This window comes from Boleophthalmus pectinirostris, unplaced genomic scaffold (assembly GCF_026225935.1).
Source record: "Boleophthalmus pectinirostris isolate CB_2022bp ecotype Guang Dong unplaced genomic scaffold, ASM2622593v1 HiC_scaffold_5, whole genome shotgun sequence".
NCBI lineage: Eukaryota > Metazoa > Chordata > Actinopteri > Gobiiformes > Gobiidae > Boleophthalmus > Boleophthalmus pectinirostris.
The window spans coordinates 28,721,518-28,793,606 of record NW_026571404.1 but is presented as its reverse complement, the minus strand read 5'-3'; the positions used below and the strand labels follow the sequence as shown (position 1 = coordinate 28,793,606).

Here is a 72,089-nt window from a genome sequence, read left to right as displayed (position 1 = left end):
ATTTTATTTAGGCCAGTAGAGAAGGCCTTGCAGGCCCTGACGCCGCCACTGATAACATGGCTTACAACTCACAAGAGTCAATTTAGCATAATATATCAGTATCAGAGTATGAAGATGAACAGGGAGGCAGAGAGATGCTCAGGGTGATGAGCTCAATTCCAAATGCCTCCAGGTCTCCTCCCTGGGGAGGTAGTCCAGCACGAGGAGGAGGCCCCAGGGAAGACCCTGAACACACTGGAGGGACTATGTCTCCCAGCTGGCCTGAGAATGCCTTTGGGTCCACCCTGAGAAGCTGAAGGAAGTGTCTGGGGGGGGAGGAGTAATGGAGTCCCTGCTTAGACTGTTGCCCTCGCAGCCCCAGATAAGTGGATGAAAATGTACAGATGTAAATCGATGAAATGCCAGGAATTATTATTCATTTAAATTAAATATTTGCTCTGTACAATTAATAAAATTAAAAGTCTACTATGTTATTGTTTATTTTTTATCAGAAAATATCATAATATTTCTTGTTTAAACTTACCTTGCTCGTCCACTGCTCTTGGGGCGACCTTCTATAACCCAACTTGTCTTTGTTAAGATCCATCAGACTGAAAAGAGCCGCATGCGCCAAGTGAAAAATGAATTATGGTCCCAGAGGAGAGGACTCTTGATATTTCATCACTTTTATAAGACACAAAGATAAACTGGGCCCTATGTGAGATCTATTAAGATAAAGTGTGTTGGCTTTCACATTAGCATTCAGTCAAGTATTGTGCACACAGATAATGGATGTCTACTTCATATACATTATATAAATCAATGTTTATCAACCAGGGGGACAAATAAGAGTATTACTGGGTAAAACTCTTTTATTTCTGTATTCAGAGGTAAAAGGGGGTAGCATTCACTTTCACTTCAAGCTTTGCTTTTCACTTCACTTTAACCATTTTTAGATGTATACATGTAGTGTATTCAAAATGAAGACGTATAAATCTAAGAGAGTCAGTTTATTTGGTTGGTAGAATTCCACCATCAATCGATATCACTATTCAATATTACAATGCAATATCCTTAAAGGGGGGAAATTATACAAAATAGATTTTTTTGAAGCTTTTTACCATGTTATAACATTTCCTCATCAAAAACATACCTGTAGAGGATTTAGGTGTCATCCATACATGTTTAATTTAGCAATCTCTCCCAGGCACTGTTCCAACCCAAGCCTACGTCACCCATGCTCCACACGACAGTTCTCCTTAAATACAAAAACATGATGCAAAACAATACACTCTAATTTCACAAACCTGATGCAATGTGCAGCAGCTTCGTTAGTGGGATGCACGCAGATTGTGTTGTGATGGGGTTTTGAAGGGGGAGTGACTTAGTGAAGAGAGCAAAGGGCCTCTTAGCATTAAAAATGAAAGTGAACGTACTGTATTAACATTATATGTTTTTGGCAAATATAGTTTTCTCTAAACTATAAAAGATAACACGGTCATCTAAATATGTTATGTGCTACCAGTTAATGCCCCAAAGAAGTGTTAGAAGTCTTTAATGCAATATTGTTTAAAAAATATAGTTCCAATCTTATATTTTATGACTCCTGGTTACTCCAGGTGAACTCCTTTGATGTATGACAAACTTTGCATTATAATCAGAATCTTGCTTCTAACATTTCCTCTTGTTCCTTTCTTCTGTGTGGAGGCTTTGTTGCTCTCTGCATGCAGCTAACTACTAACCACTAACCGCCAAATGCCAAAGTCCACAGCCCAAAAGTCACACTGTCATTTGGATCAAAGGCAGTGGAGGCTTCAGACGGCTCTTCTGTGTGTACATGACCCACGGCAGAGCGTATACAAAGGAAACTGGTCCAGAACTGACTGAGAGAGGGACGTGTGCAGAAGTCCATAAGGGGATTGACAATGAGAGACAAAGTAGAATGTTAGGTGTTGCTCATTCACTCAATTAAAAATGATTCTTGTGAGCTTTAAGCCATAGATCAGAAAATGGTGTAATACGGGCGCTTTAAACTTGAGAATTATGAGTTTAATCTGCCTTTTTACATAGAAATCCAAAAAAAGCTAACTAACATTTTTATTATTCACATGGTTAGAATCAGGAATCATAGATGTATTTCTTGTTCATTTTGACAAGAAAGGTAAGTTTTTAGTTTAAGACAAGGTTTAGCTGACAAAAATGTTCTTCTTAATTTACTTAAGAAAGTCTCAAATAGTTTTAGTCAACCAGACAATCTTTTCTTTTGAACTATGATTTATTGCTTCATGGGACATGTTGTACAGATGTGTTTTTTGGACGTCGAGTTTGTTTATGGTCTGGTTTGGGCCTCTGGGATTGAAAACTGGAGCTCAAATCTAGTCTCCACTTGTTACTTTCATTCAGTTTTAATTTAGTTTTTTCTTATTAACGGTCTTATATTATGCAAAATTGTCTCTTGTGAGCTTTAAGCCATGTCATCAAAAACATGACTGGAGTTGTGCTCAAAATGCTCTGTTCCAGCTTATGAGGTCATGAAGCAGGAGTTGTCAAGTTAACAGCTCCTTTTATCTGCAAATAATTTTAATTTTTTATCTGTTTTATGTGCAAAACTGTGCATAGGTCAGGGGAATGTGCAATCAAAACTGTATATAGGTTTAAGGAGTGTGCAATTATTAATAGAATACAAGATTGCAATGATCTTGCATATAAAGAGTGACTTAAAGGACGTGTTAATGTATCTCTCGTGGTCGTACTTGGTCTTTTATTTTATTTATGTTCTATGGTGGATATTTGTATGATGCTTTTGTTGTTGCGTTGTCCTGTCTTTTGATAAAGCATGTGATCCCCTGTCCCAAGACAAATTTCTTCCATGGGAGACAATAAAGGATTATTTTATCTTATCTTTGGCTCTGTGGAGATTGGGAATTTCAGGGCTAAAATAGGTCAAATGATTATAGTGAAGGTGTATGCCGTATAAAAAACACAGTGGAGAATTTTCTGTATTGCCACATGACATCACAGGGTGGAACAGTGTTTGAGAGAAGAACTCAGCCTAAATATGCAGCATTTGTGTATTAAACATGTGTGAATGAAACAAAACACAACTCCAGGTATGTTTAGGATGAGGAAACAACAGTATAACATAAATCAGAAAACAGCGTAATATGTGGCCTTTAATGTGAACTTTAAGCAGAATCCTATTGTTAAGACATAAATGGCAACTGCAATCACTTGAAATTGAAATTACTATTCAAATTTCTTCACAAATCTATCTACTATATATACTGCTGCTATGGAACCAACTCAAACCAGCAAATGACTGCTATTACTTGCATACATTTCCTCATAATTGGCAGTGCTGTGAATGACTTACCAGCCAGAACCACACGCTTTGGCAAAACTTTACAAAGATGAGTGGATCTGGAGCTGTATCCTGTCTGCCTGATTTCAGTGATTGACAGATGGATTAACCAATCAGAGAGATGCATGCCCTGTTCCTGTCAAAAACAAATATGTGACAAGTGCAATCAGAGAGAGCAACCTGGTCCCCCATGAGGCATCGGTGGAGGCAGTTCATCATCACAGAAGCAGCTTATGAGGAGCCCAGCCCATATTACATGATCATTATATCCACAATGCAATGTGTGTATCTGTACAGTGCCGTGAACATTTGTGTGATATTGGTCACACATGAGAATGTCTGTGTTACTAGCGTGGAATGAAAATATAATTTTTCATGAGTTGCGTATACGTCAGTTCTGTGACTATAGATCAGTGTGTTGTGTATCACCAGAAAAAGAAGAAATGGAAATTATTTTGGTTCCAATTAGAATTTTAACGGCATACACTGAACATCTGGAAAACTACTAATATTTTACAATACAAATGCATAGAATTCTAAATAGATAATAATTGTTCTGAGATTTTGAGACCACTTCCATTGCTCTAGCTCGATCCTTTGTGGAGTTATGACCAAAAACGCATATTTAACCTTAGTTACCTTGACCGGTTTCAACCTGTAACATGTAGTGTACCCCGGTTATGTGTGTGTCAACTTGTGTGATGATTGGGGGTGAATATTTTAGCTCGCAGATGGTTCAGAAATTGATGAAATTGCCTATCCTTTATAATGGCGTGACCTTTCAACTGACCCGTGTGACCTCAAATGACCTTGGATCGTCACCAAACTTTTTTTGCGGCATCGGGCACGGGGGCTTGACTCATGTACCAAATTTGGTGACAATTGGTTCATAAATAGTGTAATTATCGCGGGTGAACAGACAGATACACACACACACACAGGGTGAATATAAAACCTGGTCAACCCTTCGGGGACCAGGTAAAAAAGGAAAAAAAATATAATAAAGGACTGAGAAATAGCTTGGATCTTCTCAGAATCAACAATCGAAGCACCAAACTTTTACTTATATCAGGTAAAAGAAGCTGCATATTTTGTTCTGAATGAGAATTTTGGAGAGGAGCTGTCGATACAAATTAGAGGCTGTGGTTGGATAATCTCAAGCTTGGACAGAGGTTTTTCTCATTCTTTGGTCTGGTCCCAGTCCTTTTTGGATTTGAACAGAATGTAGAAGGGAATGGCTGGTCAGGCAAAAGAATGACTGATTTCATCCTACCACAGCTTCAATAAAAACTCATAAGATTTCATAAGAATCAGATCCATGTAAAATGTTTTCTCTAAGCCCAATTACTGCAGGTTTGTTTTTGCCAACTGATAAATGTGATCTGGCATAGCTTTAATTCTTTACCTGATAAAAAGTTTGAAGTCAGTAAACAGGAAATCATATCTGAGCTTTAAACAATGGTCAGAAAATAGCAGCAGGGAAGCCATATTTTATTCGGCATGTCAGAGGCTGGCAGAAACACCAGCTGGGTTTGTTGTGCGTGATAGATGATAACTGTTCTGTGATAAAATTGTCCAACTAATGAAGCAAGACAAGAAAGTTTGATCTAAGCACATTGAAATGACCTGCTTTGATGATGTAATAGAGATTTTTTATGCCAGATGACTTTACTGTGACACGAGTGGGCACTGTCATTGAAGATTATGCACTTTGGGTGGGAATTGGACTGGAAACCTTATCATCTGAGGGTCAGTATGACTATCACCACAACTGATACTTTGCAGCTGATGTCCTCAACATTCCCTAGTGGTTTGATGCTAACTGTAGGCACTGCTCTGTCGGAAGTGCCGTTACTTAGACTTTAATCTGAGCTTTATTTTAACACAATCTGACCAGAAAGAACTGGTTAAGGCTACATTGAGACTGCAGGGCTTAATGCTCAATTTGTTTTTTTTGTTTTTTTTTGTGAAATCTGATTTTTTTGCGAGGTTGTTTACATTTCCAATTAAATGTGACTTGTGTGTGATCTCCAGTGTGAACTTTAAATGCCCCAAAAATTTCCTGCATGTGCACTGGAGGACACGACGACGTCACACACAGCTCAGTGTTTACGGAAGTAGCCTAAACGCTGGGCTTGTCTCCCAAAATACATTCTAGTTCTTCGTAAAATGGACAGATTACACGTCTACAACCGCTTCATTTGTTTGAGTCTTTAGCCTCCTTGTATTTGGCTTGGAGGCTCTTTATTTTTTGTTGACATTGGAGCCAGGACCGCCTGTAGCCGCGCTCAGCCATTTCTTTGGAAATCATTTCAAAAACTGCCCTATTCCGATAAGACCCCCTCCAATTTGGCTTGAATACAGTAATCACCCAAATATTAATAAACTCACTAACCTCACTTTCTCTCCATTGCCTTGACTCCGAGCCTGACGTGTAAGTGGGATGAATGTGACCTGGCCGTTCAGACTGAAGTCTCATATCAAAAGATTGGATATGTATCGGTTTTAGGAGCACATATCTAAGTGGCCTGGGTTGTATTTGAAAAAATCTGATCTGTGTCATTCAGATAAAGTCATTAAAAGATCAGATACAGATCGTATAGGAGCAAAAAAATCGGATTTGGGTCACTTCAGGCTGCAGTCTGAACACAGCCTTAGTTGGAGCTACAACAGACGATTTGTGCTGTTATGTCACTCTTAAATAACTTCTAAACAGGACCATGAACGCTCGTACGGCTCACAGGCTCCTGATGTGTTGTGTTGTTTAAATTAATTTTGTATTTTTTCTTGAATTTTTAGAATATGTTAAAACTATTTTGGCATGTGTTTGCTAAAGTGTGCATTGTGTCACCATCGTAACAACTGAAACACGCCATAGAAATACATAAGACACCCCCAGCATGAGGTCTCACCTTATGCATTGTTTGTATTGTTTTTGGCCTATAAACATTTTCTTGAGTACATTTCCTGGCAGCAGTGGGAATTACCATGGGGAAAGCATCATAGCTGGCAAGTTAATGTAAGCAAGCAGTTCAATTCAAAACCAGAAATGCTCAGAACGAGTCTGGTGATGATTTAGGGATTCCAAAACACAGGAGACAAAACATGCGACCAAGCCTGACACCTCAGAGTGTCAGTTTACAGTAGCAAGAAGTAACTTTCTATCAGAGGTGTGTAAAGAAGCCAAAATTATACTCAGGTAGGAGTAAATAATGTTGGTTCAAAAATAAAATTACTCAAGTAGAAGTATAAAGTATTGATCCAAGAAATTACTCAAGTAAGAGTAACTTAAAGAGTAACTATGTGTATGTAACATCTGATTTCTAATTGTAAATGTAACTGGAAAGACAAAACATTAAGTCATGCAGAAAATCTAGTACATTCACAATCACAGAGACAAATATGAGAAAAAGTAATTCATATCTGAAGGAGCGGGACAAGAAATACAAATGTTCAAATCATTTCAAGCTTTTGTCACTTTTAGACTTAAAGTGGGAGGAGTAACTAAAATTTTTACTAGAGTTACTTCAATAAATATGCCGCTATAGAAAAGTACTCGAAAAAGTATAATTTCTTGAAAAAGTTACTCAAATAAATGTAACTGACTCTACTCACTTCTGTTTTCAATCAAATTTGGCAATACAGCTTTGCTTAAATGTACATGAATAACTCAAAAAAAATAAGGGAAACTATATACTCAACCTGATTTTGCATATGTCTCTACAAAAATTTGAAACTGACACTCAGAGGAAGAGGACATCATAAACAAAATTAAAGGTCCTAGACAATGCAAAACTGACCAGGAATAAACCAGAACTAAACCAGAACTAAATCCAGGATTAAACTCGGACTAAATCAGGACTAAACCGGGACACTAAACCAGGACTTCACTCCGTGAAAATATTGTCCCTAAGAGCACCGCAACCCCTCCCCCCTGGTCCGCAAAATATTGTTGGACATAAAACCGGTCTGTGGCACAAAAAAGGTTGGGGACCACTCATGTAGAGGTAACTTTCAAGTTAACTAAAAATATCTTTCAAATTAATCTAGTGAAGGTGTATGGAGTTTAAAAACACAGTGGAGCACTTCATGTTTTACCAAGTGACATCAGTGGAACAGAGTGTTTTCATTTTGAGAGAAGAACACAGCCTAAATATGTAGGATTTGTGTGTTAAACATACCTGAACGAAACAAAACACAACTCCAAGTATGTTTTTGATGAGGAAACAACATAACAGATCAGAAAACAGTTTAATATGGGCACTTTAATTAAAAACATGACTGAAGCCAATAAAAAAGTCAATTTTGCATAATATGTGTCTCTAATATTACAAAGGAGCTTCCAAACAGAAACACACTCTCTCACATTAGCAGGTGGTTCCTTGCATGTATCCGAGCACAGACCAAGGAGCAGATAAGGCTCTTGGGAAAGTGTGTAGACAGACCCAGGCCTATGATGGTATGTTAATTTTGGCTTCGACTGGCACTTGAAAAATGATGTTGCCATTAATTATATGAGGACAGAATGTGACCATAGCACACGAGGAAATGAGGGGCTAAAATTAGAAGATTTTCCCTTCACCATGATAAAAGTCTTAAGGCAGCTCAAACCACCCATAACGCCACGTCTGGTATTCTTTGAGTAATTAATGAGCAGGGTCGGATTATAAATAAAAGCACAACAGCAACGCAATCCATTTTCACTTTAGAGGTAAAGGTACACTTCATCAGAAAAAGTGTAACTTTTCTGGTGAAGTGTACACCAGGGAGAGTCATTGTCTTAAAGGATCTTTAACTTTATTTTCTGATTTATGTTATAATGATGTTTCCTCATCAAAAACAGACCTGGAGTTGTGTTTTGTTTCATTCACACATGTTTAACACATAAACATAAAAATATTTAGGCTGAGTTCTACTCTCAAACAGAAAACGCTCTGTTCCACTTTGTGATGTCACATGGTAATAAAGGAAGTGCTTCACTGTGTTTTTAAACTCCATACACCTTCACTAGAATTATTTGGATCATTTCAGCCCTGGATTTGCCAATCTCTGCTGAACGAAAGGGAAAAGGAGCTGTTAACTTGAAAACTACCGCTTCATGACATCACAAGGTGGAACAGAGCATTTTGAGCTTTGGAGATGTAGACAGATTAAGGCCCCATTTACATGTACATGGTTATTTTTTTAAAACTGAGATATTTCCCTTTGTTTGTACCCATTTTTTACGCTCAAACAGCAAATTTGCCTCTGAAAACGAATCTTTCTAAAAACTCCAGCTGAAGTGGAGATTCTGGAAAACTATGGTTTCACATTTGCATGTAAAGTGAGATAAACAGTTTTAGGAGCTGACGAGCCAAAACTGTGACCAATGTTTACATTTTGCTGTGATGATGATCATGGAGCATTCAGAGCAGCAGTCACATTTGTTCTGGTTCAAACACTTTTCATGTGTTTGTATTTGGACACACAGCTGATGTATCGTATCGTATCGATGACCAGAGACGAATGAGTGCTTGGAGGTCAGCAATTTTGCCACTTTAACATATCTGTGGAGAGGCGAGCCCGCTCTGTAATGCATGTGTTTCAAGGTATTTGTGAGTAATACTTACAACTGTAATGAGATAAATGCTACTCGGCTAGGTGTAAACATAGCCTAATTATAAAGGATTACACAAAAATAAGAAAAATATATGACTGTCAATTACAGTTTAGGCTAAAAATAATTCTTTTGATATACTAGTAGTTGCAAAAATGCATATCACCCCCTTAATCCAACAATAATCTTAAACCCAACCAAACCACCAAGTACAATACAGAACAATGACAATCTTTTTACAGTCTCTACTTCTCTTTTCTTGTGCCAGGTGGTGAGTTCTGTCTGCACACTGTAAGACCGACCCTTCATTTGAACTTTTGCACTTGGTACATTTCACATTGTCCAAAACTGCACTCTGCACAGTGGGTAAAATGGACTGAGATCTGGCTCCGTTTTCCCTGTAGTGACCCGAGGCATCCATTCTGACCACCTTGTCCAATTTGCTGCTATGAGAGTGTGTGCAGGAGAGCCACCTTCAAACTGCAATACAATTTAAAGCAGTCAAGAGCTCTCAACAGCTCATCGGCGCAGGCTGACGGAGCGTGGAGAGATGAGTAAGAATATAAAGCTAGAATGACCATAAGCTGTTGCGAAAAGGTAGAGCTTTTGAAATGAAGGTGATGGCAACAAAACACAAACATAAAGAAGGTCTAGAGAATAGTGTATTTTGAAATTGTTGTACAAATAATGCGTCAGATTTATGTCTTTATTTTTGCACTTTATATTGTTCATTCTTTCACTCAATACTTATAGTAGCAAGCTCTTTAGCCCTTGGGTAGACTGGTAAGATGGGCAGCGTCTTGTTTAAAGGTGCACTATGTAACTTTTTGGTTGGGGGTCTGTCACCTGCTTGTTTCTATTCAACAGGTCTACCTTACATTTATTCAGTTGCAGATGGTTTTATGGCTCAAAAATACCAAGAAAACAGGCATTCAGACTGTGAACGGGGTTGTCTCGTCACAGATCTGACCTTTAACTTGGTCTAGTTTGATCTCCGTGAAGATTGAAAGGTTTAATACCATACTGCAAACAAAGCAATAACATCTCCATGGAGAAAAGTATTTGATGAACCCTCCACCTAAAAAGTTACACAATAATATCTGATCCTGGTTAGTCTTCTTTAGTCTTGATTTAGGCTCATTTTAACAACCCTGGTTCTACTCTCAGTTATGATCAAGAGCTTTACATCGTACCACAGGTGGTCATAGTGAGTAACTCCTGCAGGATAAATAGGTGATACAGTGAACTCAGTCACCCAAGTGGAAAACATGGACAGAAATGTGATGTGCAATGCAAGCACGAGGCTATGAAATGTGGCCTATAGATGAGCCCCGCTTAGATCATTATCCAACAAAATTCAAATCCAATCCATCCTTGGAAGCTGTAGACGCTCTGTCAGCCAAAACATGAGCAGATTTCACAAAATCTACATTATATGCTATGGGAGAATTCTTTTTAGGCCAAGACTGTAGTCCCGGGCAGAGGGACCAAGTCTTTGTTTTGCAAGTCTCAAGTCTTTCACCTCAAGTCCGAGTCAAGTCCCAAGTAAAATACAGGCAAGTAAAGTTTGAGTCTCGAGTCACTGGCCCATAAGTCCAAGTCAAGTCCAAGTCGCCTGCTCTGAGCTTCAAGTCATTTCAAGCCTTTAAACTAAAGTACCAAATATACATTAGATTCTTGCAATTTATATGAATTTTAAACTAAATTGTACATTAAAAAAACATGGTATATTTATATATGAGTATTTATATAAGAGTTGTACAAATTGATTTAGTTAATTTTTTCTTTTTAAATGTCTTGACAAGATCTGAGTGTGAATCACTGTGGTCAGAATAGAAAGAATTCAGATTTAAAAGTGCTTCTCAAGTCTCAAGTCAGAGGCCTCAAGTCTAAGTCAAGTCTCAAGTCATTAACTTTCAAGTCTAAGTCGAGTTCCAAGTCTTAGTCGATTTTATCAAGTCAAGTCTCAAATCCTAGAAATAGTGACTCAAATCTGACTCATGTCCAAGTCATGACCTACAAGTCCCCACCTCTGGTACTGAGGACTAGATGCAGTACTAATACATCCATGATCCTATAGCCTCTGACAGAAGTGTCCACTTTAAGAATGCCTGATCTCGTCTGAAATTAAGCAGGTGGGGCCTGGTTAGTACTTGGATGGGAGACCAAGTTTGAGCAAAAGTACTGAGGTACATGTTTGAGAGGTATAAAAGTGTTAAATTGAGTTATTTTCATGAAGAATTGTGCTGATTTTTGGCCAACAATAGTAATACAAAAGTTACTTGAACTGAAAAAATTTTAGTCAGGATGTGACCATGAAAATACCAATAACAAACCCCAAATCATGGTATTTTCAATTTTTTCAATCTAGTTAAAAAATATAATGGAGTAGAAAGTACAAATACCTTCTCTCAAATGTGGTAAAAGTTAAAAGTATCCACTGTAAAACATATCTATATTTTTAAAATATTTGTGCAATTTGTTACTTTCCACCACTGGATATAGCAAGATAAAACCAGTTAAAATATCCAAAAACTTGCTCTGAACCAGAAATAAAATGAGTATAAACATAAAAGACCTCAGTATTTCTCATATTCTGAGCAGGGCTGTGATGAAGACTGTGGTGGTGAAGAGGTGGCTGCAGTGTTACATCTCAGCAGCTCTAATAACAGTGAGTGTGAAGAAGAAGAAAAAGTTGTGATTATAAAATGTAGCTGGACTTCAGGGCGGATGGCGTTTGGTCTCTGGGGGATCACAGTGAGAATGGTGGACTTTACTGACATCACAGAGAGGCCACGGATTTACAGCTGAATAAAGCTGTAAGAAGTCTCCAAGGTTCAATAAAATGCAAAACTTCCAAAACATCCATAGAGTTCTTTTCGTTTAAAGGGGCCATATTACACTAGTTTCTGTTATAATGTTGTTCCCTCATGGCAAACATACTGTACCTGTTTCATTCACACATTTAACACACAAACCCTTCATATTTAAGCTGAGTTCCTCTCTCAAACAGACACTATTCCACCTTGTGATGTCATGTGGTAATACAGGAAGTGCTCCATTGTGTTTTTAAACTCATTCTAGCTAGCACTAGAATCATGTGGATGATTTGAGCCCTGGGATTGCCAATCTCTTCTGAACAGAAAGTAAGTTATGTTGGCCAACTTTATCTGCTCTGCATGTTCTTTTAATATTGATTTAAAACTCCCCACAGGGACTGAATACAACAGGAAGTGAAAACCTGCACTTTTGAGTTTGAGGCAACCTGAACTATATGGACAATATCATTAAAGGGCCCATCTCATGCAAAATCAACTTTTCAGAGCTTTCTACCTTCTAAGACTGATGTGTGGGTGTGACAGATGCTGTCCTCGTTTTGTTTTACCTTGCCTCTATCCACCACAGATCCACCCACCCCGGATCCGCCCAGCTGATCAGCCTCACCGGGCCTGCCTGATCAGCGGGGGTGTAAAAGCCGGAGCCAACACAAGAAGAGTGACCAGTGGGTCCACCGCTGCATCTTTCCTTAGTTGTTTATTTTTGTGTTACCTTTATTTACTTTTTGTACACCTTTTTAGCACTTTTTTTGTAATAAACATCCTTCTTTTTTCACCTCGCCAGGCTTCCCGTTTTGTTCCACACCCGGTTCATTTTAACATCTTTTTCAGTTACCGTTCCACTCCCTAGGCTCCCATGGCACGTAACAGTGGGCCTTGTATATGTCGCTGAAGTGGGTTTTAGATTTATTCTGTGTTTTTTTTTAACAAATTGCAGCGTATTTCTGTCACCCTCCCACGTGACAATGAATTAAAGCTGCTACGATGGCGCAGCCAGCTACACCTATGACACTTTTGATGTAGCAGAAAGCGCTTCGCACCTGCCACTCCACCACCTCTGCCCTGACTCCACCCCACATCGGCTGACAATTCCCACATGAACACCTAAACAAAAGCGAGAGCATAAGCTCATTGTTCTTCACTGCAGTGTCCACGATATAATAAGTTTATCTACTAGCGTTTATTAATACTTTATCAATCAGTAATGTTCAGCTGATGTTGACGTGGTGCGTGAGCTTCGTGCATCTCCAAGTCCTTGTCCGATTCCGGGTCCAACACATGCGGCTGAACGCGCTGTATCGCCATGATGAATAAAAGTTTATTTCTACCACTATCAGGGTCACGCCTGTCTCCCCCTCCCTCCCTGAGATGGGCGGAGGAAGGGCGGCTCACTCAGAGCCTACATCACGTTTGGAGGGCAGAGCCTGAGCTTTCTCAGGACGGGCGGGGGGATGAGCAATAGTCGGCCTTTCACAGTTCCTGGTCTGTGACTGTCTCCAAGAAATCAGTAAGATTTCATAACTATTGTGTAATGGATGTTCCAAAACTCAAACTGTGCTTGTTTATGTGCAGAAGATACAATGTGAAAAGAGTTATTTTGCATGAGATGGACCCTTTAAAAGAGCCTATTTTATTTAGCTGAAAGTTATAATCTGTTTATAAACCAAACTGCAGTCAAGTTAGTGTTTCATTTTAAAAATAATAAAACAATAAATAATTATTAAAAAATAAATAAATAAAAAATACACATGTTTAACAGGCTGAGTTTTTCTCTCAAATTGCACACTCTGTTGTCTTGTGTCTTGTGATGTCATGTTACTACATACAGGAAGTGCCCACATGTGTTTTTAAACTCCATACACTTTCACTAGAATCATTTGGATCATTTCATGACATCACGAAATGAAATCACAAAGTGGAACGGTGCAATTTTGAGCTTTGGAGATGTAGACAGATTTATAATAAAGGGTTACTCAAATGTGTGATTGAAACAAAACACAACTCCAGATATGTTTTTGAGGAGGTGATAGTATTATAACACGGCTTAAAGCTCACAAGACAAAAATTTCTGTAATGTAAGCCCTAGAAGAAATGTTAGAAATCATTATATAGAGTTATTTTAATACAGCTATCTGCATCTCTTAAAACAGCAAACACCCCCACATACAAAATGACCAAAACACTCATTTTCCATAAGAGACAGCTTTTTCTACATTACAGTAAATAGCTATCAGTTCTGAAAGACAAACAGAAGCATATGGAGAGATCCTGCGCCTCATATCGACCTCTTGTACTATTGATTATGAGAAAATCAATGTATATTATGCTAGTCTTTAGTATGATGTGTGTATATGAGTGCTGTGTACATTTCCATTAGCCTCCAATAAAAGCAGCTACAAGACTAGTGGGGATTTTATTACACCAATCCTTCTCTCTTAGCCCACCTACGCCTTTAAAGGACCCAAAACATGCACTTAAAAAGCCTAAGTATGGCATCACAAATCTGCCAGGAAGCTTAAAATAGAATAGTAAGGCATGAATCAGTCTTTGAACATAAGGAAAGATATTTAGTGAAATGTTATGCAATAATTGTCTGAGCTCGCGATGGTAAAGAGGAGTTGGGTAAACGCGGGGAGAGAGAGGAGCTGACAGATTGGAGAACAGGTTGGAGCTTGGACACAGAAGCAGCCTGAAAAATAACATGGTTTATTTGAGCTATGAGAATAAAATCACAACATACAGCAGTTAAATAAAACTATATTACTCTAAATGGATTCTTGTGAGATTTAAAGGTGCACTGTGTAACTTTTCTGGCATATTTTAAACACATATATCCTGTATTTATTCAATTGTGAGTCATAACTACAGCAAAAACATGTATTAACAGCGTGAGTATGCTCACCTCTTCACAGATTTGACCCGTAACTTGACCCGGTGATTTAGCCTGTTTGTCTCCATGGAGATAGTTAATTAAATGCCATGCTGTAGAACATTCGAGGAAAAATATGTACATGGAGTCAAGCAGGTTTCAGACCCTAAGGCTACGTTCAGACAGCAGGGCTTAACGCTCAATTCCGATTTTTTTTGTGAAATCCGATGTTTTTGGGAGGTCGTTCACATTTCCATTTAAATGCGACTTGTATTCGATCCCCTGTGTGAACAGTAAATGGCCCGAAATCTGCACCGGACACACGATGACGTCAACCACAGCGAGCGTGCTCTGTGTTTACGGAAGTTGTCCAAACATGGATATGAGCATTGAGCACCTGGAGATTTTAAAGTTCCTCTCGTACCGGAGCCAGAACATGAACAACTTACTTGTTTTAAAGAGGAGATTGAGAAGGAGAAGGACGAGGTTTTTGGCTGTCGCGTTTTGTGGGACAGTGGCAGCGACGTCCGTTGAAAGGAACATGTGGAAGCGGAGACTTAGCCAAGAGTGGTGAGTGGCGATGTGCTTCGCTTCAGTGACATGGAGTTCATTAATAATTTTCACCTACTTCAGCGCAGAATAGTGATGTTTGTGGCTTGTTGATAATGTGTAGGTCGGATGAATGCGATTTGGCCGTTCACACTGAAGTCACATGTCATAAGATCGGATATGTATCGGTTTCAGGACCACCTATCCAAGTGGCCTGGGTTGCATTTGAAAAAATCCAATCTGTGCCGTTCAGTCATTAAAAGATCGGCTACAGGTCACATAGAAGCGAAAAAATCAGATTTGGGTCACTTCAGGCTGCAATCTGAACGCAGCCTAAGTTACACAGTGCACCTTTAAGACATGTTACGAAGTTGTTTCCTCCTCAAAAACAGACCCAAAGTTGTGTTTTCTTTCATTCACACATGTTTGAGTAATCATTTATTATAAGGGCCTGTTTACACGAGAACGCTTGCGGGTAAAAACGAAAAAATATTTTATCGGAAGTGCCTTTCATTTAGACAGTGATGGCGTTTTTGGGGCTTACGCAAAAATCTGAAACCACCCTCCAGAGTGGAAAAGTTGAATATGCTCTGTCGTAGCGTTTCTGTCTACACTGACCAAGACGCAAAACTCTGGTCAGAAATGCTCACGTCACATACACGTTTATGTCACATACATCACCACCTGGCGTCACCATCTAGCCACCTGACATGCACACCCAATCGAATTCCACACACTTTTGTGTCACTGTATGTACACAGATTTCCTCCCGAAAACACTTGTCTAAACGCGGAATAAAAAGTGAAGACGCAACGCCACTTTTGCGTCTTCTGTTCAGACTGTTATCATATAAATGTAGCCTTAGTCTATCTACATCTCCAAAGCTCAAAATGCTCTGTTCCACCTTGTGATGTAATGAAGTGGTAGTTTTAACTGCTACCGTTTTTCTTTTGTTTAGAAAAGATTGGAAATTCAGGGTTGAAATCGTCCAAATGATTCTAGTGAAGGTGGGTGAAGTTAAAAAACACAGCAGAGCACTTCCTGTGTTTTATTTATTTATATATATATATATATATATATATATATATATATATATATATATATATATATATTTTTATTAGAGTTTTATTTATTCATTTATTTATTTATTTATTTATTTTTAATTAGAGTTTCAGTTTTCAGTTTGAAGAACTCAAAGAACTCAAGAACTAAATATGCAGGGTTTGTGTGTTCGTGTGAATGAAACAAAACACAACAACATTCTAACAAAAATCAAACAGTGTAATATGTGATCTTTAAATATATTATATGTAATTAAAAAAGGAAATCTGATAATAAGTTGAATAAATCATAAATAAATGTCCATCACAAGCTTGAAGTTGCGTTCTAATTTCATTTGGCCATACCTGCTTGTTTGTGTCAATGTCCGATCTGATCAAATCTCAGAAGCTAAGTACGGCTGGGTCTGGTTAGTATTTGGATGGGAGGCTGTCGGGAACACCAGATGTCAGAGTGCTGGGAAAGCAGTGCCTCTAGTGGAAACAGTTGTTGTGTTCATAAGCAAGACACTTATCTCGCATTGCCTAGTATGAATCTGGTGTGTGTGTGAGCGATTGATGATGGTTGGAGTGGACGTTAGTTTGGATTGGTAGCCTCGCTTCCGTCAATCTACCCCATGGATTGTATAAAGAAGTGGACTAAGGGACTGTGACGTTACCCATAGTGTTCACCTCCAGTCAAATGAAGCTCACTGAGGCTTGCATTTATAGGGCAAATTTGAAGCAGAGTTCCATATTAAGAACAGAAATCTATTTATGGACAAAATAATTCAGTAAATCACGTAGAGCGAGGTAAAACGAACATTTAAAGACCAAAATTACAAGGTTCAACGCAGCAGTGTCGGAAAGAGGGGAGATGTTTTTTCGATGTAAAGTGAAGTCTGCAGTCTGTGGACAACCCCAGAGCATCTGTGACTATGAGTAGCTTTATACCACTGAGGATGGAGAGAATGAAAATTGCACTCTAAGGCACATTGTATGTCTTTAAAAGCTCTATATAACAACAATCAATACATTATTATTATTCCGTGGCATTAAGCAACATTGAGCCAACATATTTCTCTTTTTTCTCTTGGGAATTTTTTCAGTCTTCATTGTGCTTGTATAGTTTAGATCTTGTATCTTGTGGGATGGTCCGTGTAACATCGTTCTTTTGAATTTCAATTAGAATGAAAAGCAATAATATTGGAACACATTTTGTTATTTCATTATTCCGTTTTAGTGTCAAACAAACAGATTTTGACCTCTATTTCCAGTATTTCGTTTAATTTTTATTTGAAATAACACCAATCAAACAGTCTCAGTGCCTTTTTTAATTTTGATATTTTATTCTCTCTGGTTTATATGCCCCAGAAGTTCTGCTGCAGTGTCAACCATGGATCTATAATAAAAACAATTTTTTAATAGTTATATGGTGTCAGCTGAACAAAGGAGAGTTTATCGCTGCTTCTTTTTTCTCATCATGGAGTTCAACAATGATTTTCTAGGACTTGAAAGTAAATGCGCCACTATAAAAGAAGACATTTGTCTACAAAATTGCAGTGATTTTTCAGGTAAGTCTTTCTAGCAACAGAATAAACCAGAGAGATTAAAATATCCCAATTGAAAAAGGCACCAAGACTGTTTCTTTGAAATAAACTTCCAATTAAATATTGGAAATAGAGGTCAAAATCTTTTATTTTTTGTTTGTTTGTTTTTAAGCAGTTTGTCATCCTTAATTAATATTTAAAAGAGCGAATGGTACACGGACCTGGGATGATGAGTATGAAGTGTTTTGCTCAGGGGACACAACACTACTACCAGAGATACTTAAGTTGGTAGTTTAACACTCAACCCATAAAGTCAATGCTGCCTGAAATATTATGAAATCCAACTGATGAAAATGTATGAGCACTGACACACACACACACACACGCACACACATATCTGTCAGTTTTGATTGAATGTACTAAACAAGCGTAAATATAAGTGTATTCTGTGAGCCCCATTGGCGTTAATTGCTGGAAAAAGTCTTTTGTTCTCATCTGGTGCTGCTAAGAGGAGCAGGAGGTCTTCATTTCGCTCTGGATGAAAAACGGGGGAAATATATTTATCTTTTCTAACCAGCCCGAGAATTCTGCTGGCACGCGGTTTCGAACTCTCCGGCCAGCTCATGTCCAAACTCCCACACTCCTCTACTGTCCACACACGGACGGAGAGAAGGGAGGAGGGAGAGGAGGAGAGGAGGGGGAGAGAGAGAGGGTGAGGAGAAGAGATAGAGAGAGAAGGCAAAGCAATAGGAGGAGAGGGAGGAAGGAGGGAGAGAAGGAGACAGAGGAGAGGAGGAAAGGGAAGGGAGGAGGACAGAGAGAGGGAGAGGAAAGAGATGAAGGGGAGAGGAAGGAGCGAGGAGATGAGAAAGAGGGAGAAGGGGAGAAAGGGAGGGGAAAGAACAGGAGTAGAGAGAGAGAGAGGGAGGAGTGAGAAGAGAGAGAGGGAAGAGGGAGGAGGAGGAGAGAGAGAGGGAGGAGTAACAAGAAGAAAGAGAGGACGGGGAATGGAAGAGGAAAAGGAGAGAAAAAGGAGGAGGAGGAGTGGGAGGAGAGAGAGGGAGACGTGAGGAGGAGAGAGGGAGAAATGCAGAGGACAAGAGAGAGGAAGGGGAAAGAAGGAGAAGAAAGAAGAGGAGAGAAAGAGGAGGAGGAGGACGAAAGGGCACAAAGGAGAGGAGTAGACCTGTCACCGTAACAAAATCTGAAGTGTGATATATTGCTAATGAAAATATAGACGATAAACGATAATATTGAGGAGAGAGAGAGGAGGAGTAGAGAAGGAGGTAGAGCTCAAAACATCTTTCATTCACGGGGCTTGATTAAACATCCAGGCCACAGCGATGCTCTCAGGGCACGGAGGAGCAGGGTGCAGGTGTGGAAACAGGAAGTGGGCAGGCAGCGTTTACATAAGAGGGTGCCGGGTTCAAATACTTTACAATTTGTCTCATGGTATAAATTGTTGAAACATTGATTCATTCAAACATCTCATAAATCACAGTTTGTTTACTGCAGATGTGTTTTCTGCATGAGGTTGCCGTGGATTTTTGTTGTGAAGTTGTGTTTGTACAGATATTTTCCATTTACACTTTAAAGGGCCCATCTGATCTAATGTTGTTTCCTCATTAAAAAAAAAAAAAAAACCTCACACATGTTTAACACACATTCTGTATTTTGGGGTTCTTCTCTCAAACAGAAAACATTGTGGCACCTCATGCTTCCAGTGAGCTATTTGAGATTTGAAAATCTTGAGAGACCAATACAGGATTAGTCTTTGAGGAAGTAATGGCTTAAAGCTCACAAGAGTCAGTTTTGTGTAATATAGGACCTTTAAGTTTTGATGTTATTCTGAAAACACAATAAACATTAATTCACACATTTTTGCTTCTAAACCAGGGGTCACCAAACTTTTTTCTCTGGGGGCCACTCAATCCTGACTGTGATGGAGGCCGGGGTCGGGTCGGTCGTATAACAGAATTGTATGACCCTGATGACGCAGATTAAAACCATCACACTTTCTTTACGTATCAAACAAACTGCACTGTCCTTGCATTGAACAAAAAAATAATCAGTCATCCACTGTTCCTTGAAATCTCTCTGCCAACTTTTTGTACATTAACACTTGCCATTTTGCTGTCCTTAACTGCACTACAGAACTTTGCGCATGCGTTGACTGTCACTGTTTGATCTTGAGCTTGTCAGGTGATGAAAATTCTGTGGCAAATTTGGCGGCAAATAAACAAACGTGATAATAATTTTAATATAGATATATATACGTCATATAAATATCATTTTTTAATTGGAAAAATCAACAAACTACAAGATGCATATGTGTTATTAGTTACTAAAAAGTAATTTTAAAAAATAGGCCATGACAACTTTTGAGGGTTGCCTCATAGGGCCAGTTCAAGTGGTGGGGGGCAGAGGTGCTGGGGGGGCCGGTCAAAGGGGAGTGGAGGGCCAGAGTCGGCCCCGTGGGCCTTAGTTTGATGATCCCTGTTAAACTGTGTCTATGGTGTTTTAACATTGTCTATGTTGCTACTTGCCAAGAGAAATATTTTTGTTAATGTTATTTTCACCTATAAAATATGCACTTTTTGAATATCTCAATCTTCTGTGGAAGGATCATGTCAGGTCAAAGTGATGTTTTGCAGGGGGTGGGGGGCAATTTTAGAGCAAACTATAGGTACATTTTCAACTTTGTGTTCAAAAACTGTCAAATAGAAGTACTACATGACATCACACAGAACTTAATTACAGCATTACAGCCAGGTATTTCTGATTAGACCTGGCTACAAAGGCGGAGTTTGAATTGTGGACATGTGTTAAACTTTATGAAGATTTGAGTCTGGCCTCTGCTCAATCTCCCAATTTTCAAATAGGTCTGACTTACAGGCTGCTGAAAATATAGTGTTCCCTCATCAAGCTTGTATTTAAATGGATGTATTTTGTATCATGGTTTGACTGCTCAGAAAAATATTTTCACGTATCCCATAATTCTAAACACTTTTCTGTACATACTTATGCTCAGCTCAATGCCTTCAAATATGCAAGGAAAAGATCAGAGAGTGGCAGACTGATTCCCACTTAATGCATACTGTTGTTGTATCCTTAGGCAGAACTCAACTTCAATCACTATACCCCACAACTATCATAGTTTTTTTGCAGGGAGGGCATCTGGTGTATATGTTTGCCAAGAGAAATATTTTTGTTGATGTTAACTTGAGCATTCGCCTGTAAAACATGCACTTTTTGAGTATCTCACTCTTCTGTGGAAGGATCACATCAGGTCAAAGTGAAGTTTTGCAGCTCATATTCTGACAGACAGACCGGTGTAATGTAAGATCCAGCACCATTTCTTTTAGAACTCTGCTAAATCTTTTTATGCCACCACCTATTAATAGAGAAGAGCTAAGAGCCTGAAAGCTTTCAATAATACATGGCAGAAAGGAACGGATCTAATGCTTTTACCTTTTGGGTCCCATGAAGTCAAAATTAAATAATTTAATAATTCACCTAGTACAATAATGCTGACTTTATAATGATGAAGAATGAGGCTTTTTTTTTTCTTTTGTAATGTGCATTTCTTGGTCCCAAAACACACACATACCTTAACCTAAATCAACCCATATCTGAACTCTAAACCAAGTTGTTTTTAATTTTTTTTTTTTTTTTCATTTTATTTATTTTATTTTATTTTCATTTTTTATTTATTTTATTTTTTATTGTATTTATTTATTTATTTTTATTTTTTTATTTTATTTGTTTTATTTTTTTATTTTTATTTTTTTATTTATTTATTTATTTATTTATTATTATTATTATTATTTTTATATTATTTTTTTTATTTTTATTGTTTTTTATTTTATTTTAAATTATTTTTATATTTATTTGTATTTATTTTATATTTATTATTTTTAATTAATTGTATTATTATTATTTTTATTTTATTTATTTATTTTTGTATTATTTTATTATTTTTTTATTATTATTATTATTATTTATTTTTGTTATTTATTTTTTTTTTTTTATTTTATTAAATTTTATTTTTTTATTATTTATTTATTATTATTATTATTATTATTTTTATATTTATTTTTATTTATTTTATATTGATTTTATTTTATGTTTTTATTTTAAATTAATGTTATTATTATTATTATTTATTTAATTTTATTTTTTTATATATTTTTTATGTTTTTTTATTAACAGCATTTTAACATGGCTTAACGCTCAGAAGCTTATAGTCTAATTGACGTGACGCTGTTTTATGAGACGATGCAGTCCGTGCTGACAGAGCGTGTGTAGGTGGTATGTTCACGATAACATTAGCTCCTGGGATCATATCATGCGCACAGAAAGAATACGGAATACGGTGCAGTCTCAATAACCTCCAGTATAACATAACGTGTCAAGTGCTGACTAAGCTCTAGCTACGTATGGGAAAAAAAAAAAAAAAAAAAACAGAGAGAGAAATCTGCAACGTTTGACACTGTAGTCCGCTCTTATAGTTGTGCTGTCACATGCAATATTACCTATAGCTCAATATGCCCACCTGCTGGCTGAAAGTAGTACTACTATGACATCATGTTTAAAGGTCCTATAATAAGCAAAATTGACTCCTCTGAGCTTTAAGCCATGTTATAATGCTCTCATCAAAAACATACGTGCAGTTGTGTTTTTACATTACTTTTGTTGAGATTGTTGAGATTAAACACGTGTGAATGAAACATAACACATTTAGGCACTTGGTATGACATTAAACTTACCTTGCATTTCTTCAATTACAGATTTCGATTACAAAAGGGGGGAAAATCTTTCTTCTTGGCCTTCTTACTGTGAGCTGCTTTGCCATGGACGACCTGACCTGCTATTTGGCTTGTGGAGACACCTGCTTGCCTCCTGTGAGATAAGAGTTTAATACTGTAGAATACTGTGGAAAATTCCAAGCATGGAGACAAGCAGGTGACAAATAGAAAAGTTACACTGTAGGCTTTTAATATAGTTACAACAGCTAAGTGCACTGAGTAAGAGATACTGTATATTTGCTAACCTAGAGGTAATTTGAGTAGTGAACATACATGGATTTAAAACCACAAAGACACAAAGGAGCTTCATGGATTACAGTCATATGGATTAACTATTTTTAGCTCTGGAGGTGAACTAAATAGGCAAAATTTCTAAACTTGTAATTGTAACACAACTCCAGGTATGTTTTTGAGAGAACAGTCGTAACAGAAAATCAGATGAATCAGGTTTATAGCATCTTTTTATTCCAAAGTGTCCCAAATAGAACCCTTTATCATTATCTTACAAACATCTGGTATACACACGAGTAGGGACAAAATGGAGGAACAGTCGAAATACTACAACATAACCTCCTCATGGTCAAGAGAACACTTCATTGGACACACTGATCTACCACCAGGAGAGCCTCGCTGCGTAAACAGACACTTGGCAGGTCTCCCAGTAGAATATGGCCGTATGCAAGGACCCTACTCCCAGCACAGAGCATGAAATAATAATGGACATTGCTACAAGAGGAAAATGCTGATTGTGTAAGACATGGTTAGCTGCACAAGCCCAGATTTGAAATGTAAGAAGATGCTTAAAGGCGTAACTTTTTGGTTGGTGGTCCGTCAGCTGCTTGTTTTGATGGATATGTCATTGCTTTGCTTTGAATGTTCCACAGTATGACATTAAACAGCTCTACTTTGCATTTACTCAATTACAGGTGGTTTCAGAGCACAAAAATAACTAGAAAAACAGGCATCCTGATTTGTTAGTTGTCTTGGTTTGGTCTCCGTAAAGATCAAAAGGGTTAATGCCATACTGTGAAACATTCCAGGCAAAGCAACGAAGCAATAATCTCCACGGAGAGAAGCATTTGATGGACCTTCCACCAGAAAAGTTACACAATGCACCTTTGAGATAATCCGTTAAACTCCCAGGCTTAGTGCAGTTTTCATCTATCAAAGCTAATCCAATTGATGTAATTAAATAATACTTTTACAGTCAAATAAAGACACATTTTCACATTTATGGAACTGAAAAGCTGCTGTCTGCATATTCGTGGCCACAAACATCATCGGCTGTGTGCGTCATGCAATGGTTTGTTCTCCTCACTTGACATCGTGCTTCTTACTATAAGAAGGCAAAGTTTGACGTCATAGACACAGACTGTCTTCACTCTAGAAGCAGCAGCTGGATTTGGACAGTGACACGTAAAATGTAAAATACAATACTATTATTAATTTAACCATATTTGACAATCCTTAACTGATTATGACCAATACTACCAGAAAGAAAAAAAAAAAGAAAAAGAAAGAAAATTCAGATGTTCAATTTAAAACCGTTGATATATAGCATAGTTTATATAACCAGGCACGTTTTAAATTTGTTATATTTATTTCATTGTTATGATGGTTACCTTATGAAACCACCAAAAGGTTAAAAAGTAATTGAATGAGAAAGGACTAGCCAAAATATGCTAAAATACTTTGTAATACTGCGTGTGTCTCACTTCAAATTGAACAAATGAAATCCATAACCCTTTCCATAATGCTCTTTATAACCGCACCATGACAAATGTATAACAGTTAAATCAAATGTGAAACAGAAAGAGTCATTGGAAGGGAAAAAAAAGTGTAGTGGACAAGCTCCGTACACATAGAACTTAATGAGGAGCAGATAACACCCTGGTGTAAAAAGGTTCGGTACATATGAAATGATATAGACATGATAAAATACAATTAACAGTCATAAATCTCTTTTAGAACAGAATTATGTGACAAAGTTGACATCGTAGAGTATCCATGGAAAACGGGACATTTGACTCACGCTTAATTTTGGGAAGACCAATTTTCTGATAAGGCTGGCTTTGTTGATTTTACATTCATGGGAACAAGATTTTGAAACTATTGTAAAGTACCGCCCCCTGCTGCTGTGAGGGTGCAACAGCAGCACAGAGACACAAGACACATAGAACTTGGACTGTTTTACAATCAAGCGAAGGAAGGCACTGGAGAAATGCTATACTATTTTAGCTCTGTACGCTCTTGCTGTCCATCTTGAAAAAGGTAAAAATCTAAAAATCTTGGACATCATTTGAGTTTTGAAAAATAAAGTCTCAACATACTTAGAAAATTCTGTTTTTGCATTTCGACTCATCTTAGCAAGTACAGTTTACAAAAAGTAATCTGCTATAAAAAGAATAAATGCGTATGGCATTTTGGTTATCAAACAAGCTTTTGATTGACACAATTTGCACTAAAAAATTGTAAGAATATGAAGACATGATTATTTACATTTTTGTGCTGCAAGAGAAAACATTGCTGAAATGCTTTGTCGTTCTGCTAAAAATAAGCAGGATCATTTGTAAAGACACTAAACCTTTATAAATTAGTGCTTTTTGTTGGACAGGAAAAGGATGTGAGACAACTTAAAAATATATATACAAACAAAAATCCTAAGTGGGTCACAGTGTTACCCATTTGCACAGGTCTGTTAGTGGAGGTGAAGAGACAGCGCTACATTGAAAGTGCAGTGGGAACTCTTTTGCACTTTTGGAAGTCCTGATCCACCTTTCTCCCTTTCTCTCTGTCTGTCTCTCTAGTGCTCATGGGAGGTCCAGCCTGCTGTACCGGACCCCTCGGCCCCACTGCACGCCTCTCCACGTGGGCAGCTGGTAGTTCCTGGGGACGGTGCCACGGACGTTCTCCTCGAAGTATTGGAACATTCGAAACCACCAAACCCGCGAGAATGGGTTACTCTGAGACGTCTCTTTGAGTGACTGAAAAATAAAAAAACAAAACAAATTATATATTTTATCCAGCACAAGTTAAAAGGTGCATTGCACAACTTTTCTGGTGGAGGCTTTGACTAGAATGATCCACGATAGAGAATAAATGTTTCTATCTCAAGGGAAACTAATAGGCCAGGTCACCTCTGTGAAGCGGCAACCCTATTTTCAGAGACAATTATTGTATTTTTGAGCACTTTTTGAAACCCCTGTAAATAATAGATAAATGTGTTTAATGTCATACCATGGAACATTCCAAGAAAAGTCTCCATGGAGACAATTAGGTGACGGACGCTCCACCAGAAAAGTGGTGCAATGCACAATTAAGGAATTAAAAGTAATTATATGAAATTAAACATTTTACACAAGAAAAAAAAAGTACAATGTGCCCTTACTGTTTTTAAACTCCATACACCTTCACTAGAATAATTTGGATCATTTCAACACTGACATTTTTTTGAACTAAATGTAAAAGGGAGCTGTTCACTTGAAAACTACAGCTTCATGACATCACAAGGTGGAAAAGAGCATTTTGAGCTTTGGAGATGTAGACAGAGAAATAATAATAGGACTACACAAACATAAAAATAAAAAAACAAACTGAATGATATGGAATTCATCCCACCCACTTTTGCCTATAAATGCAACTAAAGTACTTCTTGGTTGACACACTTCTCTATTGAAAATTGACATTTGCAAAACAGCTCATACAGAATCCCAAACAGGATTACAGTTTTCCTGCATTAACGCAAGCAGTATACAGGATATAAAAATCCTTTGTTGACAGATTTTGGGTGCTCTCAAGCATTTGCTTTTTTGCTGTCATGTTTGAATTTCTTTATTCAAGTGAGAGTTTGGTACAGGAAATACTGCTATTAAAAAACTAAGACCTGACCATGTATCTGACCAAAACAGCACTCACAAGACAATAACAACTATTAATACACTGTGTAAATCACCTCACTAATACCTGCTGTTGTCCCATATAAATCCATAAAATCTAAATAATTAGTCGACTAATAAAAAATGTGGACTAAGACACCACTGAAAGATTAATTGATTAATTAGCTAAAGGACTACAGCCGTAAATCAAACCATAAATACTAGGGATGGGACGAGATACGCAAGATCAGACAAGACACGAGATTAGGCCCACAAGAACGAGACAAAATGAGATTTTGACATAATATATAATAAATACATTTTGCAGCCCACAGTTCTGGCCTCACCATTTTTCTTTACTTTATTTAACATTTTTTGCCATCATTGCAGCACTGCTCTTTTGAACTACAGCTTCTCAAGAAATGTAACTTGTCTGTAATGAACCCCTTTTAATGTCCAATCCAAATGTGACAAGATAATTTTTCCCTTGGGTGTACAATCTTACGGTAATTTTGTCTCAAGAGATCTTGTCCCATCCCTAACAAATGCACGGGAGTTCCTTGGGTCTGAAACAGAGGATGCTGACCTGCTGGTTGGCCATGGAGTGGTACCACCAGAAGAGACGGGTTGTGATGAAGTAGGCCACCACCACATCCACAGTGTAGTGGTCATGGGCCAGGAGGATACAGAAGATTGCCACAGCACTCAGCACCCAGCAAATCCAGGGGTACCACCATAACCTCCTGGGAGAATCTGCAAAACACACACAGCATGTTAAAAGGCCCATATTCTTCTATAATCTTGTTTCCTCATCAAGACATACCTGAAGTTGTGTTTTGTTTTATTCACGTAAGTAAAGGTAAAAGGTAGCTGTTAATTTGAAAACTACCGCTTCATGACATGGAAAAGCGGATTTTTACCACTGGAGATGTAGACAGACTAATAATAACAAGATTATACAAACGTGTGACTGAAACAAAACACAGCTCTAGATATGTTTTGAGGAGCTAACAACATTATAACATTTTGTTTAATATAGGACCTTTAAGAGCAAGTCTCCATTTCTACCACCAGATGTCACTATCACTATAAGTCAGGGATGTCAACACCATCTTCAACTGTGTATGTGATGTAGTAGGGACAGATTACTCAGAGCTGTAATGAGCAATGTGTTTGTATATCTTGGTCAAGTACTTAAACTTTGTGACACTTAGTGGTGATCTCGGGTCTTAACTTGTCTGACACGACAGAGGAAGTGCTCATGTGAGGAGCGTGTCAGTCCACAAGGATATGAGACACTTCCTCTGCACTTCCTGATGCAGCTCAGAGCAGATGGTCACAGAACAGAGAAATGTGAACAACCAGTAAAATATAACTGGCATATACACATATATTTAAGACATACAGCAACTTAATCTGCCACAAAAGTGCCACATCCCGTTACCAACCACTAGCCACTAATGTATTAATCACATCCACAAAAATGTCAGAGTTTAACTAGATATAGCTCAAATAATATATTATTTAAGATCACAAATAGTGAACAATTCAGAATAAGGACCACTGAAACATGAAGAGCGGTTTAAACTACTCACATTCATTGATGAAGAGGTATGTTATGGTTAACATAACTGTATGGCCACTGTACAAATAATCTCCACACATTGTGTGGGAACCAGTTATGGAGAGACCACCTCCAGCGATCATCTTCATGACTCTTCTCATCTGTGCCTCCCAGTTGCCCATGAGCTGAAACACAAAACAGAAGGGATATAAATGTACTGTTTCACCATATTCACATCACTCACTGTCAGTTCAAGATCAGCTATACTGGAACTGTATTGATTAGTTATTGGAAAGGCCTGAGAATATGATATTTTATAAAATCAGACAAAGTGATGTGGCTGAAAAGGTGCATTATGTAACCTTTCTGGAGGAGGGTATGTTACCTACTTGTGTCCATGGAGATGTTATGGCTTTGTCTAGAATGCTCCACAATACGGCATTAAATGTGTCTATTTCCACGGAGAAAAGGTCAAATCTGTGAAGACCCAACTCCCTGTGGGAATAACAAGCAGGTGGCTCCACTCCAGAAGAGTTACTTAAGGCCACCTTAAATATTCCTGTCTAGAGTCTGTGTATAGTCTGCATAACAGTTATTTGAATGCTAAATTTGCTGAATCTTATTTAAAATGATCGACAAGTTACAATAAAATTATTCAAGTGTTTCAGCCCTAAGGGGAGGTCAAAAGCCTCAACCAGTAACATATTCTACATAATCTATTGTAAAAAAAAAAAAAAAAATGTATAAGAGCAGTATGCACCAGTAAATACAACTGTGTAATGTTTAATGCATTTGCACTGTTCATTTCACAAAGAGTCCTTGGTTCCACTTTATGCAAATTCGGTCAGATCAAATGTTGCAACATCTTCCCACAATGACTAGAGTCTTGTCAATGCATGACCTGGCTCAGGACATGATTATGTTCCAAAAGCACTGTTCTGAGTAGATTCACATGATGATCTAAGCACAAAACTATTAGGAGTCAAGAGACAGTTAAACACAGATACAGTATAGTCTAGAAGAGCATGACTGACCTTTGGAGAACATTTGAAGTGCATCCCAGGAACAGGCAGAGTGGTGATGTACATGGTGATACACCGATACATATAAAGAGTGCCCACGATAAAGAAAAAGCGCCTGCCTATAATTGACCTGGAACAGAGCAGAGGTTCATCAGACTGAGTTACCAGACTGTAGCAGAACATCAAACCAAAGAGCTCCACTGACCTGTGCTTTAGCAGCATCCATTGGAGAAACCACAGTAAGACCAGCAGCATCCCAATGATCTCACAGATGGAGAAGGCCCACTCTTTCCTGTCGAACACGTCAAAGAACTTATCAGGCAGAGGAGGAGTGTGCTCTTTGGATGGGACCCTCTCATGGACCACTGAGATGACCACAGTGGTGGTGACGAAGCACACCACGGCATAGATGAAGGACACTGCTGTTTTGGGCCACTCTGTGGGGAAGGAGGAGCGCAGCTCTTTAGTGGGAATAGGGATCTGCACCATCTCCTTGTCGTAGTTCCTCATTCCCAGAGTGCCGTTCCTGTGGGGCTTGGCGGTCCCGTTGGGCAGACCCCCGACGTGCCCGTTTGCATGGCCATTTTTATGAGTCTCGATATGATTCTCAATGAGCAGTGTTTGCACACGCTCCAACAGCTGCTGTCCTCCGTCAGAGGACACGAGGGACAGCGGCATTTTCCTGAAGTCGTCTGGAGTGAGTCTGAGCAGAGCTGGTCCATCTGTCCCCTGCAGAACATCCACATACTCAGGCATGCCCTCCTCTGTCAGCCAGCGCGACACCTCCTCTGCTGTCCATGAGCCCGCCTTCTTCATCCTGGGACAGAGGAGCCACTGGAACACTGCACAAGTCTGTGTCTATGGGGCAGGGCTGTGTCCTCTCCTGCTTTGGCACATGGTGAGGATGGCAGCCCGGCTGCCTCTTCAGTTGACGACACAAGGTAGAAAAGTGTGCACGGGACGTCTTCAGCTCATTGGTTTCCCCTCAGAGTCCAGCCCTGACAAAAGAAATGAAAAGAGTGTGAGATGGAATCTTATGATGATGAACACTGACACACCCAGAGTTAAGGAAGACATGTGACTCATATGAAGGCTTTGATACAGAGGCCATTTCCTGAACACATCACTTAGCAACTTGAACAACCTTAATCGCAAAAACACTATCCCACTCTATTCTCCAAACATGAAAGTATTTATTCTGCTCTGTATATGTTTGAAATCCAGGCTTTAGCCCACAGCCAAAGCCAACAGGGAGCTCCACATGTGCTGCATATGTGGGGTTTGTTTACAGGGTGGGACGTTGGCGGTGGACACGGGGGGCTGGGCTTGTGTTCAGGGGAGTGTGAGGTCCAGTGGGGAGTGAGTGTGTCTGATCTACTGCCTGGGTAAACTGAGAGTGAGGGGAACGCAGGACAGGGAGGAACTCATAAATCAGAGCGGAGGTCAGCAGCTATTGGCTCCACCCCTGTAACGAGGGCAGTGAGCCAGCACGCTAAAGCCACAGGAGAAGGAGGAGACTGATGGAAGAGAGGAACAAGAGAGTGCAGAGGCGGATTAAACACTCACAACTACAATATTATCATGAGTTATACTGTGGAAGAGTGCTTTTGTGTTTAAATGTAACTTAATTATGGACATGCTTTAGGTCAACATTAAGATGGGACAAGATCTCGTGCCACAAGACCTTAGAAGACAAAAAAATTACTTGGTGACATTTCTTCTCATGTATCTACATTTTTATTAGACAAAAAGAGGATTTAGCTGTGGCCAGGTCTATTTCTTGAGAAGCTGTATTTCAAAAAAGTAAATAAAGTAAATCAGAAAGTAAGTAAATCAGAAAACTGGTGAGGCCAAATTGTGAACTTGAGAACTGTGAATCACAAAATGTATTGATTACAAAGATGTCGAAATATTGTCTCATCTCGTAGACTCTGCCTCATCCTACCCGTAAGTAAACATGTATGACTCACTTTAATACAACTCTGAATGACTTAATGATGAGGAGACACCATGATTTATAACTTAACTCTTAAAAGTCAAATTTGCATAATGCGTTGTCATTAAGTAGTTGTCTAGGGTTGTTGTACTACTCAAGCTTTTACTAGAAATATTCAAATAACTACAAAGAGTGTTATAACTGCACTTGCCTTCAACCTGAAAACTAAAATGAATAACATTTTCTCTCATGTAGCATATTATTAAATTACAAATTCAAGCACACTTAAAATAAACATTGTATCTGTTTTTTGTTTTTTTTCCCCCTGAATCAGATATTGGTTTGGATCAGTACTGCTTGCTCCCTGTTTGAAAAAAACAAAACAAAAAAAAACTGTCCATCTTTTCTCAATATACTGATTCAACTCTCTCAGTAAAGGTTTTTCCCCCAGTCTCACTCCAACAGTGAAGTTCTCTGGCAGTAGATGCGGTTGGCACGACAACACACACACATACACACAAACACACACATACAAGAGCTCCTCTAGCCTCCTGTAGCCTCCTCTCACCTCCTCTCACCCCAATACTTGGCGTATTCAGAACAGAGGATTATAATGCTGTAGCCTCCATATCACTGTACAGCCCGTGGAGCAGGATTTATCCGCTGTAGCCCAGAGGGAGCACTGTCTTTGACCTGATAACCCTCCATTCCAAGGCTGTAAAAACATGTGGCAGGGGAAACTAGACTGAAATGAAAGGGGCAAGAGCATAGAGTGTATATATAAATGGCCATAGCTAACCTGCTAGCCGCCGCATTGCAAATATGAAACGTTCATAGGGGAGCGTTTTGGTTCCATCGACTTGGTTTCCAATTGACTTTAGTTTTGCTGTAACTGCTGCTGCGAGCCTCTGTATTTTGGTCGTAAAATGCTCGTATTAACCCACTCTACATAATCCTGATGTTTTTACTTCACTATTTTGTACATAAATAAATTCCTATTCCCAATATGGAAATGGCGCCAAATTCGCTCGTATAACTGCTATGGGTGACATTCCTTAGTCCACTTCTTTATACAATCTATGGGCAAGAGACTAGAGAGTTGCATTATTCGTTTGAGGTTTAAGAGATGAAATAACACCAAATATGCAAAAAAAAAATGCAAACCTGATCATTTATATTACTGATATGGGAAATGTTGCACTATATCTAACCACAAAAACAGACTATGGAGGGACAGATGAGCTCATTCTCCAACAGACTCCTACAGCTCTGCACAAACAGTGAGAGATACAGGACTAGAGTCAGACCATACTCCACTCAACTATACAACAACTCACCATTATGTAATAGAAAACCCTCTGTCAATCAGCATTTAATCTTTGCACTGTTTCTCCTTATGACCTCTTGTATACAGCTGATATATATTTATTATGTTTTTTTGTACATATAAAATATCTGAGCCCAAGTTCTAGAAAGTGATGGTCTTTTTGGTAGTAGGGATGTAACAATATCCAAATTTCTCTGTACAATATTTTCACGATGCATCTCAATATTTTGTGGAGGTTAACCAAATTGTGAAGATAGTACTTTTTCCTTTAAAAATGCCTTGGCCCGCCTTTGGTTCTGTCATAAACCAAAGAGTCAAGATTTAAAAGTTCAATTTAAAAGCAAAGAAACTTGAGATTTGATATATTGTGATGGCCCGTGATATTACTGAGAGACTTTTGATATCATGATATTTCAGTTATTGTTACATGCCTACTTATTAGTAAAGTAACATTGTGAAAAATACACATTTGCCAGCTTAGTCACCAGTTCCAGTTAACCGGGTTTGGAAAAACTGAGCACTAAATAAGCATGGAAAGCACAAACCTATTTATGTATGAAAACAAGACCATAAATTATGGGCATTAAAGGTGAACTGCGCAACTTTTCTGGTGGAGACCTACATATTTCCACTGAGATGTTATTGCTTAGCCTGGAATGTTCCATGGTATGACATTAAACATATACATCTAGCATTTATTCATTATTCTATTGCTCAAAAATAAAATAACTCCTGAAACAGAACTGTAATGTAGCATAGTGTTGTGACCTGCTTGTCTTCCTCGTGATAGGTTTAATCTATACTGTACATCTAGACAAAGCAATAATATTTCCATGGAGACAAGCACATGACAAACAAACTCTCCACTAGAAATGTTGCGCACTGCACCTTGAAAAGCAAAAGAGTTAAAAATTTGCCTGTGACCAAGTAATAATTGCTGTCAATTTTAACTCATACCACATTCGTTCTCAAAATAATCGCAACTCAAAAATGTGACACTTTTCAAATTGACATCTTCACAGTGAGATAGCACCTCAGCTACGTGTCAGTGGAGCTGTTTAACATACACAGTTCTATAGAAGACTCGTGTTTAATGGAGATACAGGCAAACAAGGAGACAAAGGGTGCTGGCGTCAATCTGTTAGCAGAGCACAATTGAGACAGATCAGAGATTAGCTGTCACTGAGTCAGCTGGCTGCACTGGACCTTTGCTCTCTCTCAATCAGCTTATACAGTGAGGAAATAAGCAGGCCCAACAATAAAGCCACCAACAAGTGCACCCTTTCTGTAAACTGGACTTTGTTTATGTTCTACTTAGGGATCTGGTTTGGAAACTGCTCATGGACTACATAAACAGACACTCCACATCTACAGTTACAGATACAAACTTAATAGAAAAATAGTCAAATATTGTAGGAATGTCAAGATTAGGGATGCACTGATCCAGCTTTTTCAGTTCCAATAATGATATGAAATATATATACTTTGGCTTTTTTATTAACTGATACCCGATATTAACCAATACCAGAGTAGGGATGGAAAAACAATGTTAACTTATTAAACAAGATCCAATTTGTTACGTAACTCTACTATCCTTCATATCAGCACTGATCAGCTTTGAATCAATAAAAGTTCAAACATCCCCAAAGTTCAAAATGCTCTGTTCCTCTTTGTGATATAATGTAGTGGTAGTTAACCTTTTTTCAAGTGTTACCTTTTCTTTAGTAGAGACTGGTAATTCCAAGGCTGAAATGATCCAAATGATTCTTAGTGAAAGTGTATGGAGTTTAAAAACACAGCGGAGCACTTCCTGTATTACCACATGATGTCTCAAAAGCGGAACAGGTTTCTGTTTGAGAGATGAAGTCAGTCTAAATATGCAGGGATTGTGTGTTAAACATGTGTGAAGGAAATGAAACACAACTTAAGCATAAAATGGGCCTTTTAAGTACATTTTTAAAATATTAAAAAGATATAACAGATGTGAAAATTGGTGGTGACCCAGGAAACATGAGTTATGATAGCCTACAGGCAAAAAACTCAGCAGTAAACAACTTGTGACACGAATTTGGAAGCATGCTTTTAATAACCAAGCTCATAACATTTTCAGATGAATATCAACTTTGCTACTTTGAGACATCTAAACTGCTTTTACATCATGCTTACGATTGCTTTTTTTAAAAATACTCTTTTTAATTGTATTTTTTGTACAGCATGTTTGAATGTTTAGAAAAGCGCAGTATAAATAAAATGTATTATTATTGTTGGAAATTCCAAAGTGTAAGTGTTAGTTCAGTAACTGTTTATTTAGGCATTCTTAGGCAGCTCAGGGGTCCTTAACTCCTGTAGCTTCACTTCTTTACCTACCTACATCTGTGTCTATGATAGACGTGGGTTTGTACACATGTTTATTTATTATTTAATTGTTCCTTAATTGTTGTGTAAATGTTCTGAAGTTAATCTGTTACAATAATTTCGGTTAGAAATAAGATTCAAATTAGATACAAAGATATAAGAAAGGACATTAAAGCTCCATAAATCTACTCCTGTGTCCTCCTTCACTCTCTGATTGGAGCATTGTTTTGGATGAAGTGTCCCAGTACATCAAAGTCTAAAAGTCCTAGATATCCCCAATTATTATTATTATTTAAAAAATGACTTTTCTTTTTTTCTTTATTTTTTTTACCCTTTCTTAGTTCTATACATTTCACACTACATAATGCCCATTACATTATCAGCTATGAGCACCTGTTGCATCCCTGGACCCACAGTTTCAGCTAAACATATCAGTCAAGTGTGTGTCAGTCAGTGGACTTTGCCCTGTCAGTTACACGTCCAGGCTATAACAACAAAGAAGCACCATGAAATCCACAGGTTCAGTTATGCAACACTCAGTACATGTGACACAACAAAATGAAATCATAGGCACTTTTGATTCAAGGTACTTCATGGGACAGGAAGTTTTAGGCGGAGTCCCATTGTTCATTTTTGACTCTCGCCAGCTACCACTGAGAGCACGGGTATTACAGACTGTGCCGGCAGTCTACATTTGTAAAGTGTGAAGTCCATTAATTTGTACTAGAATAGGTATTTCTTAAAAGGCCAGGGTGTAATGTAAAGGTACATTGTGTAACTTTTCTGGTGTCAGTCAAATGTTTGTCTTTGAGGAGATTATTGCTTTGTCTGAAATGTTTCACCGTATGACATTAAACAGCTCTACCTTACATTATTTATATTGCAAATGGTTTTACAGCGCAAATACTGGCAGGCATTCGAACTTTGAGCGGGGTTGCCTCTCCACGGATCTGGCCTGTAACTTGATCTGGTTTGGTCTCCATGAATATTTAATGCCATACTGTGAAACATTTCAGACAAAGCAATTTGACAGACCCTCCATCAGAAACAATTACACAATGTACCTTTAAGACCTTTTAGGACTGTGCAATATTAAGGCAAAGTTATTCCACTACAATAATTTTAGTTATTTCCCTCCCTTGATGAAGCTTAAAATTAAAATATTATGTTTTAGTTTGGATTTGAGCATGATCTTTGCTCATTTAGTGTTGATTTAGTTCTGTGTAATATGGCAAAAAAAAGAAGAAAATCACAATTAGGGATGGGCATGATTAATCGATTAATCAATAATTGATCATTAAGAATTTCATCGATTACATTAATTTTAATCGACAAACAGAATGCAGGTTGCTGTGCGTAGCGTGACCAAACAGGGTCCGTACATGTGTCTCTCTGCACTCAGAAGGAGCGAGCAAACACAAACATTCGGTCAGTCTGCAGCGTACCGAAGCACAAATGTGTATTTAACGATGATTTGTACAAGAAATTCCACACTTTCCGTTTGGGACAAGTGTGAGGCCATGTGCACAGTGTACAAAGCAGGAACATATGTTTCTGTGTCCAGTGGGAAAAAGTTTTACCAGGTGAGAGTCGCGCAATGTCGATGACGAGTCCCTACCTCCCACCCCCCGTACGGTGTCCTGGTTTTGACAAATGCAAATATGGTCACACTAACCTGTATTCCACTGAATTATGTCTTTTAATCTGACAGAAGTTGACCGCATCAGCGACACAAGAGCTGTAGTTTTATCTTCGCTGAGTTTATGCAAATTAGCGATGCGGTTTTAAGTTTCGTTTCCGTGAGAGTTGCACAAAACTAAATTAAAAACATTATAATGTCAAACAGACTGATGTGGCTCTAGAGTGGTTACAGTTTATATATCGTAAAGTTGAATTTATTTATGCAGATTAGTAGTGCAGATAGTAATAATAATGATGATCATTTAAATATAAAAACATTAATGATTAATCGATAATTGATCGTTAATTCTTCCGACGATCGATTAAGAAAATTTAATCGAATGCCCGTCCCTAATCACAATCATATTTTTTTATTGATTTTCTTACTAATAACAAATGTTTATATTCATTAACTGAAATACATAATAGTCTAATATATTATTCCAAAGTCTGAGCTCCAAACCACATGCTTTCACTGACAGAGAATTAGCTGTAGACGTCTGGAAATACCCAGGGTGATTAATGACAGTTTGAAACTAACGGATCTTGATTTGATTAATATATTGTTTGCACAGGCCTTATTAAAATACTGATTAAAATAATATAGTTATCAGTTGTTTATTTTATGTTCTATTATTTTAAGAAAACTGCCACTGTGCACAGAGCCTACATTTTGTCAGTGGCATACATTTGTTTCAATATTATCATCTACATTTACAGCAATATATCGCATTTCAAAATCATGTTGTGACAGGTCTAGTTTATAGTCAATATAAAAAAAAGGAAGTAGGAAGTAGAAAGTGAAGGTTAATGTGTCTTTTACAGAGGCTGTAGTTTGATATTTGGCAACAGGGACAAAACCTGTACGAGTAAATGAAAGACCATCTCATCTTCGGTTAACAGACTCATCTTTCTCACCTCACGTAGTTTCAGTGTGCTGCCACTGAAAAGCCCTCAGCCTTTGGCCTCATTCTTCACCGCACGCATGCTCTGCTGATTTTATGCCAGGTTGAAAAAAAAAAAAATTGCCTAAAGTGAAAATTATTTTGAATGGAGACTTTTGCAAATGCTGATTTAATGCCGGCGTACTTAAAGCAGGAGGAATGTCACACTAAAACAAATCAAGCTTAAAAGGTTCTTCATATATGTGCTGCATTAAACATTAAACATAAGCATTAAACATACCTAATTTCACTGAGACAAGCCGTAAAAACATATGACTACCGAATAAATGCAATCTGTCATGGTAAGGCTAACAACAACAGCAACAACTGGCATGCCAATGTGCACTTCCTGATTATCGGACAATAACACCTTTTGATTAACACAAATTTTGCTCAAATACATGGGAAAAATGGGTATAGACTCTTTAATCTCATACTTTTAAACATTATGAGCATCGAAATAACATCTCTATTGAAACAAAAGTTGCATAGTGTACGTTTACTTCCAATAAATACACAAAATAAAGTACATATAGATTCAGTACACTATGTAGAGACAAACCTACACCATATCTCACCTTGAGCTGCTCCACTAGATTAATAGCTGTCTGATTTGCCTATTCAGTTGCATTCAAACCAACTCATTTGTTTCTGTCATCATTAACATAATCACTCCAAATAGATCACTAGAAAACCACATCAAGACTTTCTATAAAAAACAAAACAATGAAAAGCGGCTCAATATAATATTATCTAGGAAAAGAGAGAATACTGTAGTGCCTTTTTGTTGAATGGTATAACAACTGGAGTGTATAGTTGAACTTTATAATGACCACAAACCACCCACACTTTTGTATAGAAAACAAAGCCACCATCATATTACGTTACCATGGAAACCTAAAACCACTTTTGAGTAGTACAGTTTTATTCATGGATACAGCACAGAGACAGTTTTAAATACAGTTTTACTCATTTAAGGGTTTATATCTGGCTATTTTCTGATTTTGTTATAATAAAATAATAAAGGATTACTCAAAAAACATGTGTCAATAAAACCACACAGAACTCTGAGGCTTTAATGAGGTAAACAACATTATAACATGTCCCACACACAGGAATCCATTTTGAGTAATATAGGACATTTGAGCATGAAAACAGGTCACAAGAGCCACAGAAAAATATGTGAAACAGCCTACAACTTCAAATTAATACAGGAAGTGGTGGAATAGTTACTCAGTTGCATAATTTAGTGGAAGTGGAACAGCGCTTGTAAATCCTTGATGTCACGACACTACATTTTTAAACACAATTTAAATACTAACGACCGATATTCGATACAGATTTCTATGCCATAATAATAATTTGAAAACACTCCTTTATAGACAACAGATAAAAATACAAATTCCAAACAAAATAACTGTACTTTCTTTCTATGATCATCCTAAAATCGTTCAGGTCAAGGCAGCAAGGTCTTTTCCTGTTAATTTATTACATTATTTACTGTGTATAGAATGTTGTTTCCTCATTACAAACATACCTCAAAGTTGCGTTTTGTTTCATCCGCACCTTTAACACTTTAACACACACATCCTGCATATTTAGTCCGGTTCTTTTCTCAAACAGAAATCCCACCGTTCCACATACAGGAAGTGCTTCACAGTGTTTTTAAACTCTATACACCTTCACTATAATCATGTGGATGATTTCAGGCTTGGAATTTCACATTTTTACTGAACTAAAGGTAAAAAAGTTCCTACTTGAAAACTACTACAACATGACATCACAAGGTGGAACAGAACAGAGCATTTTGAGCTTTGAAGATGTAAAGAGATTCATAATAAAGGACTGCTTAAACTCCATCTCCACACAACTCCACATATTTTTGAGAAGGTAACAAAATGTATTATAACATGGCTTAAAGCTCACAAGAATACATGTTGTGTAATATAGGGCCTTTAAGTATTGATACTTGTTCAAAGAGAATCTAGTTTAGTTAGTCTCAGATTTTCGGTACATTTGACAATCTCAATAAAATTTGGTGGAAACAAACCCCAAATAGAAAAAATAATAAAATGATTCAATTGTCACGGGGCAGTGGTGCTGACAGCTGAGGTTGTGGCCAGTGGAAACGATGACACATAGAAAGTACATTATCCCTCTCCTGACATAGTAAATGTTTCCCCTCTCTCAGTTTGGTTTCCCGGGAGAGGGGAGGCTAGCTAAGCACAGGGCAAGCCATGTGAGTGGTCTAGAAAACACAGGAGACAATATGTCAAACAGACGTAATCAGACACAGCACTTGAAGCCCATCTTTAGATCATTCCTGTCCCTCCCACACCATCCCATAAACAGGAATGATCTCACCAGCAAACCTCGGAGCAAGATCTGGATTCTAGGCAATGTTTATGTCACAAATGGAGCACTTTAGCTCTATGTACACAACTCATCTGAACAGGAGATTGGATATTGTGGGTCTAAACAGGTAATGCTTTGACTACAAGTATGTATTATACATTATTCTTGGAAAGCACTCAACATTTTCACTATCGATCAACCACCAACATGCTTATATTTAGGTCTGCACGATACTTATATATATAACTATATCATTGTATTGTTTAATATATGAAAACTGGAACTATATATTTTGGGGGATCAATATTTAGAGTGCATATATTTTCTTTCTGGGATGGGACAAGATCTCGTGCCAAGTGACAAAATTGCCTCAAGATTGTGCAGACATGAGAAAAATCTTGTGAGATTTTTTTCCCCCTGAATTTATCTTTGGCTTGGACAAAAAACTGTTAAGAGCTGGTGAGTTATATAATTTGAGAAGCTGTAGTTTCAAAAAGCAGTCCTAAAATGATGATGAAATATTACATACAATAAATAAAAATTGTGAAACCAAAATTGTGAAATAGATTGCACTGCTTATTTATTATAAATTATGTCAAAATCTCGTCTTGTCTCATTCTCGTGGACCCAATCTCGTGGTGTGTCGTCTCGAGAAAATTGTGTCTCGCCCCATCCGTGTTTTCTTTGCATTACTGGAACATTTTGGCTATTTTTTTGGCTATATGATAAAATTTAAGACATAAAAAGTTTAATTAATTAATTACAAACGCAAGCTAAGTACAAAGTGTTTCATTCTGCTATTTATTTATTTATTGCAGCTCATTATTATCATTATTTATTTTACAGTATTGTACATTTAGAATTGTTTTGTGGTTTAAATCTGCTTGTGTAATTGTGTAGATATATATTTATTTTTACTTTGGCTACTAGAAATGCACTCAACATTTCCATTATCAGTCAATCTGAAACATGCTTACATTTTGGAGTATTTGATCCACGTCTTTGGAGCCACTACCTGTTGACTTTTCTTTCCCTATCTCACTGCATATGTTTCCTGTCCTGTATCAAAAGAGGTCTGCTTCAGAACTGATAGGAAATAGGCTTTGGACTTGAAACCAGCAAACACCTACATAAACACACACACACACACACACACACATGCTGGAGAATATGACAAAGTGATTAATGACTGTTTTATTTTATCTTATTAAAACTAATGCAATGGTTTTCAATATTAATTTAATGAACAAAAATGAACTTTTAAATATTTCCTTTTAGTACTACAAACAATAGTCAAGTTCCTTTCTCCAAACCAGGTTCTTATTGTCTGGATTGGCTTTAGCTGTGACAGAATAATTAATGATTCATGCAAGATTACTGATGCTTATTAATACAGGTTAAAGGTGCTATATTATGCAAAATGTATCTTGTGATGTTTTGATGTTAGAATCATCATAAACATGACTGGAGTTGCTTTTTGAAGTACTCCTAAATATACAGAGTTTGTGTTTAAACATGTGCGAATGAAACCAAACGCAATTCCAGATATTTTTTTGATGAGGAAACAAGCAACATTATAACACAGATTTTAAAAAATAGCCTAATATGGGCCCTTTAATTATGAATACAGATTGGATAGATGAGATATTTTGTTAGCTGAGGAGGTGCTTTCTATTGAAGTTCTAGGAATCTGGAATGCTGTTGCTACCTTTGTCAATAATTTACCAATTCAGATGAATACTATTAACTGTTTTAAAGTACAAACTAATGAACAATCTTGCAGTTTGTCATAAAACGCAGCCATCTTGCACAAGTGATAAGTGAGAAACAATACAGGTGCAGGGCCAATGGGACCTATGAAGTGAAAAACTTTAATCTGATACGCAAGGCTGATTACTGATAGCCCAGCCAAGCACCAGTACAGTGGGTCTTGCTATAAAAGGTGCTCTGAAATAGGCAAAACAAAAAAGCAATTATTCACAAGATGATCCCGAGATGAGTTTTATTGATGCATGGCTTCTCACGTTGCATCAAACTGAGGCATCTAGATATGCTTAACAATGGAGCAGGCGTATTTGAATGGGGAATATCTGACCCAAGCCACGTACAATATGCACCGAACAAAGACGCAAGGATTCCTCTCAAGAATGGCTGCTTTGTTTGACTTTTTCAGCACTTTCTCCTCCTCGGGGCGGTGTCCAAACTGTATATGAAAAAAAAGAAAACTCCCACCCCAGGACATTATAATAACAAGCAACACAATCTCACCTGTATCCGCTTACATTCATCTCTTCAATAATCCAGTGACAACAGTGAGATCTAATATTTGCACTACTGATACTGGCCAGTGCAGTTAAAAATTAACTGTACGCAGCTGTTATGGATCACAGCACACAGGACTCTGCTACAGTGACTCGGGTTTTGGTGAAATATACCATCGACAATCATTCATTGACTTTCAAGAAATGCCAAATGGACCGCATAATTACTTAAATGTCAATGAGTTTACTACTTCAGTCAATTTAAAGGTACACTGAGTAACTTTTCTGGTAGACGGTCTGTCACCAGATTCTTTCTTTGGAGATTTTTTCACACCACCAACAGCTAGTGGTGTGAAGAGTCTTTTATCTGCTGTAAGAATCTATTTCTGTCTAGACAAGTACAAATTTTGTCGTTTCCACAAAACCAGTTTAAGATTTTCTCAGTAACCAGAAATAGGCGCATAAAAATATCAATTGCCTGTTTTTTTTTCTCCAAGGAATGTTCCACAGTATGGCATTACACTTATTTCTCTACAGCAGGTGATGCTATAGGGTCTTGTTACATGTCATGTCTGTGGAGAAGTGAGCCCACTCACAGTAAGAATACAAGTTTTATGTCAGTAAATGTTATCGAGTAAATGCGAGATGGATACGTTAAATGCCATACCAGGACTTTCCAGACAAAGCAACATCTCCATGGAGACAAGCAGATGCCGGACCATTCACTAGAAAAGTTACACAGTGCACCTTTAAAGGGAAATCTTAAAAATGCAAATGGTTATAACAGAATAAATGCATTAAAACTAGGGCTGCACAACATATTGCAAAAATAATGATATCGTAATATTGGCAGACGTAATAACAGATATTGCAAGAACATAAATATACTGTAACACAGGGCTCACCATTTTATAGAAATGTACTGTTTTTGATAAGAACATTGATTGGAAGATAGTATTTATAATTTTCCTTATTAGGCCCTACATCCGACTGGTCTTGGTTTAGTTACTGTTAAGCTTTTTTTTACGTTTACACAGTTTGACATGCACTTTGAATGTATGAAAATTTTTGGCTTTAACTGAACAAAATTTAATATTGTGCCAAAACATACATTAAAATCTCACTACCATTATCACAATACAACACATAGTTATCAAATATTTCATGTTTTTCTTATATTGTGCTTCCCTCGTTGAAACCAAGTGGAGATTAAAGTTTTATTTGAAAACAGCTGGTGGTGTGAAGAGCCTTTTTTATCTGCTGTAAGAATCAATTTCTGTCTGGACAAGCACAAATTCTGTCATTTCCACAAAACCAGTTTAAGCAGATTTTCTCGGTAACCAAAAATAGAAATATGAGTTTCCTGTTTTTTTCTCTCTAATAAGATGGCAGTTTGTCAGGATGTATTCCCGAGGCAAAAAAGTTTACATTAGCTCCACTAATTAAGAAATTTCCAGAGGTTTTCCACTCATTCTTTTCCAAACAAAAACATGTTCATTTAAAAGTACTGCACTGTGTTATAGCTACACATAATACAAAAGTGTTTTCTTTAAGTACTACAACTATTAGCTTTCCAAATGTTCCTTTACAAGTGCAACTGTGTAACTTCTCTGATGGAAAGTCTATCACCTGCTTATTCCTATGGATATGTCATTGATCTGCCTGGAATGTTCCACAGTATGACAATAAAAACCTCTACCTTACATTTATTCAATTACAGGTAGTTTTATAGCTCAAAAAAACTATAAAAACAGGCATTCTGACTGCGAAAGAAATTGCCTCTCCACAGATCTGACCTGTAACTTGGCCTGGTTTGGTCTCCATGAAGATAAAAAGGTTTAATACCATACTGTAAAACATTTTAGACAATGCAATAAAATTTCCATGGAGAAAAGCATATGATGGGCTTGTTACCAGAAAAGCTACACAATGCACCTTTAAGGAAGTCTCCATTTTGATATTTGTTTCACTCAACATTAAGCTAGTGAACGCAATGTTCTTGACCCCGTCTGATTTATATCCACTGATAGCACGAAAGAGTTCAATTTTCCAGCTTTTAAAATCATGTCTTCTGAGAAATGACCAGACCTTACCTTGACCTATCCAACATTTATTCTTCCTTGACAGTAGCAATAAACCACATACAATGACACAAGTAATGGCCGGCTATAAAATGCTCGCAAGTGGCTAACTCACCTTGTTGTGTGCCTCTCTGGGAGTGCAATGATGAACACTAGACCTACGCTTGTCTTGGTACGCTACTTTCTTTACATTGTCCAGCCCTTAAGACCACATGCACGAGATATAGACAGCCCAGCCCAGAGGAACAGATAGTCACGTGACCAAATGATTGCTAGAAATGTCTGGTATGCTTGCTGACCTGACACTAAGTTCCTGGAGGGAACCACAACAGAGATTACAGGGATGTCACAGAAGCATCTGGAAAAAGACAAATTCCATTGAGTCTATTTTATTCAGTAGCGTCTACAGTACACGTACAACAGCGCATTTGCTAGAATCGTAACAAGTGAAAACAAGGCAAGCTTAGCCCTACTGTTTTAACAGCAACAGCTCCAAACAGAAAATATAATGCAATAATCAAACAGACTAACCCCATTAAGACCAATGAATCACACATATTCTATTATATTGACATAGTGGATGGATAGTCATAGGCACTGAGGCACGTATTCATGGAAAAATATAATAAAATAATCAACAAAATTACTACTATACCTACATTGCTAGATTATATTATGAAACTGACACCCAGTAAGCACAAAAAACTTTATTCAGCACATGGCAATAGTGAAACACACAAAAAACACAATGGAGAAACTAACTACAGATGTAACAATAACGAAAATATTGTGATATCTTTAATAAATGTTCCTGAACTTATTAACACTGTAGTGGCTCATTCAAACAGTCAGATGCAGCATTTTGAAAGATTCACTTCAGTATCCTGTATCAGGGGCCCTATACACACTGTACAAGGCCCTCGGTGAAAAAAGTTTGGACATTCCTGGTCAAACTATGTTGTAGGTTGTCGCAATATATCAAATGAGAAGCTCCTTTGCTTAAATGTATTGTTTTAGTGTAACAGCAGGTAATAAACTATGGGAACTACACAAACTATAATCTATTTCATTGCAGAAAACATTAAGAAATATCTTTTATATATCTTCATAATTCTTGGGATTATGACAATTAAGAATTACATCAAAGTCAAGGTATTTTAAAGCAAAAACTAACCTATCTGCAGTTCTATAAAGCTAATCAAAATGTTCAATAAAATCATACTGTGAGATGCTGTGAGATTTGAATATTAACTATTACATCTCTAAAACTAACTTATCAAATTCTAAAGGAATAAAGAAGGAGGAAGGCACATTGTATAACTTTTCTGGGAGAGGGTCTTTATGGAGCTGTTATTATTTTGCCTGGTATGTTCCACAGTAAAACATTAAACTCGTCTGTCTCCATGAAGATGAGCAGAAACAAAACTTGGTCAAGATTGTGGAATGAATTAAATGCAAAATAGGCAAGTTTAATAACGTATATACTAGATAATTATAAGCAAAGTATCACATCCCTGTGGAGACAAGCAAGAGGTGGACCCTCTACCAAAAAGGTATACAATGCACCTTTAATGAAACTACTTTCTTTTCAGAACGAGAAAAAGAACGCAACAAGACTGCCCAAACAGAGGTAGATTAACTGTTGCCAGAGAGCCATTGCAGATTAAATGTCAGTCCACTTGAAAATATGTAACATTTACTTAGATAAGAGTGTAAAGGCCATAAACATTGCCACATATCGAGGTTATGTAAATCCCCAGAGAAGAGAAGTACTCTGACTGTAGCCGTTGTACTATCAGCTAATGAGAGCCCACCTGTATGAGTCTGTGATTAGGAGGTCCAGGCCCCTGCTGCTCAGCTCTGTGGCAGCTTCTCTCAAGTCTCTTCTAAAATAGGACGCAGTGGGACTCTTCACCTGGGAGTAATTAGCTCACACCACAGCACCCAGCCAGCTCTTCACGCATCTGTGTCAACAAGGCCCAAATGCCAACAACAGACTGTGTATTATGGAACATGGGGCTACGCTAACAGACCAGCAAGCAATAATATAGGCCAATGTCCATGCAAAAAGACTGCTTAGACCTCTACAAACATGTTCGGACATGCTTGATTCTGTTGTGATAATTACTTTATTGACGTTCAATACATGATAGATGGAACAATTTACAGACTAGCAAACTAAAGGGATGTATATTGTGAAAATACTGTATAGAGAGATTTGGATAACGTTACATCCCAAGCAATAATAGGTTCATGTTCATGAAAAAAGTAGAAAATGTACACACAAAAAAACACTTGGACCTCTACAAATATGTTCTGATATGCTTTATTTTTGTATTAGTAGTAGGCCTGTCACCACAAAGTTCAATATAGAGGTCAATATTTATCATGGGAAGTTTTCCGTTGCACTAGTGGAAAGAATGTGGTTAACTTTATGTACTATGATAAGGTATAAGCTGAAGAGGATTGAATAGATCACTTCTATGACTCATTATAGATACACACTAACTACCTAAGTGTCGCATTCTGTTATTTATTTATTACAGTTCTGTTTTCTTTCTTTTTAACAATGTTAGATTTAGAATACATTTTGGGGGATAATTCTGCTTTATGGTTAAGTTTCAACATTACTGTTTGACATCTTTTCCACTTGAATTTATGAGTTTACTACTTGAGTCAGTTTACTCTGCACTACCATTCAGGTTGTGAGTAATCTACCATGGAGATGCCATAGCTTTGCCTGTAATGTTCCACAATATTGTATTAAACTTATATAAGATGGATTTATTCAATTATGGGTGTTTTATTGCTGAAAAATACCTTTTTAAAAACATGCACTCTTACTGTGAGTGGGGTCACCTCTTCACACATCTCCCCTGCCCTGGTGGTGTCTCCTGTTTGTTTCTATGGAGAGTTTCATACCATACTTTTGAGGTAAAGCAATTACATCTCCATGGAGACAAGTAACTGGTGGGCCCTCAACCAGAAAAGTAACAGAGCAGAGAGGTTAGGGCCTGGTTTTGAGATTATGGATGAGGATAGAGTCAGGGTGGGGGTTACAGATTTACTAAAACATCTTTTAAATATGAGAAAACGGGGCAATGGGAACTATGCCCTGCACTTTCTTAAAAGGTAGGTCTGTCACAGATGTGTAAAAAGATAGTAGCTGGGATATTTAGTTTGGTAGTGAAACTGGAATGCTTCAAAATGGGAACGAAACTCTGAGCAAGTCCCAACAGGGGGGATACAGCTCAAGTGTTGACAATGCAGATCTAAACAATAGAAGGTGCATCGCTTTACATTCTGCAGCTAGTGTTGCCAGAAGAGCTTTTTTACCACATAATGTACAACTAACTTTACAGCTGGGGATGCACCAATCCCGCTTTTTCAGATGCAATATCGATACGTAAGCTTTAAAGGTGAATGGTGTAACTTTTCTGGCTCAACAGATTCTTTTCTATCCGTTCTATCTTCATGGAGACCAAACCAGACCAAGTTACAGGTCAGATCTGTGGAGAGGCGACCCCACTCACAGTCACAATACCTGTTTTTCTGGGTATTTTTGAGAGGTAAAACCACCTGTAATTTAATACATGTTAAGCAGAGCTGTTTAATGTCATACTGTGGAACATTCCAGGCTAAGGAATGACATATTCACAGAAATAAGCAGGTGACAAAGCCTCAACCAAAAAGTTACACAGGGCACCTTTAAGTATCACCCAGTACCCGACATTAAAAGATATTATTGTAGGGGTGGAGAAAGGCCCTTTTCCCCAAAAAACACACTTAAATTATTATAAGCAAGTACCTACTGAACATCTGTGTGAATAAAACTTCAATCATTATGAGACGTCCTAGGACTATATCAACCAGTAAATAGTCTTTATCCAATATAAGGCCCAACCAGAATATCATGAGACTGATATCCAGCCAATATCTGGATAGGTGTATATAGGGACACAAGCTGGTGCTGAAATTAAGGCATTCCTTTTTGTTAAATATAATAATTATCTTTAATTTTAATTTCAATAGTACAATGTCTGTCAAAAGTATTGTGAAAATTTTTATGCAAAAAATAAAATAATTGCTCAAATTTTATTCCCTACCTTTTAAAACCGAACTGCAAGTAGAAAATACACTGGTGTTTCAGTTCAGTTCTTTGTGTAAAATGGTGGTTAGAGCATTTTACACGGTGGTCTATCATGTGGGTAATTTGAATTTACAAAAGACACAGGCAGAGACACGCTTAGAGCATCTATTTTTTACCTAACTAAGTCTAATCACTAAAATTATCTTGGCAAAACTAGGCTACATTAAAGTGCTACTAGCCTAGATTTCCCTAAAAAACATTTGTAGGCCACAGGAAACTGGGACGTGGTCATGTGAAGGGTGGAAGGGCTTCATGTGTTCCCAATTAGTGGAAAAACGAGAATGCTTAGAGATTGTTCCAAGATGGCTGCTGTAGCCTTAAGAAAAATTATGGATCACAAAATATTACAGTTACAATTACAATATTGATTGACTTATCGTTCAATATATGAAATCTGGAAAGTATTTTGGAACTCAATATTTCAAAATTGATTGATTTATAAAAAAAATTTAATAAAATAAATCAAAGTGTGGATATTTTAGCCCTTTTTAAGTAAAATGAGCTGTAACTGATAGAACATAACTGTTATGGCTAATTATTGGTTAATTCTGCCATTTATTTGTTGCAGCTCAAGCTTTTTAATGATACAGTCTCTTTAAAGGTGCACTATGTAACTTTTTGTTTGGGGCTCTGTCACCTGCTTGTTTCTATGGATATGTCAAACCAATTACAGGTGGTTTTACTTAGAAAAACAGGCATATTGACTATGAGTGGGGATGCTTCTCCACAGATCTGACATGTAACCTGGTCTGGTTTGGTCTCCATTAAGGCAGAAATGTTTAATTCCAAACTGTGAACCATTCCAGAAAAAGCAATAACATCTCCATGGAGAAAAGCATTTGACAGGCCCTTCACCACAAGTTCCAGGCCCTCCAGAAGTTACACAGTGTAAATTTTTAAATATTTTACTGACATGATGTTACTTTGTGTTTCTCTGTAGCAATATATCGTGCTTCAAAATGTGTTATCGTGACAGGCATTCATCTGTTGTTTACATTTTTAACCATGAATCTACTCTTCTATTAAATAACAAGACGCAATGCAAATAGAGTTTTGACAGGAACAAAGATGGTGGACATAAACCCACAACAGCTCAGAGCTTGATAAAGGTAATATTTGCCCTCAGGTTGCGGTGGTGACATGAGACCTATGTACAAATACACGCTATGATTGATTTGGAAACAAAAACCTACTGAGTGTATCTGGAGTCAACGGCTGAAGAGGAGCAGAGCAGTCTGAAGCCATTAAAAAGGCCATAAAATGATAACAAAACGGATGAGATGACATCTGGTGCCTTCTAGTTTGGTCAACGACAGTTACTTCTGCCGGTCATTGCGTACTAAGGTAATAGAAATGCAAATAGCCATTGTAATTTTCAACTGACATTTTCAACAAACAACTGCTGAAATATTTATTGAAATTGCATTATACATTAAAGGTGCACTGTAACTTTTTGGAAGGGCTCTGCAACCTATACTTTCTTACCATGACAGTCGACTCACCACAAATCTAACCAGTGATTTGGGTTGCAAGTCTCCGTGGAGATGAATACGTTTATGGCAACACTGTGGAATATTCTAGGCACATCTCTCTCAGACAAGTTACTCAGTGCACCTTAAAATTAAGTGTAGTGCACATAGTGGCTAAGGTATCCACATCATTCTAATATGTGTGTTTTAAAATTATGACAAAGAATGTGAAAATAAGTTACAAATTTGATAAGAAATATATAGAGATTTACTGTATACCTTCCAATATGTAAAACATTTATTGACCTGTTATGTAATTTGCTTGAGTTAAAGGTGTATTGATTTGTGCTGCCATATTGTTAATCGATGTTATAATAAGTCACGAGGGTAACAAGTCACTGAAGTCACTGTGACAGTACCAGGTACAGCAGGAAGGGCATCTGTCAAAATGCAAAATCAATATGCTAATGAAGCACAAGAGGAAGTGTGTTTTATATAAAAAAATAAAAATAAAAATAAAAAAAAACAAGAGGAAAAACCTCAAAAGCAAAAGACAGAAAAAAAAAACCTAACAGAAGAAGTGCTGAAAATCAGATAGTAAAAGATACTATCAAAATTAGATAATTAGAAAATTTGATCTTTATCTCATAGTAACGTAAACAATAAAGTAATATTATTTTGTGTATGAAAATTACATTCTATTACTTTAGAAGGTGCATTTCATCTTCATTTTATCTTCATTGTGGCATCATTATCAGTGTAGACTTTCCCTTAGTATCAAAATGGAGTTAACCGATAATTTTAGTATCGTGACAACACTAGTTCATATTTGTAAGCTGTTCATGGGTTCATTCAAGGCAGTTTGTAGACAGTTGGGACAGTTATTCCAGACCAACGCTGAATGCTCATGCGACAGAAAACTCATTGTTTCCACCAAATTCCTAAAATGCAGCTTTGCACTTTATGCTTAATCCAGCAATTAGTTGATCGTCGAGAGATATATCTGTATTACTGTATTTTTCTATATTTTAGTTTTACTTGTACATATACTATTATATAATTCTGCCATAATTGACATCAGTCTCTTGCTATTTTTGCTACTTAAAGTTGCATTGTGTTACTTTTCTGGTGGAGGGCTTGTCATCTGTTTGTTTCTACGGATATACCATTGCTTTGCCTTGAATGTCCCACAGTATGACATTAAACCAGCTCAATCTTACATTTATTCAGTTACAGGTGGTTTTATAGCTCAACAATACCTAGAAAAACAGGTATTCTTACTGTGAGTGGGGCTCCCTCTCCACAGATTTGACCTGTAAGTTGCCCTGGTTTGGTCTCCATGAAGATAGAAAGGTTCAATACTACACTGTGAAACATTCCAGACAAAGCAATAACATCATGGAGAAAAACTTTTGATGGACGCTCCACCAGAAAAGTTACACAATGTGCCTTTTAAGAAATTATTACCATTTATATATTTTTTTGGTCTTCGTTATTATAATATATTGTGATGTGTGAGCTACTGTGTCCAAATAATTTCCCTTGTGGATCAGTTAAGTTTGTCTAAGTCTAAATCGGACATGCTTTTGCTCAACTACTGCGCAACTGCTGACAACAAACAACCCCATTCACTTGATTTAACATTTGCCCCTTGAACGCTCTCAACAGTCGCACCGTTTTTGTCTGTGGAAAGTCTGTTTCCTCACACACAGTCAGCTCTGTGTCAGTTGCCGGTCGATTACACAATGACTTGAATATAATTTTAATACATTTAGGTGTTATTATAATGATCTATGGAGAATGCATAAATTTCTGGATACAGTTAGAGCTTGTGCTGATTCATTGAGTTCCAAGTAGGGTAGTCAAAAGTATCAAAAAATCACATACAAATCTATCCTAAAACTACTGTCAGATCTAGATACTTATTTGAGTAGGTATCAATACTAAATAAGTCATATTGACAGGACAGAAATGAGCCTTTCCGGAATAGCTTTAGAAAGATCTTGAGCTGTATCAGAGCAAGTTTAAGCACACAGACTAGTATACACCCATGGACCACTATGGAACCTACCTGGACGATTGAGGGTTTACAGAGATATGAGACTAAATGGTAAAAGAAAGCATTCTTGTTGAAAATCACATTCTGTTGTCTAAAGAGTGCTTTTCATTTTCTCTGTAACAACTGAAGATTGTGACAACTCTAGTCCCAAGTCATTATCCTTGTGAACCAAGTTTGTCCAAGTCTCTGAATTTATCTGCCTCTCAAGTAACCCTGAAGAGCTGCTGTTACTGACTATTGCTATGAAAGGACACGCCCCTGCATGAGATCTCTTGGGAAAAAAGTTGTAGTAGTAGAGCCTGTTTAGGTTTACACAGTACCCAAATAAGAAAGCTCTACAAGCAAAACTATGTCAGGAACAGCTAGTTAGAACAGGTAAAAATTGATATGAGATTTAAAGCCAAAGTACATGTAGTAGTAGAAGTAATATTTAAAGTAAAATGAAGCCTGTGGCATTTTGATGCCCACCTACACAGCAGAATAGTTGTCTCCACCTCACTGTAACTTCCAATATATTAGACACTGGCAAAACAAATGACCATAGTTTGAATAGCACAGTAGTAACTGATATCAGCTGGTCCTTTCACGAGTGTAAGCAGTGTGTGGAAATCTCTTTGGTTTCCTTTTTGCAACAGAGGTTAGGCACATCTTAACAAATAGACACTTCAAAACAACGGTGGTCTGGGATCTCTTATAGAGCAAAGAAAACTACATTGGTTTCCATTGGAGCCTCTACAGCCGCTGTATGTTGGTGGCTTAAAGAGCTTACAGCTTGGTCACTAAAAATAGATAAGCAAGCTGGCGTCTTCAGCGCGTTTCTGGGGGGCTAGCAAACAGGCTACATATAGCTAAAAAGCAAGAGCTAAATCACACAGCTTTTGCGCGCTGAACTGTAATAGCTGTTTAATAATAATAAAAAAGGCTAGCATGCTTAAAATATGTGCAACGGAATTAATAAACAGACAATGATTAGTATAAGTAGGAGCAATGGAAAATATAAGAACGTGATGATTAATTGCACTATTTCTAACGAGACAGAATAAGAGCAGGGGCGCAAATGTTCTGAAGGCTAACTAGCAGGAGTATATAGCGTGTTTTGTGGCCCGCTAAGAGGCCCTGTTTGTTTACCAGCTCCACAAACCGCAAACAAGATCCTATAACGGTGTTCGAGTGGGGAGTTTAGCGTAGCATTTCACCGCTGACACTTGGAGCTCAGAGGCACAGTTACCTCCTCGCCACGACTTGCGCCTCTCTAGCAGCGAACTATGGAAGATCTGCGCGTAAAACAGCGGTGTCATGGGTTAAAATAGTTTTGCAGCCATATTTACGCGTACCTTAAAGACGACAGGTCCAAATGTCGGCTTGAAATGGTCCCCGGGTTGTGCGTGGATGTGGTGACGGGGAAGATCTGTGCGTAATCTGTCCGGTGTTTTCACGGGGAGGCGGTTTCAGAGCTGGCGAGCGGGGAGTTCCCTTCACGGCGTCACCCAGCGTGCGTTTACGGTCTATGAAAAGTGTTGTTTATTTGAGCCCTCACACTCAAATTCTTGGATAGTTTAAAGTAATTCTCTTGTAAAAAAAAAAAAAAAAAAAAAAAAAGCACATAATCTTGTACTCGGCGTTTAATATTTATTCATAAAGTCACATAAATAATTTTGTGTGCGGTATATATTTTATGCTGTGCTTTTATAATAAATGTTAATGGTGGTAAATGGTTTTGGGAAGTAAGAATGTACTGTAGTATTCTAATTCGTTCACAGTGTTTCACGCATACGTACGTTTTGAAACAAAATTAGAAAATAGTACACAAAATGAACATTAATACAAACAAGTTACCAGTTAGTTTTATGTGTTACAATAATAATGTTTAGATTGTATTATAAAAACGTTTACAACTTTTTCATATCGGAGTTCAAGAGAGTCCTTGAATGTATCTAGTGATGACTAAAAAATCATGTTGGAACAGTCAGAGATGACCCTCTCGTTACTCATCTGTAGTGGCCCTCTGGTGGCCAGGACCAAATAACCGGTCTTTTTTTAGTCAACCACAATTCGTTTTAATAAAAATGCTACTACTAATAATAATGCATCAGTTTTATATGGCGCTTTTCTGGACACAAGTGACACAATAATGTACCCTTCTTTTCTTCCATCATCATTTTCATTATGACAACATTTCTGAAGGATAAAAGAAAATAAATTTAAGTAGCTATGGCAACATCCAGTACAAATAATAAACATATAATGGGGTAGGCTTTAGCTTGGTTTGCACATATAGACTAAAAGTAGGTTAAAGTTTCTATCAGTGGTAAATTATAGTAACTCTATCTGAGATCACAAATGATCACAGCCAGACTATATTTGACTGAAACTGTTCACAGGTTCCTGTTTTTCTGTTCTGAAGACCATTACACAAGGAGGACCAATCAAAATCATTCAAATTGTTTCTCACCCTAGAATCCATGGATAGGCTCATTCAAATTATATTTTCCCATTTTGATGTTCTCATTAGTTAAGCATTTATTTTTTATCAGCTACATCACAAAATCTACATGAGTTAACTATTGAAAAATTTACTAATATATTTTATGGGTTTATGGCCTTTTCCCCATTTTGAATGTTATCATACTAAATACACATACGATTACTGGAACTAGAGCTATTGAGAAAGAAGCAGAGAAGAATTTAAATGTTGTGTTAGATAAACTAAAGAAAGGTCATTCAGTTCTTATCTGTTAGATTGTGTGTTTGCAAGAATGTTTCCTTCGAGTTGACTTGAGGTGAAAATGGGTCTATTCTAGTGAAATTCTAGTGTAACTTAACTCATAAGTGTTAAATGCTGTATGCAGCTAAACTGTCATTGTGCAAATTAACTAAATTAACTTGAATTTGAATAGTAGATTTGAATTCTGTCTTGTCTGGAACTAGGCTGAAGTTTGTTTACATTGCAAATCAAGTTCCCTTCTGGACTCTGACCTCTCCAAAATATTGATCTGGTCTAAACCGTGACCACTAAACAATGCTGACATCAAACTTTAAAACTGCAATATCATTTTATTGCATTCACGTCTTTTTTGGATATGCCCTCACTGAAGATTATGAAATACCTACAATTGCAAGATATTTTGGTCCTAAAGGAAGGTATGAAGAAGTCAATCCCTATTTACTGAGAGATGCACTCGCTATAAACAAATCTATGCTTCATCCTCCGAGCTCTCAATGTCGAGAATTGCATATGACTGCAATTATAAGACATGGAACCAGATATCCAACTACTAAGAATATTAAGGAGATGCATGGTCTTTACAACTTCATCGTTAGCAACACCTCCAGTGAGAAGAGCAGGTTGCTAGAACAGTGGACCATGTGGTACACAGAGGACATGGACGGCAGGCTGGTGGAGAAAGGAGAGGAAGAACTGAAGCATTTGGCCGTGAGACTGTCCAGACTTTTTCCCAAACTCTTATCAGAGGAGAAGCTCAGAGGAGGACTCATCAAGTTCATCACCAGCTCCAAGCATAGGTGTGTCAACAGCACCCTGGCCTTCAAGAGGGGACTGACTGAGCTCTGGGACATCAAAGGTAAATTTTTAAGGTCCTAGGTTACACGAAATTGACTCTTGTGAGCTTTAAACCATTATAATGTTGTTTCCTCTTTAAAAACATACCGAGAGTGTACTTCATTCCATTTACACATGTTTGAGTAACCCTTTATTCTTACTCTGTCTCCAAAGCTCAAAATGCTCTGTTTCACTTTGTGATGTCATGAACCAGTAGTTTTCAAGTTAACAGCTGCACTTTACCTTTAGTTCAGTAGAGATTGGAAATTCCAGGGTTGAAATTAACCAAATGATTCTAGTGCAGGTGTATGTGTCTTCCTGTATTACCGCATGACATCAAGTGTTTTCAGTTTGAATTTGCAGGGTTTGTGCGTTGTGTGTGAATGAAATGAACCATAACTCTAGGTATGCTTTTGATGAAAAAACAGGCTGTTCATCATCTAGACAAAACACAACTGAACACCATAAAACAGGACAAATAACATTTGCATTAGTATCTGGAGGATAAAGGGTTGTTTTCAGTTCATATTGTTATGGTGTACAAAGATTACCCCTCAAGAGGCTTTTACTCCCAATACTCCAGTTTCCCCCTTTGACTTATAATAAAGAAGGATGAGTCAAAGGCACAGGATAACCTGTTTTGTCAATGGTGAAAAAGGTGTTACAATACATGGTGTTTCTTGGGGCAGCAAATCAAGCACATTATGCTTAATCTTTAATAAGTCACTTCTTTAATGCACATATTGCCTCTACTACCTATACCTTTTTTTCTCTACTGAACAAAAGGTAAAAGGTAAATGTTAACTTGAAAACTACTCCTTTATGACATCACAAGTTGAAGCAGGGCATTTTGAGCTTTGCAGATGTAGACAGACTATAACCCAGGATTACCAGGATGTGTGAATGAGACAAAACACAACTCTGGGCATGTTTTGAGCAGGTAACAAGATTCTAACATGACTAAAACCTAACAATAGTCACTTTGTTTAGATGTATTACTTTGACATGTTCAACAGTATGGCTTTACATGTAACTATGTCCGTGAAAACATGCTGGTAGCACCATCAGGCCAAGATCTAGGTCATATCTCTGTAGAGCTGACCCCTCTCACAGTATGAATGCATGTTTTTCAAAGTATTTATAAGCAAGAAAAACACCTGTAGTTGAATTAAACAACGTAAATATATTTAATGCCATACTTTGGAACAGAAAAGTGATAACATGCCCATATAAAAGAAAGAAAGAAGCAAATCTCAGATCTTACACCAGAAAAAGTAACCCAGTGCAACTTTAATAATTTATTTATTTATTTACTTATTTATTTTATAGGGACCATGCATATTAATGGACATGTGTAATTATGGTGTAAATATGCCAGATTATAGCAAAAAAATCATTTTCATCTGTTGTCCCTAGGTAAATACAAAATACAAAAACAGTTACACAAGACATAACACAGAAAAGTAAAAGGTCAGATCCTGAAACATGATCTGTGCTTCTCTTTACAGATATGGACTTTGAGCATGAAGTAAACAATGCCCTCATGAGGTTTTTTGACCACTGTCCCAGGTTTGTACAGGATGTGGAGAAGAACTCTACAGCTGTAGTGGAGCTGGAAATGTTCAAGAACGGAGCAGAGATGAGCAGAGTTCTGGAGAAAATAGAAGACAAACTCAATGTTACACACAGACGTATAACTTATGGTAATGTTCGACATAAGATTCAATATGCATGCCATTACTCTTTCAGATATGCCATGCCAGTACAGAAAAAATGACTTTGTATGTGTTTGGGAAGGATTACTGAAAAACCACTAGATGGAGCTATTTAAGCATTGAACTACATCGTGTGGACAATTGGACAATTAGTTAGTAACTGATTTCAGATAAAAGTGCTGGATGGATTCCTCAAAAATATATAAAAGAAAATCACTGGTGAAAGGTAATCAAAGGTAGTCATTTGGATTGGCATCATTTAAAGGTTCCATATTTAAAAAAATTGACTCTTGTGAGGTTTAAGTCATGATATAATGTTGTTTCCTCATCAAAAACATACCTGGAGTTGTGTTTTATTTCATTCAGACAAGTCTAAGTAATCTTTAAGTTTTAGTCTGTCTACATCTCCAAAGCTCAAAATCCTCTGTTTGTGATGTCATGAAGCGGTAATTTTCAAGTTTAACAGATACCATTTACATTTTGTTCAGGAGAAGTTGTATTAAAATAGGGCTAATCCAGGGCTGAAATCATTCAAATGACTCTTGTGAAGGTGTATGGAGTTTAAAAACACAGTGGAGCACTTCCTGTATTACCACATGACATCACAAGGTGGATCAGAGTGTTTTGTGTTTGAGAGAAGAACTCAGCCCATAACTATGCAGGGTGAACAAAACAAAACACAACTCCAGGTACGTTTTTGATTATAACACAGATTAAAAAATTGTGTAATTGGCTCTTTAATTTAGAGACAAACGGGAGATTCTATAATTGAATAAATGCAAGATAGATATGTTAAATACCTTATTATGAACATTTTACTACTTGTAATATGAAGACAAGCATGTAGCAAAGCTACACAATATATCTCTAATTATTTGTTGACATTTCAAAATGGTGCTTTGTAGATATGGCTGAAGCTGCTTTTTTCTTATGCGCTTATGAGTTTGCCATCAACAACAAGAACTCTCCCTGGTGTCAGCTCTTTGACGAGGAGGATGCCAAGGTAAAAGTTATATAGTTAAGTTATACTGACTTATATAGTTTTGAGTCAAATAATGAGAATTAACTTGTTTTGCCCCTTTTTGTATGTGCATTAACAGGTGATGGAGTATGTCAGTGATTTGAGAGAATACTGGAAAAGAGGCTACGGTCATGACATCAACTTTAAATCCAGCTGTATTTTGTTCCATGACTTGTTCGAGCGACTGGAAAAGGCCACAACTCAGATACTGTAAGTTACACAGCCTACTACTGCAACAATACATTGCTTTTTTTTTTTTTTTTTACCTAAAGGGCCCATATTATACTATTTTCTGATCTTCTTCTTTTCTGATTTCATCATAAACATCATCAACATACATGGAGTTGTGTTTTGTTTCATTCACACCTGTTTAACACACAAACCCTACATATTTAGGATGAGTTCAGGAAATGCTCCACTGTGTTTTTAAACTCCATACACCTTCACTAGAGTCATTTGGATAATTCCAGCCCTGGAATTGCAGTCTCTACTGAACGACAGGTAAAAAGTATCTGTTAACTTGAAAACTACTACTTTCATGACATCACAAGGTGGAACAGAGCATTTTGAGCTTGGGAAATGTAGACAGAATAATAATAAAGGATTACTGAAACATGTATGAATGAAACAAAACACAACTCCAGGTATGTTTTTGAGACATTAACAGCATTATAACATGTCTTAAATACAGGACTTGAGAAGAGTATAGAATAAAAAAACTTTCTTATTTCTTTTTTTCCTGCAGGTCTGGTGAGCCTGTGACTAATACTGCCACCATCCAAATTGGTCATGCAGATACCCTCCTTCCGCTGCTCACACTCATGGGCTTTTTTAAGGACAGTGAACCTCTCAAATCTGAAAACTATGCTCCTCAAACAAAACGTTCTTTCCGCACTAGCCACATGCTACCGTACGCTGCTAACCTGGTCCTGGTGCTGTACGACTGTGGAGAAGGGGAGCTCAGACTGCAGCCGCTGCTCAATGAAAAGACTGTGGTGTTTCCAGGTTTGAGTGACACCCAGAGCTCAATGCCTCTGTATGCAGATGTGAAGGAGAGATACAAGGAGCTGCTGCAGGGGTGTGACTTTGAGACAGAGTGTCAGCTTTTCCCAAGTTAACATGAAGACTGTTAACATGTGATAAAGTATTACTTCACAGTCAGTACATTCAATAATAGAACAAGTTCATACTGTTGTTTAAACTCAAAATTTAATTCTAACTATAATAGGCCTAGCTATGCTTAAAGGTCCTATATTATACAAAACCGACTCTTGTGAGCTTTAAGTCATGTTATAATGTTGTTACCACCTCAAAAGCTTTCCTGGAGCTGTGTTTTGTTTCATTCACACATTGTTTGTGTAATCCTTTATTATAAGTCTGTCGACATTTCCAAAGCTGAAAATGCTCTGTTCTACTTTGTGATGTCATAGTGGCAGTTTTCAGTTTAACAGCTACCTCTCACTTTTTGTTGGGGAAAGATGGGCAGTTCCAGGGCTGACATCGTCCAAATGATTCTAATGCAGGTGTATGTAGTTTAAAAACACAGTGGAGCCCTTCCATAACATCACAAGGTGGAACAGGGTGTTTTTAATTTGAGGTAAGAACTCAGCCTAAATATGCAGGGTTTGTGTGTTGAACATGTGTGCATGAAATAAAACACAACACAACAACAACAACATAGATCAGAAAATAGTATGGGTATAATATGGGTATTTTAAACGTATACTCTTTTATATATGCCTTTTATACACAGTTATAATTAGGCTAATGAGCAGTGTATATGTTTAAAGACATATATTTATCAATGGTATGGGATTTTATATCGACTAATATTACTACTACTATTTTATCTAGTAGGAGTAGATTAAAAGTTAGTTTAATATTTAATAGTTCCATAATTAAAAAGTACCTGTCTAATACCTGTGTCATGTTGGTGATGATCCAGCAGGGGGCAGTCACTCATAAATCAGAAAAATGTCAACTTGCTGCGCGCTTATCCAAAATGCCTAGCCTTGTTTAATGTACGTATCAAAGTTTTGCACAATATATTCAGCCATTGCCCACTAATAGGCTATATGTGTGTGCTGGGTGCATTTAAACCAAGTGTTTAGATACGCATACGTATTATTTACGTACTTATTAGTAACGTATAAGCTGCATAAAATATCAACTTTACAGATTGGCTCTTTTGCCGATGTTTGATTTTATTTTATTTTTTTGTAAGCCTAACGGGTACGTCGATGATTTGCCTATTTGCTATTTTAACTGACTAATAAACAAGAGTTTACTTAATCATGATGCCATTTAGCTGAAAAAGCGCTCTCTCATCTGGCAACCTGAAAGTTGGACGATGAGTGGCCAGATGTTTGACCACCACTTCCTTATTTACAGTGGGATTTTTTTCCCTTTGGACATATAGGCTCTTCCCTCAAATATTAATAAATAACTCTCTTTTTCCATTCTGTTTAATAATTTTTGCAGACCTGACGTCACTTTCCGCTGACCGTTATTTTTTATGGGAAGAGCAAAGTACATTTGTTGCATAACCTGTAACGCAATGATGTCCAGCGACTGTAAGTTTGTCTTTTTAACCACTTTAGTTATTTTATATTCGTGCTTTTTTGGCGTGAACTCATTGGATGTTTTCAGTATCCCCACAATCGCCAAATACTTCAGCACCAAGGGGAGGTACGAGGAAGTGAACCCGCATCTCATAGAGGACATTCTGGCCGTAAACACATCTATTATTCGGCCTCCTTCTCCCCAGTGTCGCGAAATCCACCGCCATAATCAGACATGGCACCAGATACCCCACGAGCAAAAACGTCTTAAAGATGCTCGAGTTTTACGACATAGTCAGAAAGTCCGCGGCCACTTCAGGGGACGAGGGCTGGTTGCGTGAGATCCGAGAGGAGTGGACCATGTGGTACACGGAGGACATGGACGGCCGGCTCGTGCAGAAGGGGATGGAGGACCACAGGCATTTGGCGGTGAGACTGTCCAAACTGTTCCCCAGGCTCATATCAGAGGAGAAACTCAGAGGAGGGCTCATCAAGTTCATCACAAGCTCCAAGCATAGGTGTGTTAACAGCACCCTGTCCTTCAAGAGGGGACTGACTGAGCTCTGGGGCATCAAAGGTAACTATTATTCACTGACAATAAATTATGATTTAAAACATATTAAGTTAAATTTGCTTTAGTTGTTAAAGGTCATATATTACACGGAATTGACTCTTGTTAGCTTTAAGCCATGTTATAATGTTGTTACCTTATCAAAAGCATACCTGGAGATGTGTTTTGTTTCATTCACACTTGTCTGAGTAATCTTTTATTATTAGTCTGTTTACATCTCCAAAACTCAAAATGCTCTGTTCCACCTTGTGATGTCATGAAGTGGTAATTTTCAATTTAACAGCTATATTTGACTTTTTTCTGGTAGAGATGGGCAATTCCAGGGCTGAAATCACTCAAATGATTTTAGTGAAGGTGTATGGAGTTTAAAAAACACAGTGGAGCCCTTACATAACATCACAAGGTGAAGCACAGTTTTCAGTTTGAGAGAACAACTAAATATGCAGGGTTTGTGTGTTAAACATGTGTGAATGAACAGAATACATCTACATATGTCATCAAGACTAACTCAAGGAACCGTCTTCATAAATTACATATCTCTTTTTTTCTACAGACATGGAGTTTGACCACACGGTGAATGATGCTCTTATGCGTTTTTTCGACCAGTGCACTAAGTTTCTGCAGGAAGTGAGCGACAACCCCTCAGCTTTGTCTGAAATGGATGAGTTCAATGACGGGCCAGAGATGATGAGAGTCCGGGAGAAGATTGCAGATCGCCTGGGAGTGCCCTATAGTCACATTACACATGGTAAGATTTCAATTATGCAATTTCTGATTTCTTGGGTTTGTTTGAGAATTGAAGCTTCAAACTTGACTACAATAATTCTTTTTTGGGGGCGGAGCTAAAATGCATGTTTTCTCCACTAGATGGCACCATATATTATTACAAGTCTGAGTGTGTTTATATGAGTTTGCAATGCTTTTCACTGGACAGACTGGATTTTACTGAATCACAGGTTGATCCTGCTGAAACTAAAATAGACCAAAGAACAGACACACATACACACATTCACATGACCTAGTCACAGCTCACCAACACATGCTTCTGTCACCTGTTATAGAGCATTAGGACCACAGACAGGAAAACACTCTTTAGGACAGTGAGCAGCTTTTGTATAGATCCAGATCAACCTATCCTATAGAGCAGTGCTAAGTCAAGTTGTGGGCCAGGGACTGTGCTCTGCTGTGGGAGGGCTTCCGGACAACATCCCGCATGGCACATGAACATGTTATGAATGTTAAGCATTTATCATCCTAATATATTTCCAAATAGGCTCTATTCATGCTTATGTCACAAACTAGTATAACGTTTGGAAACATGAGACGACAACTTCCAGCAGGTTTCTGTTCGTGGTAGTAAGTCTGACAAAATCTAGAACATGGCCCAGTTTTCTTCATCTACATGTCACTGTAGTGTTCCGTTATGTTCGGGTAATCAACAGTTACCAGCATACCTCAGTTTTCATAACTTCCCCACTGACACGCAACTCTGAGCGCACTGGATACACGCGATTAGAAGAGATAAGGGTGCCAAATTCAAGATTATTCCAAACAGTATGCAGTATGTCTTCATTTTAGCACTGATGACATTTAATTCAATGGGTTTTATTACACTACACCAGAAGTTGGCATGCATGTTTCCCGGTTTTGCTTTGTGACATAAGCATGAACAAAGCCTATAAAAGAAGTCTTGAGCATGTTACATGTTGTTTTCAGTGGACTAGTTTAATATTTATTTTAAAATATTTTTATGCTTTACACCACACCCTCAGTCTGCTCCACTCCACCCAACATTCAGTCATGGCACACCTCATTTTTAGAGCTTCATGCTCCACTTGAGCTAGTGCTAAGATCCAGGGTAAAATAGGGCCACAAATTTTGAGCTTTCTTAAAATATAAAATGTTCAAATAAAATAACATTAACTCACCTCTGTCACCTCTAAAAATGTAGATATTATGTGTAAGTGTACTTCATGTCAACACCATGATGGCATTAAAATATGTCAGATTTAATTTGGTGACTAAATTATTCCCATTGTGCTGCTTTGGTTAGTTTATAAACTAACCAAACTTGCCAGTAGGCAGGCTACCATCAGATCTGTAGATAACTACACAGAGCCAAGGAGCTGCCAGACTCTGACAGGGATCAGCGTGCACATTCTTTGACAGGTCAGGGCTGTGACAGAGGAGCAGACGCACGTCTCGTATGTGTTGCTGTCTTGACAGCAGTGGTCAGTAGAGCTTTGTCCAGCGGCTAAAGAGACGAATAATGCACATGAGCACTGGTCTGTACAGACCTGCTCTGAGTGCTCATGGCTCATATCAGTCACTTGTGCGGGGCAAATGCAGGTCTTGCATCCCATGTGTAAATGGTTTAATCCGCAAGACATTTACCTATGTGGGACCAAATGCAGTGGACACCCATGAGACGAGAATGTGAGTGGTCAGCAGTTGGAGTGGTGGACCTTCGTACCTCAGGTGAGTCCATAGTAGTGGACTGCTGGGACAGGTGGGCGCGGGTGCGACCAGGGGGAGAACAGTGGTCAGCAGGTCTGCTGTGGGATGAGGAGCACATGAGATAGACACTGGTCTGCTGTGTAATGGAAGGCAAACAAACAGAGGAACACAGAGAAAACTAAAAAGGCTGACTTCTGTGCGGTGTTCGGAGTGGTCGGAACATAAACCCAGCTAGTTCTGTCACAGCCCATCCAAAATTCTATATTCCTAGTGCCTCTACTGGTGCGTACTTGCATCATGGAGCTCCTGAGCTGTTTTATTGTACCCATATACAATTTTTCTCCACACCTCTCTTTGCTATCTGGTAATGAGGCAAAGATTGCAGACATTACCCACACTGGTAGTGCTTTTAAATGCTACAGCAGTCACAGATCAGTTGAGATGTCATCATCATACCGTCCCACTCCTGCCTCCAGCAGCGAAGTACAGCCTGACCTGGACACACCCCCTCATTAATGCCAGCACTGGTGCTAAGATGGGAGGCAAGATAGGGCCCATAGTCTATACTTGTCAGACATTCAAAACATGTACACTTAATGAAAAGAAAGAAAGAAAAAATTGGTAAAAACATTCAAGGGAATCTCACCCTTTTGCCTTTTACTCATCAATAACCCTAGACTGGAGTTTCACCTAGTCATTGTTTTATAAATAGCAAGGACTTTCACCCATATGACTGTTTACTAGCTAGTAATAATTTCACCCAGGGAATCTGATTTCTTGTACTTAGCTGTAGATTATTTTATTTTTTTCCACTTTATTTAGGAGAATAAATTCAAAGTGTGTCAAAGTATATCTGATGGATTATCAGATAGCTATCATGTTAAATCACAAGGACGGACAAACCAGAAAAAACTCTTCTCAAGGATTCTTCAGACTGACTGATTACAGTTTGGTCAACAGTCATCGCAGTCACATGGAGCTGGATCAGGAGTGGGGCTAGAGACTGGGACACAGCAAGAGGCAGGGGCATCACAGGGATTGAATGATTGACAAGAAGTAGGGTTATCTGTCATATGAGGGTGAGTTGTTGTACAGTTTCAGGTGCTTTTCTCTTCTTCTGATGTCATTAGTTGACTTAGCTCTTCAGCTGGAGTTGATTTCTGTCCATATCTCCTCCAAAAATAGTCAGTGTGATATATTTCAGAAGATAGTGTTAATGCAAACTGCTCATGATATAGAAGGCAGTCTGTCTCCAGTGTTCAAGGTTACAACAGATAAAGCTTGATTCATTGGAAATCTTCTTGTATTCTTTTTATTGGATCTCCTCCCATATTTGCTCTGCTTACGTGTTAGCTGGTGAGTTTGTGGTTTATGAAATTGTGAATCCTGTTTGACATTTTCATTTTCATGTCTCTGGGTCCTATTGTACAAAGTTACCGCAGCCTCTCTCGTGTCATTATTTTCTTTCTCAGTAGTTGTTCATTTGCATGTTTGGCATGTCTGTTGAGCAGCATTCCAGAAAATCCCAATTTTTTCACAGCTGAAGAGTTTCTCAAACAAGTGACACCTAAGTGATGAGGTCTGGTAAATCCACTGTACTTGTTATATACTTCTGTGAGAAACTCTTCAGGGTCTTCAGTGTGATCTAATTAAAGGCACTGTTGTGGAACTGTGGAACTTTTCTGGTAGAGGGTCCACTCCATGTAGTTTTTTCCTGAATTGTTCTACAGTAATTAAGTAAGTAACTAACCATGGAGACAAGCAGGCCACATTACTTGACTAAGTTACTTGTCAGATCTGAGGAGAAGAGGACACACTCACAGAAATAATGTTTTTGAGAAATAAAAACCTGTAATTTAATAAATACAAGATATATTTTTTTAATGCCATACTGTGGAACATCTCAGTCAAAGCAATAACATTACTGTGGATACAAGCAGACAGCGGACCTTCTCCCAGAAAATTTTACCTGTTAAACCTCAGCTGTATTTACCACTTTTTACACACCATTTTATCTTACTTACTTTCAGTATTAATTCATTAGAGATGGTTTTCTGTGTACTTCTTGCATTCAGTATATTGTGTTTTATGTTTTAGTAACCACAAAGTATAATAAACTACCTACAGCTCTTACTGATTTATGGACAATGTCTTTCAGATTCATCTGAGGCGGCCTTTTACTTGTGTGCCTATGAATTTGCCATCAAAACTGTCAACTCACCCTGGTGTCAGCTTTTTGATGAAGTCGATGCACAGGTATCCGTTCTGCACGTAGCTCTATGGGAAGTTTGTTTAGGATTTGTGTGACCTACTGCACACATTACCAAACTGTCAAAAACCTGATTGTCTGGAAAAAAAAAAAGGATTTAAATGGAATTTAAACGTCCAAAACCTATGATTAGTATGAATGTTCATGGTCCGGTTTAGGTGTTTTATTTTCAATAGAAAGGTGAAAGTAACTAACTGAAAAACTGCTGGCTTATGTTAGCTATCTTGTGACTTTAATTTTATGTGTGAGAGATCAGCTCACTTTTGTAGTCCCAGTTAAGTTACTGTATCTCTTTCTGGTCAGATTGTGCTAAAGTAAAGATTAGATTAAGACAGAGTTAGGGCTTCAGTTAGCGTCACACTCCCAGCAGATGTGGATAACATCAGCTGTAAAGTATCAATAGTAATTCTATAGATTTACCATGTCAGCCATTACGTTTAGCTATATGTTTGTTTCATAATTATAATATTCTGAACTAGTAGACTACCAGTTGTTGCAATGTAAGGCAGTTTCTATCTATCTATCTAGTTTTCCTTGTTTTGCCCCACTGCACTATTCTCTCCAGTTAATACCCAGTGGCTATCTATGTCTATGAAAGAGTTCATTGTGGCCTGTTCATTGTGTTAAAGTACTGACCTAACTCTCAGGTAATTTGAGTTAGTGGTCACAATAATCAAATTACAAACACTGCATGTATTTAAGTGACGGCATTTCCTCTGCAAGCATCTGAATCAGGGGCACCTGAAGTGGGGGCCTTCAAGGAGTCTAATTTGGCCCTCCGTGGATTGCTGAGATTTGTAAAGTCTAGTTTGATTTAAGTAAGCACTGAAAAGAGTGTTAGGAAATGAAAGGAAGCTCATACCAGTCGATTCCCCTAAAAAGAACAATAATTAAACAGCATTTAATCACAAATATCTTTGCAGACAAAATTTTTATGTGAAAGACATTAATAGGTTTGGCCCTTATCCCATTAATATGCATTAATTGTGGACCACTGGGGAAAAAGAAATCTGTATAAAACTTGCCGATTTGAATTATTTATTTATTTATTTAGCTTATTTCTATTTTGCTAATTAACAAAGCTTTATAAAATAATTAAAACAAATGTTAACCTTTTATGAAAAGAGAGCTATTCAAGGTACAAAAACTGTAACACTTTTCCACTGCAAACAATCATGTGATATTCCCATAGCTGTATATGCAATGACAAAAATAACAAACAAAAAACAAAAACAAAAAAGGATGGTATTGATATTAGGGTAGCATAGTATAGAAAATTATACTCATCAATACTACATCTAGGATCAAAACTAGATACTTATTTAAGCAACTGGATACATTTAAACTTCTCCTGAACTAGTGCAAGACCACATGGCTACTAAACAAATACTATTATTTGTAGCTGAATATGTGTTGGAAATTACAGTACTGTCTAAATCATGCAGCACTAGTTAGAAGTCTGACTAGTGTTAGCAGTGTGGCATGTACTACTTTTTATTTATTGTTTATTGTTTATTGATAGGTTCCTCATTAGTGCAAAAAAGTTGACACTATTCTTCATGGGGTCCAAATACAATAATTGCAAAAAAAAAAAAAGGTGCATATCAGCCATATATAAGTTATTAATACAAAATAGGTGAATATACATTTCAGATAATAAAATCTTTCATTACTTTTACACATCCTCAATCCCTTACAGGTTATGGAGTATTCTAATGACTTGAAGCAGTTCTGGAAAAGGGCCTACGGCTACGACATCAACAGCAAATCCAGCTGTATTCTCTTCCATGACGTGTTCAGTCGACTGGACAAGGCAGCCAATGAAAACCAGTATGTGAACTACCTTTCTCTAACTGAACAATATTTACACATCTTTATAAGCAATTAAAGGGTTGTTTAAAGGTGCATTGTGTAATTTTTCTGGTGGAGGGAGCGTCAAATGCTTTTCTCCATGGAGATGCTATTGCTTTCATTGGAATGTTTCACAGTATGATATTAAACCTTTCTATCTTCATGGAGAACAAACCATACCAAATTACAGGTCAGATCTACGGAGAGGCGACCCTGCTCACAGTCAGATGCCTGTTTTTCTAGGTATATTTGAGCTACCTGTAACCACCTGTAATTGAATAAATGTAAGGTAGAGCTGTTTAATGTCATATTGTGGAACATTCCAAACAGGTGACACTTCCCCAACCAAAAAATTACATAGTGCACCTTTAAATAAGCCAGAGAGATTTTTTTTGCTAATAAATTCAGTTTGCCATTAGGGCTTTTGAAGTGTGACATATTGCTTAAATAAACCAATAACGATGATACCATAATAAATAATGGTAATACAGGACGTGCTTTGCTGTGTTTTTCATACACCTTCATTTCAGTCATTTAGATCATTTCAACCCTGGAAATGCCAATCTCTACTTAACTAAAGATAAAAGATAAAAGGTAAAAACTTGCCATCTGTTCCAAATGCTCTGTTTTCAAGGTGCAGAGCATTTTGAGCTTTGGAGATGTGGACGGACTGTTAATAAAGTGTTACTCTGACGTGTGAATGAAACAAAACACAACTCGTGGTATGTTTTTGATGAGGTTGCAACATTTTAGCATGGCTTAAAGCTTACAAGAATGCATTTTGTGTAATATACTACACAAAATAAGACAAAGTTCTCTACTGGTGCTAAGAAAAGAAACATTATATGAATAAATACTGAGCCTCAAAATATATTGTTCCATCATTTATTGAATGATAAATGTAAAGGTGTATACAGGAATGATCATTACAGGCCTACTTGCCATACAAAATTAAAAAAACGTGTTGGCAGTTTTAACCATTAACCTCATTTAACGAGTTATTTATTCAAAATATATACTTCTGTAATATCCTGTTAAGTGCCAAGTGGATTCACAGCTTCATAAAGTAGTCATAGTTTTACATCAGTTAAGCGTAGGTTTGTGGCAAAAGAAGTTGAGTAAAATCGTCATCAGCCTGAGACCGCGCGGACCACGTCTCCTTCCGTAGCTACTGCGCGGACACCGACATCCTCCCGTGCGCCGCGTGTGGACCGTGTTTTCTCGCTTACGCTGCGTAGACCGCGCTTCCTCCTGTACGCCTCTAAACCAGAACTAACACCAAGACTAAAACCAGGACTAACCCAGTCCAGGAATAAACCAGGACTAAATTAGGACTAAACCAGGTCTAAGCCAGGTCTAAACCAGGTCTAAACCAGGACTAAAACCAGGACTAAAACCAGGACTAAACCAGGTCTAAAATCAGGACTAAACCAGGACTAAAACCAGGTCTAAACAATATGACACCTAACAGTAGGTTGGACATAATTTAAGGTGATCTCATATAAAAATTATTTCTCTATCAATAATATTTTTTTAATATGGTTAAGGAAAGACTGGGCTTTTTATTGTCTTTAAGCAGACAAAACACCTTATGTTAACATCCTGGTCTTTGCTTCTCTACAGCAAACAGTTGCTTATTCATGGAGACTTTGGCTCAACAGACAATTTGAAGAGAATAAACAAGAATTTTCAGGATGTGGTTGCTACATTCATTAGTTTTAAAAAGCATGACAATATCAAGTAATCCAAAGTAATCAGAGTGCATTACTCACTTTAAGTAAATTAATGGATTACGTTACAAACTACATTTTAGGGTATGTAATCTGTAATCTGTAGGGGAATACATTTTAAAAGTAACCTTCCCAACACTGCCTGTATGATATATTGAACAAAACTGCCATCCAGAATGCAGAAACATTTTCCAAAAGAGACACTTTTTTTTTTTCTTTAAACCTTCTTTTAAAGAAACAAAGTTGTTAGATAACAAAGCTCTGATGTGTTTGTATTTAGTCTTATCATTATTGTTATGTGGCCAAACCTCTTTGTCTAAGCCTGGTCGGCCTCGTCAGATCTCAGAAGCTAAAAAGGCCAGACCTGGTTAGTACTTGGATAAACTCCACCAATAGAAAAAACACTACTAAAACTACAAAATCTTGTAATATAAATGAAATAGATATAATCGTAGTAGTCTAACCTGTCACATGGACTTTGTGTTTTGTTTTTTTCTTTTAGACGTGGTTCTCCAGTGACTGAAGCTGTGACTATCCAGATTGGCCATGCTGAGACTCTCTTACCTCTCCTTACATTACTGGGCTTCTTTAAGGACAGTGAACCTCTCAAATCTGAAAACTACGCCTCTCAAGCCAAACGCTCTTTCCGCACTAGCCATATGCTACCGTACGCTGCTAACCTGGTTCTGGTGCTGTATGACTGTGGAGAAGGGGAGCTCAGACTGCAGCCGCTGCTCAATGAAAAGACTGTGGTGTTTCCAGGTTTGAGTGACACCCAGAGCTCAATGCCTCTGTATGCAGATGTGAAGGAGAAATACAAGGAGCTGCTGCAGGGGTGTGACTTTGAGACAGAGTGTCAACTGTTTGAATAAAAGAAGAAGAAATAAGACTATAAGTGTGAAATATCTACAAAGTCTCACACTGATATTGGACACCATGTTTTGCTTTGTTTTTAATTGAGAAAATGTCCTATTTGTAAAATAAAATAATTTTGCCACTCTCAAAAATTAACTCCAGTAAAATATCAGCAAAATACTGGTGTCAAGCATTGGCTGTGCAAGATAAATAGATAGATAAATACTTGATTGATTCCAAAGAAATTTCAATTTTTGGCAGCAACAATGAAACATAATGATATCAATAATAATACAGCAGTAATTCATAATTTATGAGAGAAGTGGACTAAGGGAGCGTGACATCATAGGGTTGCCTGTGTCTATTTATATATATATAGTCTATGGTGTCAAGAAAAAGACTTTGAACCAAGCCAATAGTGAGGATTCTGCCTCAGAAAGTCCAAATTACTTGCATTACTAAATTGTTTACCATGGACTTCACTGGGGTGCCAACATTAAAGACGGACTCTGCACAGCTATACCAATTAAGTATTCACTTAAGGAGCTATATTATTCAAAGCTGACTCTTTAGCTTAAAGCCATGTTAGAATGTTGTTTCTTCATCAAAAACATACCCGGAGTTGTGTTTTGTTTCATTCACACATGTTTGAGTAATCCTTTATTATTAGTCTGTCTGCATCTTCAAAGCTCAAAATGCTCTTTTCCACCTTGTGATGTCACAAAGCTGTAGTTTTCAAGTTACAGCTACCGCCACCTTTTACCTTTTGTTTAGTAGAATGTTTTTAGTGAATGAGTATGGAATTTGAAAACACAGTGGAGCATTTCTATTACCACATGATATCACAAGGTGGAACAGTGTTTTCTGTTTGAGAGAAAAACAGCCTAAATGTGCAGGGTTTGTGTGTTAAACATGTGTTATGTGTATGTTTTTGATGAGGAAACAACATTATAACATAGACCAGAAAACAGAGTAATATGGGCCCTTTAAGTATGTGATAGGACCAAAACTACTGCTACTAGTGTGTATTACTATTCAGTAAATATTTTTATTTACCATTTTGAACAATGGGTTTTAAAGAAATGCATTGCACCTCTTCTATATTATTTTGGTGTTATTAATAGTTCTGTTTTCATAATAAAAAAAAAAAAGAGTATAATGGCTTGTAAGAATGGAACTTGAACAATACTTGTAGTGAGTAGATAGGATTTCACTTTTGAGATCCAGATAGGAGCACCGGCACCGTAACTCTTTGTTAGTTGGCCTAAATCAAGTTTCAGATGAGGGCAAAGATAATAAAACTGTAACTTGTAACCCAGTCAGGGCAAAAATACAAGAACTATACAAAATTATTCATTCTTTGACCAGGAAATAGTTGACAGTGAACAGCATCAATGCATTTAAATAGTCAAACCAGAGTGAGAACTACAAAAAAACTAAGTATAGGACTTCCGACCAAGAGGATTAGTCCATTGTGCATGTCAGAGGGAGAGTATGCAAATTCCTCACATAAAGACCCAAATTAGTTTCAGTATAAAATTGCACTTTCTTGTTGTAAGAAACCAAACAAGTGGCAAAGTGCAGATGGTCACTGGAATAAAGAATTGAATAATAAAAAATAGCTACAGTAAATTGTTATAGATGTTTTCTGGTCTGTTATAATGTTGTTTGCTCATCAAACACATGCTTGGAGTTGTGCTTAGTTTCATTCAGACATGTTTTACACACACACACCCTGTCATTTGATAATACAGGTGCTCCACTGTGTGTGTGTTTTTTTTTTTTATCTCCATACACCTACACAATCGTCATAGGGATGATTTCAGCCCTAGAATT

The 72,089-nt window shown here is 37.5% G+C and overlaps 3 protein-coding genes across 3 annotated transcripts; 2 read left to right on the top strand and 1 right to left on the bottom strand.

Annotated features, from left to right (window-relative positions):
* Window positions 1-23,029: 23,029 nt before the first annotated feature.
* On the bottom strand, window positions 23,030-53,109 carry sgms1a (sphingomyelin synthase 1a). The gene is made up of 6 exons (XM_055162429.1): window positions 52,999-53,109; window positions 29,253-30,045; window positions 29,060-29,177; window positions 28,057-28,210; window positions 27,048-27,214; window positions 23,030-25,570 (listed from the first exon to the last, which is right to left on the bottom strand). Exons 2-6 carry the CDS (start codon window positions 29,861-29,863, stop codon window positions 25,397-25,399), a joined length of 1,224 nt encoding a protein of 407 aa, XP_055018404.1. The 5' UTR covers window positions 29,864-30,045; window positions 52,999-53,109; the 3' UTR covers window positions 23,030-25,396.
* A 1,567-nt stretch (window positions 53,110-54,676) lies between these two features.
* LOC110157245 (multiple inositol polyphosphate phosphatase 1-like) lies at window positions 54,677-59,616 on the top strand. Its single transcript, XM_020921526.2, has 5 exons — window positions 54,677-55,245; window positions 56,732-56,926; window positions 57,844-57,941; window positions 58,039-58,169; window positions 58,705-59,616. Exons 1-5 carry the CDS (start codon window positions 54,684-54,686, stop codon window positions 59,075-59,077), a joined length of 1,359 nt encoding a protein of 452 aa, XP_020777185.2. The 5' UTR covers window positions 54,677-54,683; the 3' UTR covers window positions 59,078-59,616.
* A 672-nt stretch (window positions 59,617-60,288) lies between these two features.
* LOC110157067 (multiple inositol polyphosphate phosphatase 1-like) lies at window positions 60,289-70,405 on the top strand. Its single transcript, XM_020921320.2, is given in 6 exon segments — window positions 60,289-60,737; window positions 60,739-61,097; window positions 61,645-61,839; window positions 65,707-65,804; window positions 67,517-67,647; window positions 69,901-70,405. Coding segments are annotated over 6 exon segments (1,416 nt in total). The 5' UTR covers window positions 60,289-60,474; the 3' UTR covers window positions 70,271-70,405.
* Window positions 70,406-72,089: the final 1,684 nt, after the last annotated feature.

Coding starts and splice junctions, on each gene's coding strand:
- sgms1a (XM_055162429.1), bottom strand. CDS start 29,863: ATGAAGAAGGCGGGCTCATGGACAGCAGAGGAGGTGTCGCGCTGGCTG. Junction 29,178..29,252: donor TGGATGCTGCTAAAGCACAG/GTCAGTGGAGCT, acceptor GCTCTGTTCCAG/GTCAATTATAGGCAGGCGCT. Junction 25,571..27,047: donor ACTCCATGGCCAACCAGCAG/GTCAGCATCCTC, acceptor TTTATTTTTCAG/TCACTCAAAGAGACGTCTCA.
- LOC110157245 (XM_020921526.2), top strand. CDS start 54,684: ATGCTGACATCAAACTTTAAAACTGCAATATCATTTTATTGCATTCAC. Junction 55,246..56,731: donor TGAGCTCTGGGACATCAAAG/GTAAATTTTTAA, acceptor TTCTCTTTACAG/ATATGGACTTTGAGCATGAA. Junction 57,942..58,038: donor TTGACGAGGAGGATGCCAAG/GTAAAAGTTATA, acceptor GTGCATTAACAG/GTGATGGAGTATGTCAGTGA.